General features: G+C 35.4%; 6 protein-coding genes and 1 pseudogene across 12 annotated transcripts; 3 read left to right on the top strand and 4 right to left on the bottom strand.

Annotated features, from left to right (window-relative positions):
* Window positions 1–1,111: 1,111 nt before the first annotated feature.
* LOC131664558 (uncharacterized) lies at window positions 1,112–6,549 on the bottom strand. Of its 3 annotated transcripts, none has more exons than XM_058935761.1 (4): window positions 5,865–6,549; window positions 4,077–4,366; window positions 2,301–2,361; window positions 1,112–1,614 (listed from the first exon to the last, which is right to left on the bottom strand). In XM_058935761.1, the coding sequence occupies exons 2-4, from the start codon at window positions 4,363–4,365 to the stop codon at window positions 1,533–1,535; spliced, it is 432 nt and encodes a 143-aa protein (XP_058791744.1). In that variant the 5' UTR covers window position 4,366; window positions 5,865–6,549; the 3' UTR covers window positions 1,112–1,532. The 3 variants fall into 3 exon arrangements, with proteins under 3 accessions (XP_058791744.1, XP_058791745.1, XP_058791743.1); XM_058935762.1 differs by having other exon boundaries at window positions 1,112–1,391; window positions 5,725–6,542; XM_058935760.1 differs by having other exon boundaries at window positions 5,725–6,319.
* A 4,608-nt stretch (window positions 6,550–11,157) lies between these two features.
* On the top strand, window positions 11,158–15,175 carry LOC131664477 (lymphocyte-specific helicase-like). Its single transcript, XM_058935610.1, has 8 exons — window positions 11,158–11,268; window positions 11,345–11,565; window positions 12,102–12,469; window positions 12,575–13,179; window positions 13,254–13,891; window positions 13,956–14,350; window positions 14,433–14,685; window positions 14,768–15,175. The coding sequence occupies exons 2-8, from the start codon at window positions 11,397–11,399 to the stop codon at window positions 14,845–14,847; spliced, it is 2,508 nt and encodes an 835-aa protein (XP_058791593.1). The 5' UTR covers window positions 11,158–11,268; window positions 11,345–11,396; the 3' UTR covers window positions 14,848–15,175.
* Window positions 15,176–16,544: 1,369 nt separating this feature from the next.
* On the top strand, window positions 16,545–21,005 carry LOC131664705 (E3 ubiquitin-protein ligase RNF14-like). The gene is made up of 4 exons (XM_058936004.1): window positions 16,545–16,628; window positions 19,380–20,348; window positions 20,536–20,703; window positions 20,775–21,005. The coding sequence occupies exons 1-4, from the start codon at window positions 16,545–16,547 to the stop codon at window positions 21,003–21,005; spliced, it is 1,452 nt and encodes a 483-aa protein (XP_058791987.1).
* A 53-nt stretch (window positions 21,006–21,058) lies between these two features.
* On the bottom strand, window positions 21,059–24,392 carry LOC131664560 (high affinity copper uptake protein 1-like). 2 transcript variants are annotated; one of them, XM_058935765.1, is made up of 6 exons: window positions 24,277–24,392; window positions 22,626–22,765; window positions 22,268–22,546; window positions 21,736–22,001; window positions 21,427–21,653; window positions 21,059–21,358 (listed from the first exon to the last, which is right to left on the bottom strand). In XM_058935765.1, exons 4-6 carry the CDS (start codon window positions 21,999–22,001, stop codon window positions 21,261–21,263), a joined length of 591 nt encoding a protein of 196 aa, XP_058791748.1. In that variant the 5' UTR covers window positions 22,268–22,546; window positions 22,626–22,765; window positions 24,277–24,392; the 3' UTR covers window positions 21,059–21,260. The 2 variants fall into 2 exon arrangements, with proteins under 2 accessions (XP_058791748.1, XP_058791747.1); XM_058935764.1 differs by lacking the exon at window positions 24,277–24,392 and adding an exon at window positions 22,933–23,145 and having other exon boundaries at window positions 22,626–22,841.
* Window positions 24,393–39,371: 14,979 nt separating this feature from the next.
* Window positions 39,372–42,181, bottom strand: LOC131664704 (DNA repair and recombination protein RAD54-like; annotated as a pseudogene).
* Window positions 42,182–42,823: 642 nt separating this feature from the next.
* On the top strand, window positions 42,824–45,431 carry LOC131664578 (dual specificity protein phosphatase MPK-4-like). Of its 4 annotated transcripts, none has more exons than XM_058935786.1 (3): window positions 42,825–43,048; window positions 43,189–43,265; window positions 43,540–45,429. In XM_058935786.1, exon 3 carries the CDS (start codon window positions 43,548–43,550, stop codon window positions 44,601–44,603), a length of 1,056 nt encoding a protein of 351 aa, XP_058791769.1. In that variant the 5' UTR covers window positions 42,825–43,048; window positions 43,189–43,265; window positions 43,540–43,547; the 3' UTR covers window positions 44,604–45,429. The 4 variants fall into 4 exon arrangements, with proteins under 4 accessions (XP_058791770.1, XP_058791769.1, XP_058791768.1 ...); XM_058935785.1 differs by having other exon boundaries at window positions 43,131–43,265; window positions 43,540–45,428; XM_058935784.1 differs by having other exon boundaries at window positions 43,128–43,265; window positions 43,540–45,428.
* A 168-nt stretch (window positions 45,432–45,599) lies between these two features.
* LOC131664580 (paired box protein Pax-3-like) lies at window positions 45,600–57,438 on the bottom strand. Its single transcript, XM_058935788.1, has 4 exons — window positions 57,183–57,438; window positions 49,438–49,551; window positions 48,600–48,775; window positions 45,600–46,388 (listed from the first exon to the last, which is right to left on the bottom strand). Exons 1-4 carry the CDS (start codon window positions 57,304–57,306, stop codon window positions 45,951–45,953), a joined length of 852 nt encoding a protein of 283 aa, XP_058791771.1. The 5' UTR covers window positions 57,307–57,438; the 3' UTR covers window positions 45,600–45,950.
* Between the last annotated feature and the right edge of the window lie 14,105 nt (window positions 57,439–71,543).

The following is a 71,543-nucleotide window of genomic DNA, read 5'->3' as shown; positions in this document are numbered from 1 at the left end:
TCCAAGTAGCATTTGATCAACGATCGACAACAAGAATTCCTACTTGCGTTGGAGATGCTAAGCCTAGATGGTTCAACCATAATTAAGAAGAAGCTAGCGATAGACGAGGGTTTTCTATTGATCTTATGCCGACGTACCAATGTGGAAAAAGTTATCGACACTAAGCAAAATATTCTTCTATTGTTTCGTGTTCTCCGAATGGAGCTTTTCCATCGCAGTAGTGTAAATAATGTATTTTATTGCTTTACGTGCCTAAAAGAAAAACTCTTTAAAGTATCTGTTGAGAGCCAAGAGAAAAAGGATGTCACAATTTTTATTTCTATATTAATTTAAACAAACACATTTAAGAATATTTTGTTGTTATTAATATTCACATCTGAAATATTGAATAGTGCGCAAGCGAGGAAGAGAAAGACTAGCTGAGGATCTCGCTATTTAGTCGCTGAGTTCTGATAGCTACAGTGATAGAGTAGAGAGAGGAGGGCGGGGGGGTGGAAGCCGTGTGCGACAGAGAGGACGAGGAACAATGAGTATATTCCGTCTTGTCTAACAGCACGATAACTCACTTGGAATTGCAGCCCAGTGCATTGACGGATGAACGCGAGAAGTTATTCGCGTGAATGATCCACGTAGCGAAGGACGAGGGCGCATCTGGAAGCGTGGGTGCTCGTGCCCGGAAGGAGCTTGTCACGTGTGTCTACGGGGCAAGCCAGTCAGACCCCGCGCAGTTGGTCGACGCGTTGTATACCCCCGTGACTACAACAGTAATGTCGAGTTAAAAATAAGTGCGCTTGCAGACTGCATTACGGAATAGTACATTACGATACAAGTACATTTTTGTCTCGCACTTGTATTGTAATGTACTATTCTGCATCGTGTGCACCGGCAGAAACATTTAGATAAAGTGCGGCGTTTGTTTTGATTCTCTCTCTCTCAGCCGTTCCAATGTATAGATACACTAACCATGTAAAAGTTAAAGCAAAAGTTTGAATGTATAGATATACTAACAGTTTAAGTAAAGCGATAATAAATAAATAAATGATATATGAAAAACGAATAAGAAGGAACCGCGATTGGTGAGTTACGACGATGAAAAAAAAATTTTCAGATATCGAAGGTTTTATTGTTTAATACATGAAATAGAGTACAATTGACAAACAAATTTTTATTTTATTGCAAAAATATATAAGCTTAAAAAATATGAAATTACGAAATCTGAACGCGAGGGTACAACAACAGCGTTGACGATAGTAGGATACTACAGACCGGTATAGCAATTTTCGATCTTCAATGCCACCTAATATGGAAGATATATGGTATCCGCAAAACACATGGAAAATCTAGTTTATCTCGACGGTCAACCAAGCGGTCTTGAGATTTACTGCAGTATCCTTGATGTACATTATTATTCATTATTATTCATTATTATTTATTATTGTTCATTGTTGTAGCACCACACACCAAAGTAATTAAAAATTATTGCTTTCAGAAATTCTTTAAGCACAAATATATGATTCAATAAGTACGATAAATTATTCTTTGATATTTTGAACATCTGCAAGAGGATTTGTCACTACTAGAGTTAGATCGTACTTTCTAACGACGTTGTTCTTTCTGTAAAAATGTAAATTTTAATTTGGATATATGATACTAATATGAGATACATTTAACATTACTTATGGATATAACAACATGATATTTTTAAATTATAAATTTAAAACTTCGAATAGTTCGCGTTTGTAAGTAATATCAACAAAGATAGACGCCCGATAGGAAAGTGTGCCATCATGAAGCATGATGAGAAAACATAACAATCAACTTAAGTCTGATACTGTTATGTGTGATCCTCGGAGTTTTATTTTTCCACGGCGACAACGAGACATTGTAAAAGTTTATGAAATGAGGCAAAATAGCCGTCATTTTTTATATTACATTATTATTATTTTCATTTCCATCATCTGAAAGAACTTTGATATTGAAGATGTGTTTGCAAGTTATAGTTTGAACGAAAATAAAGTTAGATTAATAATTAAATTTTTATTTTGTTCCCACAGCAATGCAAAGCAAATTAAAATACTTTAGCTTGCAAGCAAGAATATGAAATATAAATGTATTATTTTATGACCTCTAAAAACCATTCGTTAGATATTTATACTATAGAAATTAAAAAAGTTTGAGGAACAGCAAATAAATCTGAATATGCGGTAAGCCATGTTAAAATACATATACGCGATAGCACTTATAAGAGAGGTAAAAAATGATACGAAAACACACTAGAATAATTAGAAGAAACCACAAACCTTAAACATCTTAACTGTAGCTCAGCAAAACGTTGATATTTTTCATTGGCTGATTCTATAGCTGAAATGAAATCAAATAATTTTTGAATTTATACATCGATTGACAAGTTTCTACAAAAAAAAACATGGATTTAGAAATTGGTAGCAATGTGTCTTTCTTCATATTTTATATTGTCTTTGTAGATATGTCGATCGCCACGGGGGGAAAAGGATCGTTAAAAACATTTACGAACTGACTGACAATGAGAAATGATTTTCTAGCCTAAATATATTCCCATCTGCGACTTGGAGATAGGTATGATGAGATCAGTGAAATAGCTGATTAAACGTTGTAAAAAACCAAATTGCAGTGAGTATTTTTAATATTCTGTTTTTCCCATGACGATTGAAATATCTACAAAGAAAATTAATATACAAGTTAAATCTTAATTTTTGAAAGAATTGACTTCGCCTTTTTGCTTGAGACACTCGGGTTGCAAATGATTGCAGAAGACAGGTTTCGTTACAGTTTTTATGATAAACTTTTTGTTAGTAAGCCTATTGAATATATATTACTATCGCTTTGAAAATGGTAGTCATCTTACATTCGAAGTATATAACTTTAAAAATCATCTGAAAATAGGACCTACATTGTGATGAAGCTTCAGACTTTGCTAATTGGTCTGATCAATCGATGTGTAAAGTTGTCCTGACCATCGGACGGTAAAAACACGGAATAAAACTTCGCACAGTTGTCATTTCATCAGAACATATTGATGTACCTAGGAAAAAAGCAGTCTTGTAATTTAAAGTCTTCCTGAAGCAACTGCCGTGCAATTTAAGAAAATCAATCAGTTTATTTGTAATCGACAATCTCCGAAAAAAAAAAAAAAAATTATCTCGTCCATGGCTTGTCCAATCACATTCCGATTCGATGCAAAAAAATGAAAAACTTCTGAGCTTTTTAGTTTTTCATAAATTTGTTGAGCGTACTACTTAAGAATATGAATGTCAATGTCTTAAAGTTGATCATTATTATTGTACTTAATTAATATACTGCGAATTGAGCATGTAAAGCTGTCTAACAGAAGCTTATCACTGACGGTAGCTAAAAGAAAATAATATTTTCGGAAAACTGCACTGCAAATGCAATGTTCAACTGTGATACGCTAGTATTTAAACATTCAAGTAACGTGTTTGAATATTGATGCAACATAAAAAAGTTCAAGAGCTTTTCAATGTTTTGCATAAAATTTATTAACTAGATAATTTTTTATCGGAGATCGTAGTTTACAAATAAATTAATTGATTTTCTTATAATTTCACGATACATTGCTCACGAAGACTCATCAAATTATAATATTAGCCTAATTTTTTTCCTTACGTTTCAAAACTTTTTTATGAAATGACAGTTTTGCGAAGTTGTCCGTGCATGAAATAGCTTGAAAATCCATGTTTTTTTATCTCCGATTGCCGCCACAACTTTGCTAATTAGTCGAGATGAATTTTTGACGTATCAATTAATGCACATAATCATAAGCTTTAACGCCGTTGCATAATTATGCTCATTTGTCTGCGATTTTATAAATATAGAAATACACTACAAAAGACAGATGACATTATTTTCAAACCGATGATAATAGTGATATTTCCTCGTAATATTAAATCAAAAGAATTTTTATAAATATAAAACTACGACTGATAAATAAATTACACGTTTTATTAATAAAACTAAAGGAAACTGATTTTACGAATAAAAGCATATTATTAATTGGAAATAATGTAGTATTTATTTACCTTCTTCTTCCAACGTATTGCACATCGATTGGTTCTTTTGAGCCTTTCGAAATTCTTTCTTTAACGCTAATATGATTTCTGTTTGTTTTCTGTCCAATATAATCTGTTTTAATTTTAATCGTTGAGTCCTTAGCTTTATATGTTTTTCGATTCGCATTTGCTTTTTCTTCGCAAGCTTATTTTCGTTTTCTTGCTCCGTCATCCAAGCTTTTTTTGGCCAGTATTTCTTAGTTTCACGATCAGTGTCAGGCACCGAAGAATTACTCTGTTCCACCTTATCGGAAGGCATTCTTTTCATAAAATATAAAACAAAAACAAACAAGATAGTATTGCTTCAGTATAAAATTAGCTGAAATGCGCGTTTCAAATAATTCTATTGAAAAGAGAAATCCTTGACATTTAAGAGATTCTTAAACCAAAAAGATCAATCTCATAGCATTGCTTCTGCCAGTCAACCTGTACGAAGAGTTGAACCTTATTTCGTTGTCAATTAGCTCTGTTTAACTCGAGTTAATTATAATCGAGACAAAGTATGCGAGGCAAAGTGTGTCGCGATAATGCACTTACACGTAGGCGTCTACACATTTGAATTAAGCCCGGCAAAAAAAATCGTCCCAAACTCTCAACGCGTCCATCGTGCTGGTACATACTCTGTGTTATCGGCCTAACGACAAATATTCACACATCAGGGATGCCCACTACAGTACAGCTAGATCAAGATGAACTGCTGATGAATCGATCAATGCGCGCAATCTAGATATGCTTTATCGCGGTTTGAGTCCCATTTTCATGCGATTTTTCATCTCAAAGTTATAGGTTTCGCGATTACAGTGACTATCATCTTCAAATCGATAATCAACTTTGATCTACCTGGGGATGGGGCGGCGCTCGTCTGCTCAGTTCTAAAAAGCTGCCAGATGTTTATCTAGGCACGAAACGGTCAGTGGCTGGCCAAGAATACGAATGATGCGGCTATAAAACGCTCAAATTTCTTCCACCTAAGATGTTCGCCGTTAATGTACCTACAGGAGCCCAACAATTTGCTCAGGCTATTTAGGATTTATTTTCGTTCGTTTAGCTCGACAAAAGGCGTTCCAATAAACTGCCAGATGTTTATTTGCGCACGGAGTAGCCAGCGATTGGTCGGGGACAGGAAAGAAGCCGACTGACCGAGGTCTAACTTTCACCCGCCTGAGGTTGGTGTTAGTGTGTACCTGCGTAGCAGCCGAAAAACTACACGGTATCGATAATCGCGACAGAGTGAATATAGAGGACGGATTGTAATGTTTTAGCGAATCTTGAAGTACAACGGAATAATTCAATAAACGCACGCGTCGTGCATCAGCTTCGAGTGCAATCGTCTCTATTCCGACAGATATTATATGACCTTAAGGGCGACAGAGCATTAAACTGTCGCCGGGATGTGCGACTGTCGCAAGACAATAGCCAACAGTTGCGACTAGTTGAATTGTCTCGACACGTAAGTTGATCAGAGTGTGCCTTGGTTATAATTAATACAATCAGCGCATTTACGATAGCCATCGTTTCTTCTTACTTATTTATTTATGATAGAAAAGCAATTTTCACAAAGTCGGCCAACTCTCGTGAGCAATTCTGAAGGATGCAAGGAAATACAAGAAAGGCTTACTTCTCTGCTGCGAATTTCCTGGACAAGAAAGAATGACGACACCAATAACAACGAAACGAAATCTCGTTGACGTGTTAATTAACAAATAAAGTTGGTCGTTGACTGCAAACCTAGTATAACGGTCGAAGATCAGTACGTACCCAAGGGTCGAACGCGCTAAACTAAAGAGGCATGCCTACAGTCGAACTGTTTCTTTCCTTGGTCAACGTGCCTGCGCATCCCTTCCCCGCTATATCGCTCTTCGCTAAATGGACACTTGAGAGTCCCATCAGCCGCAAGCGCTTGTGACGTTTTCGCACGTCTCGTACAGCTGCATGGGATTGACGAGTTAACAGCGAAAATTTCCTCGTCGACAAATGGCGCAGTAGACACTGTCACTCGATGCTCCGAAGTATGCGCACGAACTGTTCAATTTGATTTTGTTGGAAAATTAGCTTTGTCAAATTCGAGCACGCTAATCGAATCAATTGTAATCGAGACAAACTCTGCGATAAGCGTACGCCTCGAGACAATTCAGTCACATGGTTATATTACCTTGCGGTAATCGCGTATTTCGAGAAAACTACATCTCAGCGACACTTTGATGCTCTGTCGCCGTAAAAACTTGTCGATAGCGATCACGTACGTAGCTGCAAGCACATTGATTAAAATGAGCCCGTCTTCTGGTTAAATAATCTACACCAGAAAACAATCATAAACTATATTGCTATATGGTCGTTCAAAATCGACGATATGCTTGCCATACTGTAATTTAGTGTAGTATTTTCACTTCAATTTCAATTCTTTCAGTTTTGTCGTTTCTGTTAATAATTAATCCACTTCGCTGAAGTCTACGAATTTCACGTGTATGTGTAATAATAATTATTTTTTAAAAAACGTTTCTCAATAAAACCGTCTTCAGAACGAATTTTAAGCTTTGACATTGGCAAATCCACCGAATTTTTAACTTTTATGTAATATCCATAAATCTATAATTATTACAGCTGTACGACTTGATAAACATACATTTATTTATTATTTCAATAAATCACCTTATTTCTAGTATTTTTAAAAAATTTCGAGCGTCCAAGTAATATATACGAAAACAAGGAGAGTCATTACTTGAACAAACTGAAAATTTCTAATGAAATAAATCGAATTTCCATGCGTTCTACTCGTGGTCCCTAACGTAGTACATTAATCATATATCTAATGGATAGTTGACCATAAAAAGAAACATTAGTATAATTTACGTCAACGTGTAAAAACTTCTTATAAAAATGCAGCATGTCAATGAAACGAAATAACTCTATCCGAAATTCATGATTTATCAATATTTTGTTATTTAGTGGTAGCGGCCTACATTAACTCAACAAGTTGATAGTTAATATTTATTGCTGGTACAAAAACGAAGAAATCTAGCCGTATCACGAATGTGTGCACCTTACCCGCACAAAATCAGATGATTTTGAAGTAAATAATAAAATTCGTGCAACTTAAGATGAACTTACTTTATTATGCAGCATATTTCTAACAATTTTTCAATATGATTCCTGATGTCTGTAATTCCATCAATTTATTAATTTATTAATAAAAAATATATGAGCTGTAAGTATTCTTATTATTATATTGACATCATCAATGAAAATGTAAGTAATAATGAAATACTAGTAAATCAAAAATTATCAAAGTACTTATGTATCGCATAAATAATTGAAAGGGCGCTAAATGTTTACGAGTTGACGCTCGTGAAATAGTTGTAGGATATTTTCATTACGATGTGTTTACAAACTCGATAAATGTACAGTACAATCTTACAGGCAGGTATACTTTGTGATTATGATTTTTATTCATTCTAAATTGTGCTTTCAAATGGAGCAGTTGATAGTATGTCGATCAATTCTATCAAATATGAAAATGTTTCACTAAAATTTAACTTTTGTACGACTTATTTATGTTTGATCTTCTGACCTTGACAGCAAAAACAGTAAAAAAGTTGCACAGGTATCGCTTATGACTCCTCTTGAAGAGCACACAAATACGTACGCAAAATGATCATAGTGTGATAAAAATTTTTTCCAATTTTTCTTAATAGTAAAAATTAATAATATATTTTCTCAATAGTAAAAATAAATAATTTCAAGGATTTGCCGACATACCATTTTTTTCTTCATTCCACATTGTTATAATTTATCATCTTGATGGTTCGGATTCCGCCTTCAACTATAGATTGTGATCCACGTAATAATTCTTTTTCCACTGCTTTTTAAAAAGAAATATCAATTTATAAAATTTAAACATAAGATCAAAAAATAAATACATTTGAAATAAAGTATTAATTTAAATCCTTAAAAATTGTAATACTATTTTTTATTAATTATTTGCGTAGGTAATATATGCATTATCCTTATTATAAAGAAAGTGTTAATATTATTAATTTAGTAGACTTCGATGCATAGTGCGTGACGGGTTTAACCCTTTGCGGCATAGTGGTAAGTATACTTACCACCTTTTTGAAATGAGATTTTCATGTATGAAGGGCTCTAATAAATCGTTGCTCACGGGGATTTTTAATATTTTATCCTTTTAATATGTTAATGAATGTATAACTGTATCAAATTATCGATTTTTAGTCGCCATTTTTTAAAAAATGGCTGAAAAGTGCACCAAAATGACGATTTTTTAGAAAAAAAATCATTATTGAAAGCAAATGTTACTATAATCGTGCAAAAAAAATTACTTGTAGGTTTTCAGGGTCACTGAATACGAATCTGCAGTCAGAATTTGAAAATTTTAATTTCCAAGATGGCGGATCTATTTTTCAGCTAAATTTTATTTTTTCATTTATTTTGAGTCAATTTCGGTACTAAGGGGTTTTTGGGGTCGCTGATTACGAATCTGAATTCAGAATTTGAAAATTTTAATTTCCAAGATGGCGGATCCAATGTGGTGGATGAATTTTTCAGCTAAAATAAAATAAAGAAAAAATAAGAAAAAAATAAAAAAATAAAAAATAAACAAAAATACAAAAATGGAGACTTACCACCACGTCCTCACTCGTGTCTCTAGGTTCAGCTAAGAGTGGTAATATTATCAAAAATGTAAAAATTATAGCAGAATATAGTATGGAATGGCGAGTGTAAAAAAAACACTGAACAAACACATGGGTCTGTCATATATCGGCTTTCTACTTCCATTCAGGATACTTCAATCTAGCTGAAAAATGGATCCGCCATATTGGATCCGCCATCTTGGAAATTAAAATTTTCAAATTCTGACTTCAGATTCGTAATCAGTGACCCCAAAAACCTACCGGGTAACAGTTTTCATATTTATATTATTGTTTCAAAAATGTGTGCCGCAAAGGGTTAAAGCACGCTTGGTTTGCCAAGGGTGCGCCAATCAAGACCTCGATTGAAATTAATAATATTAACCAAATTTAAAGTTTTAATAAATTAATGAAAAAATTATAGGTTGCTTATATTATTACAGTAAAGCTGCATACATAGTGAGCTAATTAGAAAGCAAAAAACCGCGAGAATTTAAATAAATGGATATGGGGTCATGACGCATCCATTCCTGTTACGTTATCACTATGTTGACGATGTCAGGTTGGTAGTAGTGAACAGATTCACGAATGGGGATGCTGTTACTTCATTAATATTGACATTTTCTTTGTGACGGACAGATCCTCGCACAATATACTGCGCAGCATCCAAGTGCGCATGATCATCACGATAAGGCCCCCGGAGTGTGGTCGAAGCCAAGAATGCACTGCGCAGTAGCAACTACACATTGCGCAGTTATAGCATAGAGCTTATGCACAGCGCATGTTCTCGATTTCGACCAGATCCCTGTCTAACGAAACGGGAGGATTGCGAAGTTGATCCTTCATTTTTAAAGGAAATTAATAGTGAAAAAGAGAAAACGGAATTGAGGGGACCAGTCGATATTTAGTAAAAATTAAACATTTTCTTTGTTAGCGTATAAAAGTCGCCCTAATAAAGATATAGTCATGAAACAAGGACTCGATATAAACTTCCATTTTCCTACTTTTGAGTCCCAAAATCTTATGTAGCGGTCCTAGAAGTTCCTTCAATCGTAACATCTTACTTTTTTGAAAAAATTGACTTTACCACGCTTTTCTGAATGCTAGAGTGAATAGAAATCATTTTAGGAGAACTCGTTGCCTTGTCTTTGTTAGAACCTAAACTATGGAATGAGTGGAGCCGATTTCCAAAAAAAATTGTTTTTTCGATACTCTTGCGCAAAGTGCGTCTTTCCCGCACGCTCGACAGAAAATGTGCATTGAAAATCGCACTTTCCACTCATCATATAAAAAAATACGCTACAGCACATGTACGGGAAAGAGTTTCTCGTTTCGTGTACCTTTCCACCCCCGCTTCGCTCGGGCATAAACGTCACTCGAGACAAGAATCTACTTTCCCGCACTTGTATCGTAATGTACTATTTCACCTTTTTTGACCTTTTTCGAATTTTATTAAAAAAAAAATTCATTCATAATTGTAGAAAACTGGTTGACAAACATAAAAAAATAATTTTTTTGAAAATCGACTCCACTCATTTCATAGTATAAATTCTAACGAAGACTAAAAGATTTCTTTAAATAATTTAGTAGCTTCTAACACGTTCAGAAAGGCGTGAAAAGTACGTTTTTTCAACAAATAAGATATGTTACGAATAAGGAAACTTTCTCGGACCTCTAAATAAAATTCTGGTATTCATAATAGCAAGAAAATAAAAGCTCTTTAAGCTGGAAAAGTTTTCGTGGTTGCAGCCAGTATAGATTTTCTAGAGATAACATTTCTGTCACAATTTAATGATATAGAACAAGCTAGTCTGAGTTGAATAACATATTTGATTTAATAATATGAGTCGCAAAATAAATAACATTCACGAATATAACCTCTATACTGGTCTGTAACTCCGTTATTCATCACGTACGTTTATGCATCGTAAAAGTGATGGTTTTACATGCATTTAACAATTATCGTATCAAGAATATTTAATGTAATTCACTTTGTTCTTACTTTCCGATATAACGGTGGCGTTACAATGTGACCAGCAGTTTTGTCAGAATGGAACGGCAAAATATATGGACTGAGCTCGTTTTCCCGCCACTTGAACGGTCGAAAATTGTTAATTTTATTTAAAATGTATGCAATTTATTGAAATAGTAAACGGCGGGAAGGGGATAATGAGGGAAATTATTTTCATTTTGAGACCTTCCTGCAAAAATTCATAAAATGATCGGAAAATCGGAATTTTCATGCATTTTCTAGTAAATAATCGGAAAAAAATTACTACTAATATCAGGAACAAATAGGGCAATTAATGCCATTTTCCCTTTTTCGCTACTAATTTTCTATGAAAATGAGCCAACTTCGCAGTCCTCGAAACAGGACCAAGACCAGCATTTGCTTAACGTTTTCCCGCCTATTGGCGGGAAAAAACAGAATAGCCGCATTTTGGTCACCCATGTGGCCGATCTGCTTCTTAGGCTCTAAAGCAGTTTGAATATTCATCCGCGACGCGTACGATACGGTTTGTCCTTTCATTGAAGACATTCAACGATAAACAACAGTGAAACTAATTACTCACTTGGACGTCTTTTGTTTAGGAATCCGTGTGAATCTTTTCGTTTAGAAGTGGTTTGCCGATATAAGTACACAATGATGGATGTCGAGGTGAAAGTCATTAGAACAGATTCGCCGGTGTCGGGTGCGTGCTCCGAAAAAGATGAGAAAATAAAAATCGTCCCGAAGGAAAATATTAATAGGGAGATCATGGATATCGTGGAAGACTCAGGCTTTTCTAGCACCTCCACAGAATCTGGATCAGGTTAGCAAATGTTAATTTGTGCCTAGGATATTAATTGTTTTAAAATGCTTAACAGTTGATCACGGTATTATTCTCATAATTCCATGTAATTTTTTTTTCTTGTGCCGCGGTTAGTTCGATTTTACATTAGTATGTAAAACCAAATTTACGTCTGTTGCATACTACTATCCAATTTTATTTAAAATTTTACTTCAATCACAGAACTACTATTTGTACAATACATTACATTTATTTTTAATTAACGAGCACCTAATAATAGTTGAAGAAAAAATACCCCGACGCACTGAAGGTGTTAAAATCCTTCTATAATAGTAAAAAAAGAATTGTTAAATTTGTTGACAACAATGTTTTATAGTTTATAGAAGTTATATGTTAGTACATATTAATTAATTTTTTTTCTATTTTTATTTTTCTTTAATAACCAATCATACTGTCATAAAAAGTTAGCTTAAAAATAGACAGTATCAATTAACAGTTCTTTATGTGATAATCATTATTTATCTTGCAAAAATTTTGAACAAAGAATATTTTTTTAGATATACTTGGGAATTTAACCAAAGTTGAATCTGTTGAAGGCACAATTGGAGATGGTATCAAGTTTGTTGATCCACAATTGATATTGTCTGAACAACGTGAGAAAGCAGAAAAATTGGAACGCTTGAAAAGGAAAAAAATTGCGCAGGAGCAAAAAATAGCTGCAAGAGAAGCTTTTGAAAAAGAAATTCAAGAGCAACAGTACAAACGCTTAATACACTTATTACATCAGAGCAAGGCGTTAACTAGCTTTATTACGAAAAAGATTGATATGAAAGGTGAAAAAAAAAAACCTGCAGGTCGTAAAAGGAATGTAAAACTTGAAGAGGAATCAACAGTAAAAAAAGCCAAAATGGTTCTAAAAAAAACAGTTAGTTTTTTTAATAATTATTTTTTATTTCTAATACTTTTTTATAATTTATTACTACAATTCAGAATATACTATTGAATGTAATTGTATTAACTGAATTTCCAGCCAACAAAGAGAAGTAGAAGAAACCGGAATCTCAGTGATGAAGAAATTAAGAGAGAGTTGAACAATCTTTCTGATGAAGAAATTTATGAATCGCCTAATAAAGAAAATGAAAATGTCAACTCTATAGATGATTTTGTACAGCCCAAATACTTTAAAGGAGAGTTAAGAAATTACCAAAAGGAAGGTGTCAATTGGTTAAGACTTATGTATGAAAATGGTCTAAATGGAATTTTGGCAGATGAGATGGGTTTGGGGAAAACTATTCAAGTGATAGCTTTATTTGCTTATTTGTTTGAAAAAAACATAGCTGGGCCATACATGATTATAGTTCCATTGTCAACACTACCAAATTGGACATCAGAATTTGAACGTTTTGCCCCTCAACTACCAGTTGTAGTATATTATGGAAATGAACAAACAAGGCATAGTATTAGAAATAAGATTCACAGGAAAATATTTCCAGGACCTTTTAAGACAGATCCTATTATATTGACTACCTATCAAGTACCTATCAATGATGCTTCTTTTCTTCGAAAATTTAATTGGAGGTACATAGTAATTGATGAAGCTCAAAGAATTAAAAATTTTGAAACTCAATTGTTCAGGTAACACAACTCAATATATATTTGTAAATTATTATAATCTTTCATTTATGCATCTGATAAATATATTTTTTTAGAATTGTGAAATCATTCACTTCAGCCAATCGTCTATTGCTGACAGGAACACCATTACAAAATAATTTGACAGAATTATGGTCACTACTAAATTTTCTTCTTCCTGATATATTTAATAATCTGGAAGTTTTTCAAGATTGGTTTGATCCTAAAAGGATTCAAAATGATGAAGGGCGTCAAAAGTTTTTCCAACAAGAACAAGAAAAGCGTGTTATGGCTACATTGAGAGAAATTTTACATCCATTCATGTTGAGAAGATTAAAAGAAGACGTGTGTCCTGATGTTCCTCCTATCAAAGAAGTTATAATATACACACCATTAACAAATATCCAGTATGACTTGTACTCAAGTATTATTAAAAGAGATATATCTAAACTTCAGAAAGTTAAAGAAGAACCAATCATTGTAGATATCAATGGAGTCAGACCAAAAAGAAAATGTACCAAAAAAATGAACCTTGATGATGTCTTTGTGATGAATCAAAAAGCTTATAGTAATAGCATTAAAAATTTAAATTCGGATATCACAACAATTGGAACTACAAATATAAAAAATGAAGATTTATCTATGTGGAATCAGTTTACAAATGTCACAGAAAAAAATGTCAATTACTTAATCAGATTGAGAATGTGCAATGAAGGTAACTGATTCTATTAATTATAATTTTTAATTACTAATTAAACGTTTAATAAATTTGTTTGCAGTTATGATGTACAGACATGTCGTAAATCATCCTTATTTAATTCATTACCCTATGAATGATTGTGGCTTAGGATTGATTGATGAGAATCTTGTTACTGCGTCTGGAAAAATCTTGGTTCTTGATGCAATGCTGAAAAAGTTGAAGAGTAATGGTCATAAAGTTTTATTATTTTCAACTATGACTATGGTTTTGAACATCATTGAAGATTATTTATCTTTGCGCGACTATAAGTATGAAAGACTAGATGGCGCGATCGATCTTGATACGAGAAGGGACAGTATAAATAGGTTCCAAACTGATCGAGAGATATTTTTATTCTTACTAACAACTAAAGCTGGTGCCGTTGGTTTGAATCTTGCTGCAGCAGATACCGTAATCATCTACGACAGCGACTGGGTGTGTTTCAATTAAGTTTTTTTTATTTTATTACCTGATAGGTATGTTTTCACGCTAATGATTGATTACGAATTTTTTGTAGAATCCTCAAAACGATTTGCAAGCAATGGCTCGTTGCCATAGGATAGGACAAACAAAACCTGTAGCAGTTTATAGACTTTGCACTAAGGGTACCATTGATGAAGATATTATAAAGAGAGCTAATGCTAAACGATTTTTGGAAAAAGCAGTCATATCAAACGAAGGTAAAATAGTTGATCATGCAGATGGTCTTATGAGACTGAAGAAAATGTTAGATACAGAAACATTCAAAGTCGTGGATCCTAAAAATAATGGTATAAACTTGAAACCTTTTTCAAAAATTATTCTGATGTTATTAAAAATACACTATTGTACTACATTAATTTTTATTAATAGTTTACAGTGCTGCTGAACTTGATGAGCTTCTAGATCGAAGCGATATGGTTTTTTCATCCAGAAACATTGAGTCATTGTGAAAAATTATATGTACTTTAGTAGTTCAATTTATTTTCAAGTATTAATATTATAAAACTGAATTTTGTTTACGTGCCTTAATATTGTATAACATTGTTGCAATCAATCAAATCAATCATAATATATACTCAATCTAAACTGATAAGTTCATCAACCAATAACAAAAATTGTTCTCAGTTGTTTAAGTAGATTATAAGGAGAATATTTAAATCAATGTGTCGTTAGTATTATTTATTTATTTTTTTACGAGAATACTAAACTTTGACGAATAAGTAAATTAAGTATATTTTGTATTTGTCAAGCATTTCATTTAATAAAGAATAAGTTTTGAATGGATAATATGTGATTTTACTATGACCACGTAAATAGAAAATTAACAATAAAATAATATTTTTATAGAAAAGCGTTCCTTCACTACAGATACATATGGGACGTGAAAAAAAAATATTATAGTTTATTTATTATATTTATTATATGCAATTTATTATAGAATTATAAATTGAGGAGCCCGAAAAAGGTAAGTACAATCATGCGAACGCACGTTATGGCCTGACTTTGACGTGCGCTACTTATTGTAGCCCAGTTCTAGGCTGCCACCGGGCTGCGACGGTTAGTAGTCGGGTGGTGAACAAGCGTTTGTTTACGTTTTCGCTGATGGGCAGTTTGTTGCCCCCCCCCCCCCTATATATATATAATGGGAGGAACAGTATTCATGGTTTTATTGCGAAGAAAGATAATTAACTTGGGAAAAAAATATAGTTCGACAGTTTTACTGATAACTCTGCTGAAAAAGTTCCATAAGTTTCCAATCAAAACTATTTATATCGAATAGTAATCAACCATTTTCAATAGATCAGTAATCAAGTGACGATTTGACTTAAATAATTTTAAGTGGTAAATAATACCAATTCTGATCATTCAATGAATAAATATTTTATTTTATAAAATCATCGATCGTAATGAATTAGTTGATATTTTGTAAATCATAATTGATACTCACGATATGAAAAAAAAATATAACTTTTTAGGGAGTGTTTACGCAGGTTTATATGTTATAATCAATTAATGGACATCGGTTCTGCGGTGATAGAATATAAGCAACATATTTCCCACCACGTGCTGAAAATCATTCGCCTTATACATAATGCTCTTTTTTTTTAATAAGATTAAAAATAATCCTCTGATATACATCCTAGGTAAAAAAATCAAGCGATTTCTTGGAAAAACGTGACGTCATGTGAAAAATAATACTCGAAACTACATGATGTCACGAAAATTTAAAACCGAAAGATAGCGATTTACACTAGCTCTACACTCAATGAAGGTTATTAATAAATAAAAGAGTAACGAAACTATAATTCGAATTATAGAATCGTTTGTAGCTGCTGATCTCGGCACGGTAGCATGTTACCGAATAATGTGGAGCGGTGTGGCGTAGAGGGATGGGTCCACTAAGAACTCAATCTCGTGCTGTTCGCTGGGCCACAATAGACTCACTTGGCAGTCCTTTCCTGAGACTACTCAGCAAAAGGGCGGTGTAAATATTAACCCCCAGGATGCAATCAATGGGGCCCTTCTTATAGTACTTTAGATTTGCAAGAGATAGTCCTTCTAAATGAGACCAGGTCTTCATTGTAGCTGCCCTACCCGGAAGAGCTTTGGCAAGACGACCTTCAAGAGGTGCATCCGGAAAGGCATGATGGTAAAGATCAGCGCGACGTCCACCTCACCTACCGAGGGCCAAAGACCGATGTTAACGTCAATTTCGCTGATGGTTGCACGAGTGAGTCGCTTATTGGGCAGTCTCTGTGCCTGAACGACCCGCTTTGACAGGAAAGTGACTTCGGAGCCCTGATCCAATAGCGCTCGTTGAGTCGCTTTCCGTTTAAATGAGCACTTGGGCTATAGCGAGTAGTACTGCTCCCTCATGCAGAGTTCGAGAGTGAAAGGGGGGGGGGGGGGGGTGAGTATCGAGGGCTCCGCGATACTTCCCTGTGCCGGCTGAGCCGTCGGGACCTCCTGATGTAGAACAGTGTGGTGAAGTGCTTCACAGCCTGTCACCCTGCAGCGGTAGGAAGACGGAGAGTTTCTGGTAATGGAGACCCTGGCAGACCTGGCAAGGTGATTTTCTTCGCTCCGCATCGGGCTTTCCATTATTCGCCATCTAAGTGGTACGTATGAGCACGAGCCGTTTTGTTTGATCCTCGGCGTGCGCACCTGCTGTCCGGGGGAGTAATATTGACTGCTCTTGAGGTTTGAAACGTCTTTGACCGGTTCTCGAAAAAGTTCTTCAGATCGGCATACTGGGGGAAAGTGTCAAAGTTCTTGATGGATTTGAATGCCAGGCCTCATTCCGACCAGTCATCCAAGTAACTGACATGTCGCCTCAGCGCAGTCTAGGACCGGATGGCTTCTTTGACTTTATCCAACAGTCGTGTGATCTCGGTAGCCGATCGAGAAATCCTGACGGGCATGGAGAGCAATGGAGTGAGATGGTCAGCTAGCTTGACTCTTCGGTTATCGTACCTCTGCAGAAGAATGTTCCAAGCTACTTCAAAGTTGGAGCCGATTTGAAGGAGATTTCAAAGACGAGCTGCTGCGCTGTCTTTCAAACAGAGGACATCAATCGCTGTAATTTATGTAAGTTAGCTGTGTGCGGAGTGTCCTTGACCATGGAGCTGAAGAGCTCCTTGAATAACTTCCAATTTCTCTGCTCGTCATTGAAAGTAGGCAGTTTCAAGGTAGACAGGTGAGTAAGTGAACCACAAGATAGAATAATGAAACTTATCACATTCGGAAGGCGTTTTAAAACGAATTTACCGGGAAGAAAAAATTTAAAGAGAATGAAGCCTTGGGACATGTAGACATGTGGTTTACAGATGGGTCTAAGACTGACAGAGGCATAGAATTTGGTATATATAAAAACAGATAAGAACAAGACCTATGGTCTGAAAGAGTATAACATTATCTTTCAAGCGGAAATGGCCGCTATAAAAATGTGTGCTATGAATCTGGTATAAAATAGAAACGAATAAAGCAGAATGATCAAAATCTGCACTGAAGCGTCAATAAAGGCACTTAAGAATCCGGTCACTTCGTCAGCACTGGCCAAAGAGACCAAAAAAGTGCTGAACGATCTGGCCACGAGGAACTCCATTACTATTGTGTGAATATCCTAGACACTCAGGTTACAAGGGTAATGAGAAGACAGATAAGATAAAGGCCAAGTAAGGAGCGAAGACATGTGCACACCCGGACTGGGAGGTAAGATTACTATATACCGAAAGGGATGCACGAGAATAAATTCCATTATGGAGGAAGAAAGGTGGACAACCTGAGAAAAATCCCAGGGATGCTGATGAAAAGAACCTTGTTTGGCCGAAACATAAATAAATGGGCAAATAACATAAAGAGCACGAGTAAATATGGGGCTAGAACAATCCTGGGAGTATTTTCGAGCTTCGCTGCTATCACAAAATACAAGAACATAGTAACTTGTGTAGATGGTACTAGGAAGAGGAGGAAATACCATTTCACTTTTTATATAAGAATGCGCCCAGCACTGATGGCCAAAGGACAAAAGTGAATGGGTAGAGGGATATTGGATCCCGAGTTATTTGAGGAGGTTGACCTGAGGAATATACCTGCATTCTGTAGGGCGATAGGAATGATTAATACCTTGTAAAAGTAAAATCCGGCAGGATAGGAATGTAATGGTGAAAATTAAGTGTCCCTGAGCAGGCTTTCTGCACCTCGATTATCTTTATTATTATTATTAATTTTACGTATAGTAAATCTGTCGAACCATATTTTATTCGAGTTATCATTTTTCCTCTAATCACGGGTACTAATTCTCTCATTCAACATATTTATTTTTATATCGCACATATGCGTCCGTAGAGTAGAGATCTTAAAAATATTTTTTATAAATCTGAAGCAAAAATGTGCTATATATATGTCAATAGAATATGTCTATAGAGCAGTAATAATATTTCATTAAATTGTTGACACGCTATGAATTATATTTGTGTGTGTGTGTATATATATATATATATATATATATATATATATAAAACTATTTATATATAAAACTATTATATAGTTATTTTTTATTTTAATGAAAAAAATAAGAGATATCACATAAAACTTTTATTAAAATTTCAAAAAATAACTATCATTTATTATATGCTTGTTTTGTTTTGAATAATTCTATCAATATGAACTTCATTAATTAAGAATATATATAAGGTCACGCGAGTAATAAGAAGATATAAGACAATTGGTAATACAATAACATATGCATGTATTATGTGTATATATATTTAACTAGGTCTAACATGCTTGACACAGAGTCAAAATAAAAAATATACTACTTGGAACATTCTATATTATTTGATGTAACTGTGCAAATCATTTTAAAAATGGTAAGTAATATTAAGAGTATTTAAATCAACAACAGCACTTTTCATTTCATATTTCATAATATAAAATAAAATGATAGTTTGGTAATTAATAGAATTTTAATTATTCAAAGTTGACAGATAAAGAAAGGCAAAAAGATGAAATGTTTGCACTTGAAAATATTTATAATACAAAGGAGTTCAAATATAAAAAAAGAGTAAACATTGAGTGTGAATTTGCAATCAATTGCAAATTGGTAAAGGAATATTTGTATATCAAATGTGGAAAGGAATTTTCAGATATTCAGGATAACCAATGTATCAAGCATTTACCACCATTGCAACTATATGTACAATTACCATACAATTACCCATCAACAAGTGCTCCACAGTATCATTTGTTTGTTAATTGGCTTTCTCCTTGGCAAGCATCTCTTGTTTGCCAAAAACTAGATCAGTTATGGGATGAGAATAAGCAGAATGAAATACTTTTCATATGGCTAGAGTTTCTTAAAAATGAATTACTTTTTTATTTACAAATAAAAGATATTTTAGATGTATCTTATCTTATGAATATATTTTTGAATCCTACAGATGAATTTCAGTTAGAAGTATTGCAATGGACTGATCAAAGAGTCATCAATGGAGGTCTGTATTTGAATCCTTTGGATAAATTAATTCATTACAATGACATACAGGGTTTAATTGATTTTGAGATCAATCTTCACGAGTGTGGAATTTGTTTTGAAAAATATTTTGGCAAAACTTGTGAAAAAATTACTCCTTGTGGGCACATATTTTGCAAATATTGTTTAACAGAATTTCTAACAGTTAGGATCAGTGAGAGAAATATTAATAGTAATTTAGTATGTCCAGCGACAGGGTGTATAGAAAACATAAGTTTTGATCAAATAAGAAAATTATGTTCAGCAAATCTCTTTCATATGTATGACAAATATTTGTTAGAATATAAACTTATTAGTAGTGGAAATTTAGTTTACTGTCCAAGGAAGCAGTGTCAATCATTAGTTACATTGAATGAAGGAGAAAATTTGGCTTCGTGTTTCGTATGTGAATATAACTTTTGCGCATATTGTTTCAAGGTACACAAGTATAATTATACAAGTATAAATATAATAGTATAATCATATAGAATATAATTTTTCAATGAAATTCCAAGGAATATGATTAATTATATTAATCATACTTTTTTTTCGTGTATCCATAACTCAGAACTCTATTATAAAAGTACAATATACAGTCAAATAAAATCCTAATTCTTATTTTGAGGTTTACCATGGTATTATGCCATGTGATATGGATTCTACAGAAAAAATCAAAATAATTGAAGCGTATCAAAATGGTGATGTAGATACAAAAAAGAATTTGGAAAAACTATATGGCAAAATTCAAATTCGGGAAATTGTTGAAAAAAAATTAACTAATGATTATCTCAAGGTAAATCAAGTTGTACATGTAACTATTTCTTATTTTATAACTATGATTAATTAAAAATTAACTTTTTTAAGGAAAATACAAAAATTTGTCCTACTTGTAAAATTACTATTAGTAAAGTATCAGGATGCAATTTGATAAAATGTTCACAATGTCAAACACATTTCTGTTGGTTGTGTAATTCAAAAATAATTTTTGATAATCCCTACGATCATTTCATGTTTATAGAAAATGGTCAATGCAATGGCAAGCTATTTGAAGGTCTTATGGATGAAATAAATGAAGTTGATGAAAACAATAATTAAATTATTTATTTATTTACATATATTTATAGAAAAATTTATATAATTTAGACAATGTCAACATTTACTTTTACATTAAAATAATTGTATATACAACTATTTACATCTATACCTTTTTGTAAGTTCAATAAAAAATAACATATTTTTATGCAATTAAAACTGTCAACAGGACTTACTTTTTTCAGTTCTATCCAATATTTTAACAATATCACAAACAGCTTTTTATTGCAAATTACCTGTGAAATTCACTTTTTAAATTCAACAATGCAAATCAACATCAACTTGAATATTAACTTCTGCTTGCTGAGATACTTCTGAATTTGTAGAATTTCTTCTTTCCGTACTCACAATGACATCTGGACATATTTCATAAATTAAAGTTTAAATAGTGTAATTTTCTTTCATTTGTGTTAATTTATATTACCTATACATTCTGAGTTGTCTTGTACAATTTTGCATTGTTTTTTAAATTTTCTAATATTCATTTCTACCAGAATTGGGCCAAACACATAGTATCCTATGCCACTACCTATGGCAAGTGCAATAGTTATATAACCATTAAATGTCATTACAGTCAGCATAAAAAAATACCCTATTACAACATGCATTGACCAGTGACCAAGTTCTAATAGCCATTTTGTCTGAGAATAGCTGAAGGCAAAATGTATTGATTAAATATTTGTATATTTAGAAGAACATTGAAGGAATAAAAAGCAAAAGAAATAATACATACCATTGAGGTGACTTTAAAATATATTTAGACTTTAAAGTTTCTGAAATTAAAGAAGAACTATCTATGTTTTGAGCTTGGTTTTCAATTTCATCACTTTCTTTGGCATATTCATATAATTTGACTTGCGATAATTTCATAGCCTCATATAATATAGCTAAAGCTATTAAGCCTATCAATGTTGATATAAAACATTGAGTAGTTATTATATTATATCCATAGAATAAAAAGTCTTTGAATTCAGTCCCAAACCAGTAATACATATGCATCTACAGAAAGGAAAAAATATTTTACCTATTAATAAATAAGATGAGAAATATACAATCATTATTTTAATTTACATTTTTAAAAAGAATAAAGCTTATTTCAATCAATCATTAATAGGTTATCATAGAAATACACTACAATATTGTAGCTATAATATCATCCTGAACATGACAATGATAAGAAAGTATATACAAGTGGTATTTGTCAAAAGTAACTATGCATTAGACTGTCCTATATAGATATTTGAAATCTTTGTCATGGTACTTACTTTGATTGCTTGTAGTACCTTGAATGGTAACTCTTATGCAGGTTGTGCATATAAACAATTAGTCTCCGTTATTTTAGAAATCTAAATTTTTAAGGAAATACTGATTCTTGTGATTCATCTTACATGTATAATATGTTCCATAAAATTATCATGATAAACTATGTTAGAGTACATAACAGTTTGGCAGTGTAAGTTACATTAACCTAGTCACATAAGCATACATGAAGTGAAAGGAGTGAATGGCCAAATTAACCATAGTTATTATGTTTATTGCTTGCTCTGTAAAAAAGGTTATTTTTACGTGATAGGATAAGGCACTTTTTTATCAATTCACAACAAGATAAACTTTGTTTGTTACCTGATTACTATTGAACATGAGTACATTATTGTGTAGATGTTTTTCTGCGAGTCTGATTCAGCTTTTAAAGATGAAAATAATATTGCACACGCAGTGCACACTCATCTAGGTCACCGTTGACGTATGTTAACATGACTAGACTATATACGTACAGAAGGCAAGGTTTTATTGACAATTGTTATCTAGTGATACCATTTTAATGCTTTTGCTTCATTGCTATGCAGTCACGTGAAACGAAATTTCATTTACAAGCGCTGAGCGATTTTTGAGACAGAAAATAAACGTCAAATGCTTTTACATAATATACCTATCGAATGTTACCTCTTCTTTAGTCTTCATTTTTTTTAAGTTTTAGATATAGAAAGCATTGGCCGATTACGCGCCATCTAACACCAAAATAGCCTAAATTTTTAAAACTATATATGGATTTTTATAGCTAATTAGAATTCTTAAGCGGTTTTGTAAGTAAAATTCTTGTTCATTTAATTTGAATTGTAGTTTGTGTTTCTGTGTTCCTCAATTCAACCGGTTCCTTCGAGCATATACTGCTAGAGGCAGCCCGCAGGGCTGCCGAACCGTCATCGGGTATAGAAAAAGATAGCGCGATTACCGGATAGGCTATCTCTCTCGCACCGCACGCTGATTGGTTGAGTGCGCTCCCCGCCATTAGTTGTATATATGTTGCGCACTTCCAGGTTGTATACAAAGCATGTGGCTTTTTGTAATAGTTTAATTTTTTATACTTTCTGTTTTTTTTCTCGCGTATGCTATTGAAAAATGCCTCATCAAAGATCAAAAAAATTTGAATCTGTTGAAGCTCAAAAAAAGGAACGCATTCGTAGGAATTTAACTAAATTGATATTACATTACCACGATTAAGATTGAAATTATTTCACTGTATAAGTAATTGTTATATATTTTCAAAGCGTGAAGTCGACTTTATAAGTTACCGCATTGGTGTAATATTTTTATAAATATAAGAAAAGTAAAAATTATCATCACTAATGTACCGTATATTGTTGTTCTGGTTGCCTAAGTAATGATTTCAATAAATATTGAAAAAAATAATGTTTTTTACATATATATTCGTAGTAAATATATTATAATAGGAAAAATTCTATCTAAAACGACGCTCATCTGGTTATACTTCATAATTTTCAGTAAAATAATTTTTAATTTCGCATAAATATTAAATGAGAATATACGCTCGAACATTTACTCTACCATATAAAACTACATATATCTATATATACGGCTAATGGCGGGGAGCGCACTCAGCCAATCAGCGTGCGGTGCGAGAGAGATAGTCTATTCAGGTAATCGCGCTATCTCTTTCTATACCCGATGACGGTTCGGTAGCCCTGCGGGCTGCATCTAGTAGTATATGCTCGAAGACCGGTTCAATGATTGTATTTAAATCTGCTTCCTTTTCGTTTATGCTATATTCTTATTTTAGTTTCTTAGAAGAAGGAAATTATTTTTTTGATTAGGTCAAGGCATTTAAAGACTACGATAACATGAACAAAAACTAAAAAATTGTCATTTGTAAAATCAAACGAGTAAAAATATGCTTAATTGTATCAAAGAATAAAATAAAAACGAAGTCACAAAAATAAAAACGCGAATGTATATGGAAATGCACGTAGTATACCTTAATATTCGAGGGTGAGCACCACCTACTGTATTTTTGAAATAACATGCCTATTAACACACTAATCAGTCCTACTGTGTTGTTGAGTTGAAGCTGCACCCTCGAGTGCATCGCTATCTCTTTGGACTGTATTGCATCGTACATATGTGGCGGTTGGCGTGCAACCGGTGCCGTCATCACCTGGGCACGACCGGAGGCGCTGCCAACGCCTGCGCTTTGGGTTACAGGCTTAGGGGCCAGGCTTGGGGAGTACGGGATTGGCACGGAGAGCGAAGCGGCTTAATCCTGCTAATACTGCTAATCCCCGCTAAGCCGACTAGCATCCCTAAGCGGCCTAAGCCTTTGTTTCCGACCTGAGCGACGAGAGGGGGCGGCATTCGATCATCGAGCTGGGTATATAGAGGCGACGAGCCCCGCAGTAGCCAGAACGAGAGGTACCGTCGAGCTGGCCTTGCTTGCTGTGTTCCGGCCATCGCTTCTATTAAGCAAGACTTACTTGCGCCGGGTGCAGCAACGCACTACATCTGCGACACTCTGTCACTGGGCGTCCGATCAAGCTAATTGTACTTCTCTGCGAGAAATAAAGCGCTGACTTCATCGTAACTCACTCTCTCTCTCTCTCTCATCATCCTCGGCGCCTGCGAGTGCGGCCACACTCTTAACGTGTGGCCAAACATATATTAAATAGTATAATTAAAACTGTGTTCTTTTTCATTACACAACAACATAATTACTTTGCACTCACGTCAAAATTTCGACAATGAATAGCTTGTGGTAAAACGAAGTGAATTTATACTGTAAAATCTCGCGTCATATTCAGCAATCTATAATCAGTTACATCATTCAAGCTATCGCTTCCACATCCGTAAGTACCGCTAACGTACTTATGATGTTATTTCCAGGTTAAACATGTTTATTTAAAAAAAATATATATTTTTGACTGTAGATTCTGGAAAAAAATTGTACGTCTAGATATGTTTTATTTTTTTTTCTATAATGGCCCCTATGGTTATTTCAAGGTAATTTATGTATTTGCACAGAAGGGTGACGTGAAAATTAAAAAAAATACGATAATTTATTCATTACTGTTTTTTTGTCGTTCAATTTTTTATTCCATTAAGTCCTGAATAAACAAGTTTTTACAAGTTTTCAACGTCTACATTTTTTGTGAAAATGTATTGTAAAAAGCATGTGACTAGACGTATTTAACTTAGAATTTAATGAGCTTTTAGAATCTTTCATCGAAATCTTTCCGTCTACTCTACCTGTCAAAGTTTCACATACAATTTTTTATTAAAAAATAGGGTGTTTTTAAGTAGCTTTAAAAGAGAGAGAGACAGTTCAAATCAAAGCGAGGAGTGTGTACGATAATAAGAAAGATCAAGATATGGTGGTAACAAAACAGTTTATTTATATAAACCTCGAACAGACCGTATCTAGCTGGCATAAAAACCCCAGTCCTAGGGGTAAGAAAGCGTGCCGCGGGCCCGTGAAGCGACAGACAGAGAGAAAGCGAGGAAGCTTGGTCGGCCAACCCAGCCGGGCAGTGCATGCCGCTCAGCGAGCGATCGACGGGAGCGACCACATGGACATAGCAATGGATCGACCCATTCATTGCCCAAATATGCTCCTTATGACCTCTCTATGCCTGCTCTTGTAAGTATCTCGGTAACGAGTCGCAAATGTGCGGTGCTAGACGAAGGAAAACGTGTTGAGTTAAGAGGGCCAAACGTGGAAGTAGACGCGCTTTCTCGGCCGAGAGAAAGCGCGTACATTACGATACAAGTGAGAAACTCTTTCCCGAAATGTGTCGTACCGTATTTTTTGATACGACGTGTGGAAAGTGCGATTTTCAACGCACGTTTTCTACCGAGCGTGCGGGAAAGACGCACTTTGCGCTCGGAGTGTCGAAAAATAAATAAAAATAAAATGAAGATCGCGGCGCATTTTGTGCAGCGACACGAGGAGCCCGTATGCTTCCCGTGTCTTGGAAAGTAAATACCGTGAACATAGGGTTTAAAAAAATTTTTGTTCAGATCAATTGTTTACATTGAATTCATTTAAATTTTCACGTTTGAAGTAAAAATATCGTGTCGTCGAATCCTGAGAGTGTCTGCCGTGTAACGAATCAAACGGTAGGCCTCGGTCGAGTTTCAGCATGCACCACCCGTAGATGCATAGTGATGTTTCATTGGCCGCAGTCAGCGTTAGTGGTTGCTGGGTGTGGTAGTATAGAAGAGAGAATTGCGGCAGTATCGAAACCATTGATCCAGAATCAATGAGCATGGGTCTATAAAACTCTCACTCGATAACGTGCAGTTAGATCTCTATCTCCTATTTGTCCATCGACCGCCATGACGACCGGCGGCTCTAATGGTTTTCCGACTGAGCTTTATTCATAAAGCTGCATGGCGGGCAACAATTTTTCGTCTTCTCCCTGAAGTATGTGTGGTAGAAACAGGCCGCTCCAGGTTGTGGGTAGCTCCCTGTCGCGAGGGAGGCTGCTGCCACGCTGTTGGACAACGCCGGACGCGGCATGCAGTTCCTTGAGTATTTTATGCATGGAAACACGCAGTGCAGCCAGCTCGGCCATGATTGGTTCGAGGACTAATTGCGAAGAAGTAACCGGTGGAGGGCTGTAGCAGGTACCGAAACGAGAGCAGGACGCAGTGTGCAGATGTCGGGCGCCGTGTCTACCAACTCATCTGCCGTCTGTACGAGCTCATCCAGGATCCTCATATGCTAAAGGAGTTGCGCGGGGGTGCGATCGCCCATGTTAAGGTTAGAGAACAGCTTGTACAGCCACTGCTGCGTGATGTCGATTGCCATGCCGGGTCAACACTTGCTGTTTCTCGATTTGCTCGACATCGGAGGATTCTACAGAACGTTCAAATCCACGATGGTCTCGCTATTCAGACCGACGCCAGTGGTGTGGTATGGCTGAAGGTCCGTATTGATCTGCTGGCAGTTGAACAGCGACTCCAGCTGCATGAACCAGGCAGTCGGGTTATCCTTCCAGAAAAGCGGCGTAGGAATACCATATGTCGCAGCGCTCTCAAGCCGACCTCAGCATCCTGCAAAGGTTGTGGCTGGTACTGTTGCTCTCCGTCGTTCGCCGGGCGCAGTGGGGTCTAGGCGTGCGTCGTTAGTCGTGTAACAGTGGTATATCCTGAGGATAATAATAATAATAATAATAATAATAATAATAATAATAATAATAATAATCTACCTTTCTTTAATGCTAGTCGGACATGGGTTAGGACACGGTTACCCTTATGGTTCGCTCGCGAGCACAGCCAGGCTCGCTAATCCAAGAGAAGAAGAAAGTTAGGTAAGGTTAACTTCTACTGAAGGTGCTTGTCTTACGCCGCAGAGGTCCAGAAATCTCTTAATAAGCTGTTCGGCTATTAACGTACTGAGTGGAATTATCATGAAGGTTACATATGTCCATCAAGAAGTATAGAGGCTTCAGATTAAGTAAACAGTTAAGGATATAGCTAAGTGTTATAATATTTGGGATTAACCTAAAATATTTTGTTATATTAATTTGGCTAATTTAATTTGAATTTCGTTATAAAGAACAATTGGCCGCGTTTAGACAACAAAGTTACATCTTAACACGAGGGTTAATTTGAATTTCCCGGTGAAACGGAGTGCTATTTAAAACGGCGGAACAAGTGTTTCATATCGTTGTAGGTGTGAAATCCGCTAGTTGTTGAATTCATGGAAATATTGTAAATTTGTATATGTTTAGTTTATGGTCTTATTATGCGTAGTGACTTTTGGATTGTAATTCTAGATAGCAATTTTCGGCTTTTCTGATTTTGACTTGTACCGACATACATTTAAGAATATGTACTACTACCCCTGCTATCATGCTTTTGTATCCAGGTTCACGCATAAGATAGTATGCTAATAAGTCTGGGGGTAGCGTAGCCATATTCAATGCGTTAGTTATTACTTTTTTCCAATTCGCATTTTTGTAAGAGAACGTCTGTGTATAGTTTTTGCAAATGGTTTCTTATGTTTTGTAGTAGAGCTGGAAATGACATGCTCTTGAAGTTTGTCTTCTAAAATAAATAATTTTAGTTATTCAGTTTTTGTCAACTTAAAATCGCTTACCTTTACCGCTACGATGCTTTTTTAAAAAGTTACAAGCGATTAACGATCACCGCTGACGACAAATGAAATGTAGACTTACCTATTTTTAATGCACAAACTCACTTGAATAACTCCTTTGGAATTGCAGAAGTCGGAAAAATAGTTTTCACACAAGTTGTAGAGTTTAGAGGGAAATGTCATATGGTGACCGATAAAGCGAAATTAAATCTCTAAAAAATAATAATGGTACTATCACCAATAAAAATAACATAATGCAAACCATTACTACTAATCAAATAACACAGCAGGCAAATAATATATTTTATAGATGACTCCCCAATAGAATAAATAACGCGCGACCTGCTTTATTAATTAGCATTCCAATCACGGTATAAGAAGCACTCCGCTCCGGACTCAATAGCTCCACTTAATCTTTCAGACCCTGAACGTTGTTACAGTGTCATTGGGCTTGTCATTGAAACGGTGGCGCATCTCTTCTCGGGGTGACCCCAAAAGCTCATCGTAAAGCTCACCCGTATACTCCTGTATCGGTAATGATGTTGGCGTTGGTGGCGCGTTCTCTCGTCCAAACTGATGAAGTTATCGTTGTTCACCCTAGTAGCTTCCAAAGAGCTGATTAACTTAGTTATCCTGGGCGAAGCCTCCTCCTAAGCTTTTGCTGTCTTGCTTGTCGACATTGACGACGACACCGGCAGAATAGGGGCTTTTATTAGCGCTGATCTTAGTGCCCTTACACGGTACTAGTGATGCGTATACTTGCAGTCGAGCTTTCGCGAGAACTTTTGCTGGGATGAGACGGACCACCATAGTGATTCGGTCGGCTGAGTTAAAATTTCGGCTTGAACTGATACTGTGATAGGGGCAGGTGACGTTGGAGAGGGCTGCACCGGAGGAGCCACAACCACTGGCGGCTCGTTGCTCACTGTCCCATAACCCAGGCTCTGCAGTGTCGCCAGTACCTGCTGGAGAAATACCGGGTCCAGCTCTGGCACCAGCAGTACCAGGGCAAACATCATCACAGCCTCTCTCTCAGTATCCGCCGCCCTTCACTAGCCCCGCTTAGGGCGCATCTGTGGTCATTACCGAGATTCCTGCGTCTTTACCTGGGCCGAACTTAATTTGGACACTCTCAGTATTTTCCCCGATTATGGTAAGATGTGCACTTTCCATGCTGATTGACGGGCCAACCACTGGAGAAGAATGTTTCACTTTTCCCTAACTAGCCGTATAGCATGAACGTCTTATCCATTATCGTGAGAGCGAAGAACGTGTTCAGAGCCAAAGTACGTACGCTTAAATCGAGCACACAAACTCTGCATGTTGGATCCTATATCCCCCGACTCACCTTAAGGGCGGTGAAAAACCTTAAAACCGTCGTATGAAAACGAATCATTCATTTTAGATGCACTATGATTAACACTTTGTTTGATACTATGTGCACTTATTGGTTTTTCACGAAAATGTCGAAAAGACGTGCTGTCAGAAAACGTGGGGCTGAATTTTCTCGGCCAATCAGAGAGGCGAGCAAAATCATGCCAGGAAATTGTACTTTTGGTTGGGGATCAAAAAAATAAAATCTCAGACGAATCAGACCTATTAGAACTTCTAAAAAATTATCTACGATAATTAAAATATTGATAAAATCAGAAATATCAGAATATAATCTGTTATAAAATTTAATTAATAAAATTAATCAGTTCATCAAAAAACCGTCGACTGAATTGAGAAACCACCTCAGAGAACAATTTACGACAACCTCACGTGGTTTATAATGCCTTGAACGTACTAATAACAGCGCGCACACTAATTAGAGGTAAATCACGAGCCTCTTCAACGCATAAACTTTTAGCTAACGTATTATTAACAAATGAGACAATAAATATTAATAATGAAAGACTTGAAAAACTACCACTTAATAAACTCGATCACATACAGAAAGAATAGTGCACAAACATCGAGAACATCATTAAACACTTATAGCGATCAATTTTACATACAAGGAGATACACTCGAAGCAACAAATTTAATTGAAATCGAAATTAATATAACTTCAAAAGTTCCGATGAGATTAAGATAATTTCAATACCCTCCATAAATTCATATATTTATCAACGAGCAAATGCAGGACTTATTGAATAAGGCCTTCATCGAAAAATTTACTAATGCTTACTGCGCACCTGTTTTCTGCATACCCAAGAAAAACACAGAAGACTAAACCACAGCCACCGCACATTAGATTTGATTATCGCGCGTTGAACAAACGTAGACTCTCTATTAAGAACCCTGTATAGGAAATTGAGCAAACAATTACGATTCACCAGAGAAGACACAACACAAGCCATAACTTTGACAATTTAACAAATTCTGCTAGAGGATGCTAGAAGCATTTTGCTAGAAATAATTTCTTTTTATTTTTGTCACGTAAAACATGATAGTATTTTTATTTTCAAAATCTTGGATTCTAAGATTCGTCATTCGCCATAGTGGATCCGCCATCTTGAATTTTGAAAATCTAACTGCGGATTCCGATTCAGCTGCACCCAAATTCCAGTAATCCATAGACATCAGCTACTGAAGCTACAATAATTTGCTTCACCCTGGTAAATGATAAAAATGTAGGTCTACGTAAGTATCAAATATATAGAAATTTTTTTCTCGGTAATTATGCGCTTAATTAAAAAATTACCAAAGATAGTTTATATTTATTTTTTCAGTTAAAATACGATAGTATTTTTTATTTTTCGACACTCCGTGCGGAAAGTACGTTTTTCCCGCACGCTCGGCAAAAAACGTACGTAGAAAATCGCACTTTCCATACGTCGTAACAAAAAATACGGTACGGTACATGTTCGCGAAAGAGTTTCTCGTCACCTGTACCTTTCCACCCTCGCATCGCTCGGATGTTATCGCCACACGAGACAAGAATCTATTTTCCCGCACTCGTATCGCAATGTACTATTTCCGTACTTGTATCGTAATGTACTATTTTGATATGACGTGTACTAAGTGCGATTTTCAACGTACGTTTTTTGCTGAGCGTGCGGGAAAAACGCACTTTCCGCACGAAGTGTCGAAAAATACGGTACGGCACATGTTCGGGAATAGTTTCTCGTCTCCTGTACCTTTCCACCCTCGCATCGCTCGGACGTTACCGCCACACGAGACAAGAATCTTTTTTCCCGCACTTGTATCGCAATGTACTATTTCCACACTTGTATCGTAATGTACTATTTTAATATGACGTGTGGAAAGTGCGATTTTCAACGTACGTTTTTTGCTGAGCACGCGGGAAAAACGCACTTTCCGCACGGAGTGTCGAAAAATACGGTACGGCACATGTTCGGGAATAGTTTCTCGTCTTCTGTACCTTTCCACCCTCGCATCGCTCGGGCGCTACCGCCACACGAGACAAGAATCTATTTTCCCGCACTTGTATCGTAATGTACTATTCCAGAACATGTGCCGTACCGTATTTTTGGACACTCCGTGCGGAAAATGCGTTTGTCCTGCACGCTCAGCAAAAAACGTGCGTTGAAAATCGTACTTTCCACACGTCATATAAAAATAGTACATTACAATACAAGTACGGGAAAATAGATTATTGTCTCGTGAGGCGTTAATCCCCGAGCGAAGCAAGGGTGGAAAGGTACACAAGACGAGAAAATGTTTCCCGAACATGTGCCGTATCGTATTTTTGACACTCCGTGCGGAAAGTGCGTTTTTCCCATACGCTCGGTAACTAACGTGCGTTGAAAATCGCACTTTCCACACGTCATATCAAAATAGTACATTACGATACCAGTGCGGGAAAATAGATTATTGTCTCGTGAGGCGTTAACCCCCGAGCGATAAGGTGGTCCCCCGGTCAATAAGTCTTTACAAAAAGAAGGAACAAAAAGTTTTGCGTATGTAATTTTTTTTATTGTCCAACATAATCTCCTTAAAGGTCGATACATTTTATTAAACGACCTTTCAGTTTTTTTAAGCCACCAGAAAAATATGATTTCTGAAAACCCTCAATATAGGCATTTGTTTCGGCGATGATTTCTTCATTTGACGTGAATCGTTGTCCGGCAAGCCATTTTTTGAGATTAGAAAATAAGAAAAAGTCACTGGAAGCCAAATCAGGCGAATATGATGAATGGTCAATTAATTCGTACTTTAAATCGTTAAATTTTGCAATCGAAACTGCACACGTGTGAACTCGAGCATTGTTTTGAAGAAAGAGGCATTTTCTTTTGTTCAAGTGAGGACGTTTTTCTCTGATTTTTTCTTTCAGCTAACCTAATAATGACGCATAATATTGTCCAGTGATCGTCTGGCCCTTTTCCAAGTAGTCAATGTAGATGATTCCATACCCATCCCAGAAAACCGTGGTCATAATGTTGCCAACTGACTTTACTGTCTTTGCCTTCTTTGGGGTTGGTTCTCCTGCGGTAATCCATTGTTTGGACTGTTCTTTGGTTTCAGAAGTGTAGTGGTGTACCCATGTTTCGTCTACAGTTACGAGTCGACGCCAAAAGTCATCCGGATTACGACGTATGCGTGCCAAAAGAGCCTCAAAGGTGACCACGCGGGTGCGTTTGTTTTCAACAGTGAGCCAACGCGGCACCCATCTTGCTGATATTTTTTTCATCCCAATTTTTAATGCAAAATTGAAATGATTGTACCCTTTGATACCCCTGTGACCTCAACTAATACTCACAATTTTAATCTTCTATCACTCAACACCATATCGTGGATTTTGTTGACCATTTCGGGCATACTCACTTCCACGGGGCGTTCTGAACGGGGTTCATCTTTTCTTGTTGTACGGCCGCGTTTAAATTCATTTACCCAGTTATAAATAGTCTTAACAACAGGGGCAGACTTGCCATGAACGGCGTTCAACTCAACTGTGATTTCTTTTGGTGTAAGGCCTTTCAAATGAAAATGTTTTATCACCGCTTGAAACTCTGATTTTTCCATTTTTCAAATAAACCAATAACTTTTTGTTCAATCAACGCTCACAAAAAACGACTTAATGCATCGAGCTGAAACTCTGTACGATATCGAGTTAGTAGTATTACTTGCCAAAAACATCATAATTCAAGCGTGACGAGCGCCATATTTTTGATTTTGTAAAGACTTATTGACCCCCCCCCCCCCCCCCGTATCATTCATCCTGAATCAGGGAACGGTTACGCGCTCTCACTCTGATCTGGCGGAATTTCATTTGTATTTCATCACCGTTCTGCTAAAGTAACGAAAACGTGTTTTAATAATAAAATAATTATTTGAACTATAACCTTTATTTCATAAATAAATTGGTTTCGATTATTAAATATCAAATTTTTTTAAATCAAGCATTGATTAAACATTATCAAGAATGGAAACTTCGTCAGTAACTTCAGAACCTCTATTTCTTTTTATGAACTATATGTCTTATGACTTGAACAGTCAAATTTAAATCATTTGCACAGATTTTATTGCTGGTGGGGTACCTATACCTTCTTATAAACATTAATATGATCATCGAAAAAATTGCACAGTGTAATTCATCATAGTATATGACGTTGCATAATACATCGAAACCAAACCTATTGTCGATGCAATTTTCCCTTTTGTAGAATATCAAACTGCACGCAATTACAAAATGTATGGTTTCCTAATATTTCAAAATTACAAACCTTTTCTAAACTAGTCGCTGCATATATGAAACCAAGAGGCCTCCCATAAAAGGGGAAAATGCTACGCACTATTCACGCAAAAATTTATAGATACGAAATATAAAAAAATCAATAATTTCCTTATTTGCGATCGTCTAATGTGCTATGAATAGAATAATGCTTTGTGTGAATTTTCTTTATTTTTTAACACCGCGAAAGATACAATATCCGAAAAATGCCAAATTGAACTAAGGCATACCACTAAAAACTGTTTGACGCCCAACATTGTTACCGTAGCAATAGTCAATACAACAAATCTTAACCAAGAAAAAAATACTGAACTTTAATATATCTGGCTATCATTATTGTAACATAACAAAGTATGTACATCGAGCTAAATGATTATACCTCGTAACCTTCAAACTTTAATGGAATCAAAACATTTTGCCCATGCACTAGACTACGACACGCCCAAACATCCCCCTCTACCTGTATACTCCACTCCACAGAAGACAATATATCGTTTAAAAGAAAAATGGCTATCGAATTTGGGCGGAACTTAGCACAGCACAATAGTAATCAAAACACAACCTTACATAATAATCAGCTATCAACATCCGAAAAGAAACCGCCGAATGATTCAAATAAGAACAAAAGAGCAACCGACATAAGCGAACCAATTATAATAATGTCTATCAAGAACGAAAGCTCTGCCTGAATAGCAAGGATAAAAGCGGGCGAATATCCAAACAAACAAAAATTAAATAACTACCTGATACAATGGAAGGCAACTTCTGTTTTGATGATAGCTTACTAACGTGATAAAAAACTTTATCTAATGAAAACATCATAAATTGTAGAGACGCCCTGTTCATGAGAAAAGATAACTTTCAATATTTTACAGACTTTCGGAAAACCACTTGATTAAAGTGCACTTAACTTGCAAAGACAAAACAAACTTCCGCACTTGAATAATTTAATTTAGCTTAGGTATAGCAATACCTAAACTAATTAAGTCAGGAAACAAATTTCGCATTATAATTCCATTGCGTTATGAAAAAACCGAAACAACAACTAATATTAGATCAACACTTTTATGGCTAAGACAAGGATAGTAGTCGTAACAAAATACATGTTAGTAGTGATAATATAGATAATAGTAAAACACTGTTACAATAATGAACTAGGATAATAGAATGTTTTAGAGGCGAAGTGTTGCTATAAGATTTTCCGTGGGTAAATAATAGGTGTGCTGTGCTAAGTTCCGCCCAAATTTGATAGCCATTTTTCTTTTAAACGGTATATTGTCTTCTGTGGAGTGGAGTATACAGGTAGAGGGGGATGTTTGGGCGTGTCATAGTCTAGTGCATGGGCAAAATGTTTTGATTCCATTAAAGTTTGAAGGTTACGGGGTATAATCATTTAGCTCGATGTACATACTTTGTTATGTTACAATAATGATAGCCAGATATATTAAAGAAGTCCAGTATTTTTTTCTTGGTTAAGATTTGTTGTATTGACTGTTGCTACGGTAACAATGTAGGGCGTCAAACAGTTTTTAGTGGTATGCCTTAGTTCAATTTGGCATTTTTCGGATATTGTATCTTTCGCGGTGTTTAAAAATAAAGAAAATTCACACAAAGCATTATTCTATTCATAGCACATTAGACGATCGCAAATAAGGAAATTATTGATTTTTTTATATTTCGTATCTATAAATTTTTGCGTGAATAGTGCGTAGCATTTTCCCCTTTTATGGGAGGCCTCTTGGTTTCATATATGCAGCGACTAGTTTAGAAAAGGTTTGTAATTTTGAAATATTAGGAAACCATACATTTTGTAATTGCGTGCAGTTTGATATTCTACAAAAGGGAAAATTGCATCGACAATAGGTTTGGTTTCGATGTATTATGCAACGTCATATACTATGATGAATTACACTGTGCAATTTTTTCGATGATCATATTATTAATGTTTATAAGAAGGTATAGGTACCCCACCAGCAATAAAATCTGTGCAAATGATTTAAATTTGACTGTTCAAGTCATAAGACATATAGTTCATAAAAAGAAATAGAGGTTCTGAAGTTACTGACGAAGTTTCCATTCTTGATAATGTTTAATCAATGCTTGATTTAAAAAAATTTGATATTTAATAATCGAAACCAATTTATTTATGAAATAAAGGTTATAGTTCAAATAATTATTTTATTATTAAAACACGTTTTCGTTACTTTAGCAGAACGGTGATGAAATACAAATGAAATTCCGCCAGATCAATACTGCTTGAGGAGTATATCCGATAAATGCCGTGTATTTTATGAATGTCTTCATTCTGATAAGTTGGATTTTCGGATTTACAATCAGAATTTTCGGGCGGATCTTACATTTCAATTACATTAATAGATCATTTACGTTTAATAAATAAATAATGAAAAAAACAATTAGAAATAATTTAAAAAGAAGAAGCAATTATACACATATTACAAAGCAGGAAGAAAAACAGCTCTCAGAATAGATGATAAAAATAGCAGATTAACTCGCAAAGGTAAACTTGCCTCGTGTTGAAAATAATTAAGTTAGATTAGTTTTCATGGATGGAGTTTTCGCTACTTACAAAAATTGATGAGTAGGGGTTTGGAGACCATCAAACACTCGTAAGTTCAAAAATTGTACTTTGATATTATAGTAGCCCTATTGAAAATTTACAAACAGATATATTAAATTTGTTTATTATATTAAATTTATATTAAATTTAAACGTTAATAAAATACAACTCCATTGCTTTTCCATACTTGTCAGATAATCCCACTCAGTGATATTTAAATATATATATGGAAAATTTTTAGGTGTTTCCGGACTTTTTAGACAACGTGTATAGATGACTTATGTGTTCTCCGTCAGGTAAAGGTCAAGGTCAAGTCAAGGTCAAATCTAGATCATCCCACGAATTTAGGCAAATAGGCCCGGTCCTTCATGTTTTTGATGTCGTTGAGTCTGAATCTGAAGTCCATTTTTACCATGTCAGGGTAAAGGTTAAAAAAAATTAAATAAAACGGACTTCGGATAAGTAGGGGAAATTTTCAAAAAAACACCTACTGAGGTGTGTATAGTGAGTAGTGTCGGGTTCACCGTATGCTGGTGTACCGACTAAAACCCCTTCTAGGTGGTTACCAATCCGTAGGTTATAAATCAAGAAGGTGGAAAGACACACAGCAGGGCTGTTGCCACTGACACAGAGTGTGAAATTTAGAATGGTGAGCGAATTAGGTGAGGAAGGAGGGAACTCCTTGGGCTTGGTCATTGGACTTGAGCTTCTGTCACTACAGATTTACTGACGTAAAAAGCCAGGCAAAGTTTAGGCGGTCAATCGTGTCGACTGAGCAGTTTGAGAATAAAAGTTTTTGATGGGGTTTTAAATGAGTTTCGGAGATGCACGTGACATTTAACGAGCGCTCATCGAGGAGATTGCAAATCTCTATGACTGTGCTTCTGTCGTAGATAGTAGACCGCTGGCGTTAAAGTTAAGGATAGACAACTTGTGACCGGCGGAGGGGGGAGTATGGGTATTGGGTAGTGAGGGCTACGAAACGTGAGAGGAATTCACAAAAAAGCTGCTAGGTAGCCTGGTTATTCACAGGGCGATGGGGGGGGGGGGGGCTGTGTGAAAGTAACGTGATTAAGGGCGAGGGTAGGCCGGAAGCAGGAGGTGTCTTGAGAACCTTAGGGACTATTCGAGTAGGAGAAGACTTGGGGGTTGTCAGACGTATGCGTAAGTCTGACTTGACGGGAAGTTTTTTGAGCAGAAGCTTGGCCTTGATCTCATCATTTGAGTGGCATTCAAGGACGCCATGAATGACGACCTCTAGGTCGAAGTCCTGGCATACTTGGTGGGAGGTGTACTACATTTTTTCAGCTTCCATTTTGAAGTTTAATTGACGGAAGTCGTCAGTAGAGTTCATATAGAGGTGAACGGAGCCAGGGGTGTTAATCGAGCATCTGGCTGTAAGACTTAACGCGTCCATATAATATTTGATAGAAAACCAATGCTCTTTTTGGACTCATTCAATGGGAGGGAAGCGTCCTTTGATATCGGATTTGCCGTCAGAAGCCTCTGACAAATCGGAGGAGGAGTTGTTGTTTGAAGTTATTGTTTGTCAGAAGTTACCGAGGGTTTGGTAGGAAGAAGCTCATTAAACAGAGCAGAAGTAGGGTAACGGAGGCGATATCCATGGCCAAGAGGTCATCTTGTCAAGCTCGTCCAGGCAAACCTTCCCCGGTCGGAAGACCCCGGATAGGATCCCTTATATGGATCTTATGTGGGTTCTTACATAGGATCTCTTATGGGAGCCCATCCAGGGATTTGATAGAAATTCCTAAGTGGGATTCCATATCGGAACCAACATGGGCCTCCGGTAAATTAAGAATGTATCCGAACTTCCTCATGGTATCTAACATAGGATTTCCAAAAATTGAATCCGCTAGTGAAATCCCACTTTACATCCCGCGTGGTTTCCAAAACAAAATTGTTTTTTTAAATTCTTACAATTTACGTAGAAGAACCCAATAACCCAATTTTTTAATCATTCGTGACTTTTCACTTTCTTCGTCAATTTTTCAAAATTTCAAGATTTTTCACTTTCTTCGTCAATTTTTCAAAATTTCAAGATTTTTCAACTTTTGGCCAATTTTTTGAAATTTCAAGATTTTTCACTTTCTTCAAATTATCTATAACCCAATAACCCAATAACCTAACCCAAATTTTTCAATCTTTCATGATTTTCACTTTCTTCGTAAAGTTTTCGAAATTTCATGATTTTCCAACTTTTGGTCAATCTTTCGAAATTTCAAGATTTTTCACTTTCTTCAAATTATCTATAACCCAACCCAATAACCCAATTTTTCAAGCTTCCATGATTTTTCACTGTCTTCGTAAAGTTTTCGAAAATTTAGAATTTTTCACTTCGTACGTAAATTTAACGAAATTTCAATATTTTTCTCTTTTTTGTTCAATTTAACTATAACCCAATTTCTCAATCTTTCGTGATTTTTCACTTCGTCAATTTTTCGAAATTTCATGATTTTTCACTTTCTTCGTCAATTTGGATATTGAAATTCCGTCAAATTTATCAAAAAAATAAAAAATTTTTAAATTTCGACAATTTGATGAAGAAAGTGAAAAATTATGAAATTTCGAAAAATATACGAAAAAAGTGAAATATCTTGAAAGTTTAATAAAATCTACTAGTTTCGTAAGTGATAATCTTCTGAAGGTATAGGAATTTTAAAGAAATTAGATGTACAAGTTGATTTACCTCCAACATATTATTATTTCTAGAACTTGGACAAATGAAATCGATTCTTTTATAACTAATTTCGTGGAAAACTCGTATACATATATTGAATTATTTACTGAAGCAGCTGCATTTAATGGTTCGTTCAAGGATGAATTCTAATTCATCGTTCTGACAAGAAAAAATATAATGTTCTAGGTAAACACGTTTAAAAAATATCTGTCACATGCATAATTTTAATTATTGTAACAAAATTTACATATATTTTCTTTTAATCTAGGAGCCATAAAGAATTATAAAACACAAAAGACAATAATATTTTGTTTAAATAGTATAGAAAAAATAAGCTTCTAAACTAAATAAATTGCTCGTGGCAAATGGTGTGAAGATTTTATTGGTTTATGATCAAATGAAAATTCCTTGTATGGACCTTTTAATATTGTCGCTCTTAACGAAGTTTTTGTACAGCTGTATTTGTAGTTTAGTCATTTTTATGCAGACTGTCAATTCATACTTTAAAGGCAATTTTGATATTTTGATAGTAAGACATTAGTACATCTAATGACATTTATTTACAATTGTGACTAACTCTCATAAGCTTTCTTAAGCTAGTTGGTATTCTTTATCAATGGTGCCAGCAAGGTTTTGTTCTCGAAGATTGGAATTTCAAAATTTTTCCTAAATTCCTGTGAAACAAGTTTTACAATAAATTTTATATGCAAAATGTGGAATGAAAATGCTTTACCATTGAGCTGTATCCAATAATCCTGCATTAACATAATAAACTAGAGAGAAGTGTTTTAATAAGTCATTCTGCATAGGAGTTCCACTCGATAAAACTCTCATTTTAGACTTTTAAACACATAAATGCTTGATAAGTTTAATTTTCATAATTTTTTAATCAATGTCCTTGACCACACAAAACTAAATCTACTTCATCCTGATGTAATACATGAGTGTATAATCTGAATTTCATAACTAATTATAAGGATTGGATTGGTACATTGTCGATCATAGGTTTTCATAAATCCAGTCCATTTTTTTTCTATATCAGCTTTGCTGACGTAATCTATTGCCAGAGGTTTAACTTGATTTTGTAGTCATTTGAAAATGTCAAAATTATACATTGCAAAGTTTTCGTCCAAACCCATTTCATCAGCCATGATACATCCATTTGCATTATCTATTCTTTTACCAGTAACACATTTGTACATGAATTTGACACCTTCTCTTTGATGAGGCCTTAAAATATTGCATAAAAGTGGATCAACCACTATGTGAACAAGGTTTTTTGTTCTATAAAGAATAAAATCATTTTGAAACGTATCATAGGCTAATTTTTCGGTTTAACTAACATTCCATAAAATGCATATTACTCACTTGTCAATCTTTAAGTTTTCATGCTCTGTCATCTTTGGAGGTGTGTATACAACAAGAGCATTGAGTTCATCTGGATCATGAAGAGCCTTCAAGGACCAGCAAAGTGTAAACCAAGAGTTAGCCCAGAATATTCATAGCCAGGGATTGGAATTTTAAATGGTTTACCGAGCCATTGTCTACCTCTGTCTTCCTACAATAGAATAAAAAATAAGAGTAATAAATTAACATCTTATACAACTAAGAAAGCAGATAAATTTACATGTTGTGATATTGTATTTTGAATAGTATTAATATAATTTTTAGTTCAACGTTCTTAATTTTCACTCTGATATATATATATATATATATATATATATATATATATATACACACACAATATTTTCTATTTGTCTTCTTTTGATTTCCTTATTGGATAATTTATTTTCCATAGGATCTGGGCGGCAAAATTATGATAATTGGGTGCTTAGTTCTCCAAGGGCACTTGCCAATTTTACTTAGAACTTTTATGAGCGAATCTAAAAAAAAATCAAATATTAAATAACGTTTTTGTTTTTATTATTATTTCAGCAAAGTATTTTTATTCTTTAATATTCGATTTTAAAAATATTTTTTTATTAGTAGCTCAATCAGTCCAATCAATTACTTACGTTCTGACGTATAATGAATTGTTTTCGATTGCCCTGAATTTTAAATTGATATGATATTAACAAGTGAAACGTGGAACGAAGCCGAATCATGTAGCCGATGGATTGAAAACATACCTAGAAACGGTATAACTATAGAAAAAGAACTTTTTGATTGAAGGGTCGGATTCTCAGCACTGAAGAACGGCACGATGGCTAAATCAGACGCACCCAAAGTTGCATGACAAGATAGAGCCATCTATAAGAAGAAAAGAAAAACTCAAAATGTGCTCTCTTAATGGAGTAACTGATACAGGGGGCCTATTCTGAAAAAAAATTTTAGCACGGGGCCTATTCTGAAAAAAAATTTTAGCACATGTCATAAGCATTTATCACATCTAAAGTGATTAATTCTGTGGTAAACTGAAGTGACAAACTGATTTACCACAAAATTTTTTTTCAGAATAGGCCCCCAGGTCTAAAAAGTTAGCACCCAGAATCCTTTTTTTTAAGCTAATCGATAAACTAATTATACCGTTAGATATTTCGTCAGGATAGCAACAACTTTTCTCTTTGTCGTTTGTTGGTTCGTCCACTGGAAATCCTTAAAATTAATAAAATATGTCTTAGGTGCTGGCCTTAGCACCCAAACCAAAGTTGCGGTCAAACTTAGAAAATATTAAGTAAAAAAAATTCGTAAGTAAACCGATCGTTAGTTCGTCTTACGAACTAACAGCACCCATAATAAAATCATGACTAATTTGATTATTTAAGCAACTAAAAATAAAAAACTGTTTCGAATATTGGCTCACGTTCAAACGCCAAAACGCGGTACGCATGCTTCCTGAATTATCCCCGCCGGTACGCGAACCCCCGCTCTTATTTTTTACTACACCTGTTTGATTTTAATATATTAAAATAAATAATTATAATTTATAATAAATAATTATAATTTAATAATAAATAATATTTAATATATTAAAATAAATAATTATAATTTATAATAAATAATTATAATTTAATAATAAATAATATTTAATATATTAAAATCAAACAGGTGTAGTAAAAAATAAGAGCGGGGGTTCGCGTACCGGCGGGGATAATTCAGGAAGCATGCGTACCGCGTTTTGGCGTTTGAACGTGAGCCAATATTCGAAACAGTTTTTTATTTTTAGTTGCTTAAATAATCAAATTAGTCATGATTTTATTATGGGTGCTGTTAGTTCGTAAGACGAACTAACGATCGGTTTACTTACGAATTTTTTTTACTTAATATTTTCTAAGTTTGACCGCAACTTTGGTTTGGGTGCTAAGGCCAGCACCTAAGACTTATTTTATTAATTTTAAGGATTTCCAGTGGACGAACCAACAAACGACAAAGAGAAAAGTTGTTGCTATTCTGACGAAATATCTAACGGTATAATTAGTTTATCGATTAGCTTAAAAAAAAGGATTCTGGGTGCTAACTTTTTAGACCTAACTGATACAGAGATACAGTACATTGTAGGGAGATTGCAGCAGTGTGGTACTGCGGTAGCAAGGCTAGCAATTAAGCATTTCATTTTTTCCCTAGTGCATAAGTTAAATTTATCATTCGATCGGCAATTCGACAAAGATGTACATATATTAAGAGTGCAACGTTGAAAAAAATGATAACATTCAAATAAAGGTTTATTGTGTTAAAGAGTATAATAAATGTCATAACGGTAGGAAATCAATACTATTGTACATTTTCACTGCGTATTTTTGACCTGTGTTATTCTTATTCGATCATTAACTGTTTAGTAGTATACAGATGAGGTATATTGCGGAAAAATAATTTGGTATTATGTTTTACCAAGATTAGCTCTACGATGTCTCAAAGAATAAAATTTAATGTTATTAGTATATGCAGATGAAAATGAACAAGACTGGATATATTAGGTATACGCAAAAGTTTATTCATTTTAAAAGGTTATCTTTGTAAATATTTATAGCTGGTTTTACTTTTGTAGCTTTAGCAATAAGTAATTATAAGCGCGGTTGTTAACGTATTTGATAATTATTTCAGTAAAATACAGTTACGATTATGTGATATTTTTCATTTAAAAGTGTACAAAAGACTAGTCTAAATATTAGAAATTTCTTCGTGAATTTAATTAATTTAACAGGTGTCTTGTAGGTATTACAAAAAAAACTAATTAAAAACAATTTATAGGTATAGCAATGATGGCTAAACAAGTTGATGATGATTTAACCAGAGAGGATTTTGATGCAGGACCATCTAGCTATGATGAAATAGAACTAAATTTATACTTAGGAAATTTAACTGCTGCAACTGATATAGATTGGTTGAAACAGGCAAAAATTACTCATATTCTCACTGTCGATTCTTGTCCATTACCTAGGAAAATTGAAGATGCTTTACCGGATATAAAATTAAAGTACATGCAAATGACAGATATGCCAAGAGAAGATTTGTTAACATCTTTTGAAGATTCCAATCAGTTTATCCAAAGTGCGTTAAAATCTGGAGGAAAGATTCTAGTCCATTGTTATTTTGGTATATCTCGTTCAGCAACTATTGTTATTGCATTTATTATGAAAAAGTATAATTTATCTTATAATGATGCTTTTGAGGCTGTGAAAAAGAAACGTCGCTTTGTTGGCCCAAATCCAGGTTTTATAGCTCAACTGAAACTGTACGAAGATATGGACTTCACACTTGACTGTACAAATGTACAATTCAAAATGTTTCAACTTCAAATCGCTGCAGATAAAGTTAGAAAAGCTAGAATTCTACCTCAAAATTATATTCATCTTATCAAGTCAGATCCAGCTCTTCCTACAACTCATCCAGAACCAACTGTATACCGTTGTAAAAAGTGTCGCAGAATTGTTGCCAATGCTAGCAATATTTTACCCCATAGACAAGGAGAAAAACAAATTTGGCGACATGTTAGCAAACGTTATGATAAAATGACAAAAACAACCAAAATTGCTCAAAAACCTATAGAAGCAGGAAACAAAGAAAAAGAGGGGGTGAATAATGAGCTTTGTAATAAGACTTATTTTGTTGAACCACTGGCTTGGATGCCAAATATTCTACATAAAGTTGATGGGAAACTTTGTTGTCCAAAGTGTGCATCAAAACTTGGATCTTTTAGTTGGATATCAGGATGTCAATGTCCATGTGGCAGTAAAATTGCTCCAGCTTTCTATCTTGTACCTTCTAAAGTTGATTGGAGTAATGCTGTACAAAATGTCCAATCAACAGTGTAATTTTAAGTGTAAGTTTTTTTGATCATTTATTAAAAATTAGTTGTATTCTACTCAAAGTTTCATAACTATTAATATCAAAAATACAAAAAAGAAACACTGGACGGATCACTATAATTCTAAAAAATTTTGTTAAAATAAGAGATAGGAGGCGAGTAAATATTTTTCTTGTTGAAAATATTTGATGTTTATCTTAAATGATGTACAAATTGCTCTTTTGAGTAATGCAACAAGAAAGTTCTTTGCTAAATGCTAAGTTAGATGTAAAGTTACAGGTGAAGTTATTCCAGTTAAATGTTGTAATTGATAAAATCAAAGTTGGTATAATGGTTAAAATCAAGCCTTTGCAAGTTAAATTTCTAAAAATATTCGTAGATTTTTCGCTAAAAATAGTTACATAGAAATTAAACAAGAACAGACTGAGTGTTGTACAATAGTTTACTTAATAAGAGCTTGATAAAAACATCAATAAATTTCTGAATAGCATCATAACTGCTTCACGAATAGTACAATTTCTCAACATTTTTGCTATGTGCCAAATTAAACTTTATACAGTTTTTGTATATTTGTATTTGTACATGATTATATGTTAATTCATTTATTATATTTAAAAATTAGATTATTATTGTTATACGATCGCAAGTAACTTAACTTATTTTATGACATAATTTCATCGTCATGCATTAATTGTATAATAGCTTTATAAATTATTAGTAAAAATAAGATGCATATATCTCATTTAAAAAATATTGTAATCTTCGTTATGTACTTTATATATAACATCTTCTCTAATAAATTGTTTGTCTAAGACCCGCAAAATTAACATTTGTTATTATAAGTCATTGTTATTCCCTATTTATACTCCATACATTGCATTATTTTGTAACTAATTTACATGAAATATGAAGGATATATCTTTGGTACTTCAAATTCATATTATCTATTCAGCATTTGAAAAGGTTTGAAATTAATCAACACGAAAGCACATATAATCATACAATCTTTGGACGAGGCTGTAGTGCATAATTATATACGTGATTGTACATGCGAATATACTTGAGAGTTAAATCATAGAATAGTACATTACGATGCAAGTGCGCTTCGCTTCGCTCGGGTGTAAACGCTACACGAAACAAGAATCTATTTTCCCGCACTTTCATCGTAATGTACTATTCCGTGCGTGGTATAATAGACATCTTATAACTTATTCTAAATGATACAAATAATATCGATCAAAGTAGTTTCGTTGCACGTACAAACGTAATTTACTAACTTCACTTGACACAGTATCGCACACTATAATATCACTTAGAAACTCGAAAAAGAAAAAGAAACAGTGAATGACTGAAGTCATAAGCTAGCGTGCATCGCCGAGTAAGCAGCCGCATTGGCGTAGGGGTGCGATCGTAACCTGAGCGCACCCTGGAGATGATGGTGATGGTGATGATGAAGCTCACTCGATTGATGATGATGGTGATGATAAGACGAGGGCAGAGCGAAACTCGCGGCACTTGCCGTCGGCGACGGCACATAGGATTGCTGGCGCCAGTAGTCGTTGTAAGCGTAAGGATTGACCTGAGCCGCAGGGCTTTGCTGCGGCTGCTGATGTGAATTTGGTTGCTGCTGGACGGACTCGGGACTGCTGCTTGGCTCGCTGATTGGCTTCAGACGGATGGGACGCAAGGGTATCGTTGCTTCTATCTCGCGCGTGCTGCTACCGCTGCCGCGGCTCATCGCTGAGCTGCGCTCGTGCCGACGGAATTTTGCTCGGCGATTTTGGAACCACACCTGCGTCAAATCGTTCGTCGCGCTTTATCATGCATATCACTTGTAATACCAAACATATGCAATCATTATAATGCTGCAGTTACTTTTGAAAAATGTTTTTGGATTTCTTAGCGCGCTCCAAGTAATTTTTTTTCAAATGGACAGCATTTCTCTGTTGAACACAGAGAACACAGAGCTCGACACAGAGTTTAGTTTCAAAAATTGTTGCCCAGAAGGTAGCGAGTTCAAGAGCTGGCATTTTCTGTTAATTTGATCGACAACATAGAATTGTAACGGCTCCATCGAAACTATTTGATAATGACATTTCAAGCTGACGGCTACGCACAACATTTCTTTCTCTATTTTATGAAATTATTACAAGTATAGTCACAATGGCTATTCTTTCTAATTACACGTGTTATCCACTTCCGGTCCAATTGTGTGGGGTTCAAAACGCGCGTCTCTGCGTCCGTCAGAATCAGATCGACGATGGAAAGTCCACAATGGGAATATGATCGAACATAATGAAAAAGAAAAAGGAACCACAAAATTACGTCACATACGCATTGCGGGGGTTTTCATGTTACTATACGGATCGTACTGAATAACAAGTAATGATATACGTGTAAATGCATCGCGTATGTAATTTGAGGGTTCGCCACCTTTTTTCATAAAAAAAGGGACCACGGTTAGCATAATAATTATGTAATAAGCTACATCTACATTATGTATACACCGTTTTCGGGGTGTAACACAGAAGAATTTCATTATACCATTGCTGTCTTCCCCTTCAATTAGCCAGACCGCGCTGGACTGCCTCCTCCTTTTTTTCCTTTTTTTAATGGTATGCACGCGTGCCGTATAGTAGCTTGTATTCAGTCTTTTGGTCATCTGATTATTAAATGTGCGTGCTTCCTACTTGTATTATTAAGGAATCTTATTATTTTCTATAATAATTATTATTAATGTTGGCAAATAACTTTAGACGGTTTTTCGAAAAATTCAAAAGAATTTATTAAATTTACTGTGTAATTTGCATCACTGTCATATCATTTCTGATCTAAATTAACCGGTTCTATATATAATTTACAGAAGGGTTTTTAAAAGTTGAAAAATTGACTTTGTTATTGCAGAAACCAGCATAAGAAATTTACGCTTTTACACACACATGCACACATCTACCGTAGAAATAAGATTAAATTTATGACATTGTACATTATTAATTTAACTAACAAAAGTCAGTAAGTAAAGAGATTTGATATCTTTAAACAATAAAACAACTCTTCCTCGAAACAAAAAATCAGCCACCCGAATAAAGAAGCAGCGGTAAAAAAAGAAGTTAGAAGCGGCTCGGCCCGAAGATGAAGAAGCCATGCGTGCGAGAGCGCCGGATCCTCGATTTCGTCGGATGAGGGGAAACAGTGAGCCACCGCCGCGGCACAGAGAGATCCGATGTCGTGGCGCAGAAGAAAAAATTAAAATAAAAAGAAAGAAAGAAGAAAAAAGAAGCCTTCGCTGCCGACAACGACGACGGACGACGGGACAGCGTGACGGCTCCTGGCAGTCGCTCACGCGCGCATACACGGCACCCAAATTTCGTTGAGAGTCTGATATCGACGTTGCGCCAAAATAATGTCCGGGCACTGGATAAAGTGTCGCTAACTCATTGCTACCAAGATAAATTCACTCGAGCTTGCAATTTGTAATGGTCAATTGTACATTGCTCGTCTACGTATATCGCCACAGCTTCGATTCGGAAAAAGCACGCATACCTTCAATTGCATTCATGATCGTTTATTGTCTCTCTAACGTCGGTGTCAGTCAACGATCTGCCCCTTTTGCCTTTGCTTATGAGACAACCAAGACCGAAATCTCGAAGGAAAAGAGCCTAAATCGTTGCACGTGAGCTGGCGCGGATTCGTATGTCCGACACGGAGAGGCAAACTGCACAGAAAGAGGCAAGAGGCTAATCATAGCATTCTCCACTGACAACCTGTCTCCTCCGATTTGCCGCCTTGCTGTCCGCTCGCGCGCAAGCGCCAATCTCATGCCATGTGCTCGTCTTGTGCTGCGCTGCCGCTTTTTTTTCCGCTCGCGCGCGTGTGTGTGCGTCGTTATATTTAAACTGCTTCATTCCTTCCTCTTTTTTTTTTCTTCATTCGTCTACCGACAAAGGGGTCCCGGCGATTTATGTAAAGCGTATTCGCGGCTTAGCTAAATGGATTGTGTTACCTGCACACGACCTTCTGATAGCGAGACTCTCGTGGCCAATTCTTCTCTGACGAAAGCGTCCGGATAGTGAGTTCTCTCGAAAACTCGCTCGAGGGCTGCAAGCTGTTGAGCTGAGAAAGTTGTGCGACTTCGTCTTGGTCGTCTACTACCACTCACCGATGTGATCTCGTTACATTCTGCAGTCATAGCAAGCATCGCTTTGTTTTTTGTACATTCATCGCGAAAAGCTTGTCGGTAAGCTCGCGAAAATAGCAAGACACTCGTCTCTTTATCCGTCATAAGCCGCGCGTGTGTTAATACGATCGCAATTTTGCGCTCATTTGGAATTGTAGCGCGCGTTTCTCTCTTCAGGACTCGTCGCGCGAAAGAAAATTTCGCATTGACTCAATGCTTTGCACTGTAAGCTCCACTCGCGACAGCTGCGCGTATCCAACAGGGCGGCATAACGCGACCAGCATGAGCTTCGAAGTATGCGCGTACAATGTGTTTTCAATGGAATTGCATAATACGTCATCACGCGAAAGCTTTTCAATGATTGTCAAGAGTATCTAAACCTGAGTGACCAATCCGTACAATATTATACAGATCGCTGTAGTCTCGGAGCGAGAACAATCACAAAATATTAATTACAGTATAAAATAGTTGAAGCTTTCAGCGAAAAATTCGCGAATCGACTTTTCGAGATGTATCTATTGTATACATCAATCGAGCGATAAAAAGACTTTTTTCACGATGTCGCGTTGTAATGCGGACGACACCAATTGTACGCCAAGCACTTGAACACTTTACCCGTGAAAGAACTATTGAAAAGAAGATGCGATTTATAGAAACATCATACCTAAGTTATGATTCGAGGTGGCGAGTAGCCGCGACACCGTAAAATCTTGGGGTGTGTGTGAATTCAATACGGCAGACTGATTCTCCGTTTCGGACAGCATCGCCGCATAAATCTCTGAAAATCATATCACAAGCACGCACACAGGTACAATAGCAAAGAAAACAACCCGAAAAAATTACTGCCCGATACAATTCGATTATCCCAGCGAGCAATCTGGAGCACGACTGCTGCTGGAAACGACGGCAGCTATAAACGAGTCAAGATGCACGCGTGAACAGACAGATCAGAGAGAGAGAGAGAGAGAGAGAGAGAGAGAGAGAGAGAGAGAGAGAGAGAGAGAGAGAGAGAGAGAGAGAGAGAGAGAGAGAGAGAGGGAGAGAGCGTGAGAGAAGAGGAGGAGGGGGCATATGAGTAGGTGGAGATCATTCGGCGAAAGCTCCACCCTCATCAAATCCTCATTGGACCGCACTTGGAAGTCTTGTCATTAACACCCGTGTCTTTCTACTCACGTTTGTTCTTTAAATGTTTTTTGTTCGATTATTGTTTATTAATTTGTTAAGAGTGTGGTGTAGCCGCTGAGATTAGTCTGTGTTCAATTTTACGACAGGCGCATTGAACGCTACAATTGCGAGGCACCTACATGAACCTGTTGAGCGAGTTATATAGGGGTAGAGATTTATTCGAAGGGTTACTCGAATATAGAGTGCGAGACTTGCGAGTTTGCGATTTATTAACCGTTAAAGTCAAAAAACATACGGAATAATAACAAGGTTTTGTTCCTATATAAATTTATTTGTTCAGTTCAACACTTGTTAACAGATACAGATTTAACGTCTAGCTTAATAATTTTGATTTAAACGTTTAAAATCGGTCGTACAATAATTCCGACTATTCTTCAGCGATACTTTGTATATCTGTATTGATTCATTGTCGTAGAAAGGAAAACATATAAGTAAGCTTCAACGGGCGATTTGCACTCCTACTACATTTATTTCGATTTTCGGCTACAATTCGTGCCATTAGCAGAAAGAGGGTGAGAGAAAGAGAGAGAGAGAGAGAGAGAGAGAGAGAGAGAGAGAGAGAGAGAGAGAGAGAGAGTACAGGGCGTAAAAGTGAAATGTAGCAAAATAACCATCGGCGACGACCAATTGAATCACAGACATCATTTTGCGCTTGTTTGACGTAAATTGTTAGCTCAAGCTGATCCTTGTCATATTATTTCAAGATTTAACAGCTCGTTCATTCACCTAGACTGATTAATCACTCATCGTTGTTATGTTGAATTGGACTGTTAATTACGGACAATCTGTTTTTGCATCGAGCATGTTACAATTATTTGCACGAAAGGGATGATTCCGCGTCAATTTAATTTACTTCTGTTTCAAAGTGTATATCACTGATGCGACGAAATAAAAATTTGTAAGCAACGTCATATACGATGGTTAAAACATTCGACAATTATTTGTAATCGATTCATTGAAAATTTGAACAGAATTTTTCAGTACAATCGTATTGTCATTAAGGATGGGTTTTTAAAATTGTTCAACATTTATAGGGCAGAAAATACCAATCGTTCCTGAAATAAACAGCGGCATACATACGTCGGGCAACGCGTATAGAGATGCAAATTATAAACTCCAGTTGTATATTCCAGGACTTTGCGCCACATTATTCATGCGCAAGATTTCCGGCAAAACGTCCTACTCAATAATGAATCAAGGCGCCGGCGCTTAGGTATACACGAATATTTTCTACGGCTAATTCTTTATGTAGGCGTGCGGTTTGTCTCCTGTTGTACAGGGGCGTCGAGTTCGGATTCTCTTGTGTCCTCTACACTATATATTTACTGCCTGCAGCAAAACAGAGGGAGACCTTCTTTCTTCCTCTTACTTCTCTCTTTTCTCTCGTTCGAGAGGAGATCCCCAAAAACGAGCCGACAGATATGATGGACGGAGTCGAACACGTGTGCTACCGATGTGCAGATTCGACGCCAGTTTGTTACTTTATCGAGGGGGATTTCAGTTTGGCACGGATTAGAATTATTTTGTCATGTGCGTTTGATGTTTAGTGTTGATTCTGTGTTCGCGGAGAAATGCGCGATTCTGCTACATTTTTCAACGACGTGTGCCTCTTCAAACCATCGTTTCAATGATTCCACGATCATTTCTTAAAACATCACGTCAATTTGTAGTAATGGAATTTTGTTTCTCTTGTCAGTGCATCACATGTATACGAAACCTTAAATTTCCGTTGCCGTAAATGATGCTCTTAGGCTGTAGCGATAAATGAATACAAATAAATCCCATCAGAAAATAAAATTAGACAGCGAACGATCACATTCAAGCTGAAAAAACGAAAAAAAAGAGGCAAAAGCACACGAATCATCGCTGGATAGAAAGCGCGCAAGTTCAACAATGAAAAATCTATCGAAATGATTGGGCCACACGCGAGGAAGATATCATCATTTAATTACTCAAGGAAGCGTCGCTCTTTCGCCCGTTGACGTCTATTCACTCCTCCGTCGCAACCGACGCTTCTACATAACGAGGGAATGAAAAATTGCGGACTTTCATACGACGCTCCTTCTTTCTTTTATCGGGTTTTAACCTGAAGGGGAGTTACGCTCGGATCGAAAAAAAGGTGAGCCCGTTACATAGAAGAAAGCGCGAGTAAGAGGATAGATAGTTCGTTTAGCTATACACAAAAGAACGAGGGAGACGCTTGACGTCTTTATGCGAGAAGTACAATTGTCAGTGCGTATAGCAGACGTATAACGGATGTGTGTCAACTGTATTCGCAATTCTCATACACAGCGAGATGTACGTAGAAAGTGGTATGGGCTGAAAAGTTTTAAGAACTTTGTAGCGCTTTGCTATATGTTTGTTTATGAGTTGTCATAAGAATTTGTTTTCTTATAATAGACCAAGCGCGTCTTTTCATACATACTACGTACATTGTCGAACGTCTTCTCAATGCAAATTAGTATCTTATGAAAACCACATTTCTTCTTATCTTTCTGGTTTTTGTTCTAAATTCGAATAAGAATAATGTAACTACATAAATTATTTGTTATAGTAATAATAGAAAGTTTTCAATTGCATATAAGATTGAAAATAATCCTTTTTAACTACTAATATAAACATTTAAATTGTCCGATGGATTAGATGGTACAATAATTCATTATGTCTGTAGGCAGTGTACATGTATATAAATGGCGAATCAACTATGAAAGACCTCATATTATTAATATCTATTTCACCAACTAAATTGTAAGATAAAAAGCTTCTCGTTTCCGATACTCAATCGAAATTCGAAACCTAGTATTTGTATGTGGTCACATGTATCTTTCATGCATTATATATACATATAATCACATAGTGTCCACGCTGAGATTTTTCGGCAGTCGATAACGCTCGAATGGCCATCAATTGGTAATAAAGGCACTAGGCTCAAAAGGCAGCAATCGCGCGAATAAATTTACGAATTGAGTTATCCAATGATTTCAATTTTTTGCACATACAAGTGTCACTTCGAAAAGAATCGCATGGGACAGAGAGAGAGAGAGAGAGAGAGAGAGAGAGAGAATCATGCGCTGCACTGCTGTCATGGCCCCTTGTGAGAATGTAAAAGGGCACAAAAAAAGATATATGCGTGGTATTGTGGTTCAGCCACGCGTGCCTACATTCATAATTTCAAGATAAATCCAGCCTTTGCACTGTACTATATAACTTCTCTCTTTTTTACGTCGAGTGGACGTTGGCTTCTCTTTTATTTTTTAGGTAACATGGCCCACAGGTCAAATAACGTTAATTTTTCATTCTTTTTGCTTTTTCTTTGGGAGATGGCAACAGCGATGTCGTTTTCTTAACATATGAAACATCTGTTCTGCATCTTTTCATGGTTTTCAGATTTTATGTCTCGTCATTCCTTTTTTCCTTTAAAAATAACCTAGTTTAAAATTAAAAAATAATTTGTTATGAGTTTTGTCAACATTTACAGCCAATAGTTCAATTCAAACAAATTAGTTTTATCACAAGACTATACTATTGAATAAAACATTATTAAATAATGTGAAAATTATTAGGTATCCACGTGAATAATGTTTAGTGATAGAAGAACCTTGTGTTTAGAATATATACCAATCAAGCATGCGAATTGTATTGTTAGCATTTTCTGAACTGCAACAAAGCACGCAATGTACTTTTAACGGCAATCAGATTTACACAGTGAACAGTCAACTCTTATGCAGATGCATAGTGATAAAAAAATCTGTAAGAGCCACACGTTCGCCTCGTTGATTTTCCAAGCGTTCGTGCCTTTCACAAAGTCAATGCAAATATTGACAGACGATTAGAACGAACTCTGAAAGGAGAAAAAAACGCATATATAGATCGATTCAAGCGTATAAGGGATCTATGTTATTCTTGTTAACTCTGACCGAATTTTTTTTTCAATACGAAAATATTGTAAGTTTATACGATTTTACTTTATATAAATGACTATTCGAGTTTTATTGACTGATGACGGTCGATTTTTTACGGGGATCCGGATCAACGTGTGCAATAAGGGGAGATTGCGACGATCCCTTATATGCGCGTGGCACTATGTAAAGAAAGACACGTTGCCTGCATTTGGTGATTTCTTCTTTTAAATCTCAATGATCGATTTGTTCTATCCACAAACACGGGTTCTTGATTACTCGAGCAAACTTCATAAATTATTATAGATGTTTTTTATTTCAATGGCACTGCACACGACATAAGGCGCGCGGCGTTCCATGTGGTATCACGGCAATACGTTGTACTCGTATAAGAAATTATTATTGCTCCATCATTTTTTAAAGTTGTCGAGTAACGCAGATAATCGAATTAACGTATTTAATCATGCCTATTAATATTAATAGCGTTGGTTTGCTGCAAAAAAATGGTACAAGAAATACTCATACCATTTCAAAATTTCCTCCCTTTTATATATGTGACACGCGCACTAACATGAAAAGCAGAACCAACACGAATCGAACAGTTATAAATAAAATTAGATGCATCTTTAATGCCGAATATACTGAACATCCTCTCAAACCCTTTCGAAAACAAAACTCAAGCCGGCAAATTAAATCGCATCATTCAGGGTGACACGCACAACATAAAAAAAGAAACGAAAAAATAATCATCGCCTTGCTCGTATAAAAGTGGTCGACAACGCACGGGAGGTCGCTAATATTAGTGGGCCATCAAGTGAATCGCGCGCGCTAAAAGCTCACGAGAGGACAGCTGACCGGCTTGCGCGACTCGCGAGACATATAAACCACTGGGTACGCGCGTTTGCGCTCTTTTATTTTGGCTAACGGTACGGCATGCAACTGTGAAGACCGACGTAGCCGTCGCGACGCTCCGACGGCTACATCTAGCCATAGCCACACGAGTTATTAGTGCGCGATGCACCTACTCGAGCTTTTATATACTCCACCGCGACGACAATCACTCGGGTGTGTCTTTGGAAATATTTTATCGACTACGCGTATTTCCAGAGTATCGTAAAGTTATATTATACTTGGACACGCAAATTTTGCCCGTTCAAGTTTCGCACGCGTGCTCCATTTACGACCTAATTGCGAGCTAATCGTTGCAGAGTGTATTTTTCATTGTTTGCTCACTTTCTTTGATTTTTATATGCAACAGTTTGCAAATGCTTGTCTTATAAAGAAGCATGATTAATTATGAACGATGAACCATCAATTGATTGAGAAATAAAATCAGGTCAATCAAATCTATCGACGTACTTAGCCCCGACAAAAAAGAAAGTTAAAGGCGAAAATTAATTCACTTCCCGCGTGGCTTCCACCAGTCATCAAACAAAAGCAAATAAGCTAAATAAAAATTACATCCCACGTCTTTCATCTCCCTTGAGAATGTCGCGGCAACTGCAACGACGTGTCCTGCAACGTGTCGTCCTGACACCCGCGCATTCACTTCGTTATTCTTTTTCTTTGCCAGTGTAGCACAGTAGTCGTTTCCGAGAAGACTCGTGTTGCTCAGCCAATTTTACCCACTTTTCACTTTCTAAATCATCGCCCGTGCGAGCTCTCGCAAGCCCCTCCGATTCTATTTTAATTATCCTCCGGGGAGTATGGCTGCGCGATGTTCTCGCTCGTGCCGTTGATTTGTCGGATGATGAACTGCCGAGGCCGGCTGCTGCACGAATAAAGCGTTTATTTTGGATGATTGTTACACGCTTTACTTTCTTTTCTCTTTAGTTTGAACTGTCGGTATACTTTATTGCGTTAATCCGTATGATTTTTTGGAAATACGGTTGACAGCTTTGCGATTTTTATCTGCACCGTGAATCATTTTCAGTACAAGTAAGCGCGATTTCGGCAAATATGCGATGTGTAAGTTACACCAGATCAAAATGCTATTGGTAAAAACAGGAAAACATTTCTAAGCCCATAATGTTTGTCAAACTCTGACAAACTGCATAAATTTCTACACCCCCCCCCTCCGAAGCTATTTTATCAAAAAGCGGAAATTTTTTTTATGAAATCAAAGAAAATTGGACAGCCTGTTCGCCGCGCATCATCGATTTAAAACAGTATAACAGTGTAGGTATAAACTGTCGTTTCGTTGTGGAGATAAGTACTTGCACAAGATAATACGTCAAATAAATATGAGCATCATAAAAAACTGAACTGTTAGGAAGTTGACGCTAGTAGACAAAAATAAAAAGCAGTTATATTATAATTTTTTTTTTCTTAAAAATGTTGATTTAACGTGTGCGAATTGGCAGTAGGAATGAAGAGAGAAATATTCACTGTCCAGCGTAGCTTATGCTGCAGATGCATAACAATTTTCCCGTGTCCAATTAATTTTTTTATATTAAAATAAATAGTATCTGTATTTCTTGAACTGTCAACTACAAACAAGAACATTAAACAAAGTTTTTAGATTATTATTTACTTATAAAAATTAAATAATTCAATTTTCTTGACGTTATTATGTTATTTTGAAGAGTAAACTGAATCATAATGCACAACTCCAAGTTATTTTTGTAAGTACCATTAAATTTTCCATTAATCCGTAATTAAATTAAGGTTACATTTATAGTGGAAATGCAGCCGAAAAATTTCACGGTCACGACCATCGACAATGAACGAGCTTATCAATGGATTACGTGCTTGAGAAATATTTCGCAAGCAAATACCTGCATAAGCTAATATACACTTGGCCTCGCATATGCGGGTATAACTCAGGCGAAAAGAATCATCTGCCAATGAAAAAGCATTCGCATCAATATCCGTATACGATTAATAATAGCTGTGCTCAACGATATCAATCACTATTATACTAGCGGAGGTTGACCTAATAAGGGATGGAATCAGTAATATATTCGGATCTACGATTGGAGCACTTAAGCTCCTGTGCATGACTCGTTTTCGGAGAAACATTAATGCTTATAATAAAAAACCGAGGACTTTTTCAAATACAATTAAAGAATTATTCACAAGAAACAGGAATAAAAATGTATGTTTCTTGTAAGTAGTGCGTAATATAATGGTGGATACTTTTTTGGCCGTAAGAAATATCGCTTGGCAAATACCATAGAAGGTTACGCATGGTAACATATCATTATGCAGACAACTATATACAATATATAGTACAATATATAGCCCCTACAATAATTTCTACACATTGTTAAAATTTAGTATTGGTAATCGAAGCAATCATCGAAAGATAAGAAGCAGGACTCACTTGAAATGTAGCTACTCGCCATCTTGCTAAAATGAACTGAAGAGAGCCAATTCCGAGGCTTTAGCTGATGCTTCTGACGGTGCTGCCACGTCAAGTCATATGCGAGAGACGGTAATGTCCACATAGGTATTCCCCCTTTAGAGACCTTCGTATATATATATGAATATACGAAGGCATGGTTTTGATAACACAACAAGCGCCTTCACATCGGAGAAGAAAATGTTTGCTTCGCGGAATATGAAAGCTTCGACGCTCGCTGCGCTCGCTGCTTCAGTTCTTATACTATCTCGCTCTGAAAACATTTTTTCCTCCAGTATAATAGTCAGGGTCTAGGAGCCTTATTGTGATGATGGTCATACACACTTAGATATTGCGCAGTACATTGTGCACAGATCTGTCCGTCACAAAGAGAATGTCAATATTGTCAATGAAGTAACAGTTAATCAATGTTAATTAGTTTTGTGACGGACGCGACGTCGCATAATGTACCGCGCAACATCCAAGTGCGCATAACCGATATCACAAAAATTATCTTTCAGATACAGCATCAAAAAAAGTTGGATTTCTATCAAAAAAATATAGATAATCTTAAATAATTTATCGATCAGAATAAAAATGCTGTCAATATCAGAAATAATAATTTTAATAGCAGTGATAAGAAAAATATGTATTATTATTAGTTTAAACAGTATTAAAGTAGCCATAGAAAAAGGGCTTATAAGGCACTAATCAATCTAGATTCGAAATCGGAACTTAAAGCAGAAGGATAACGGTATATCTGTCTCAACAAAAAGAAAAGATACTCGGTGTAATATTTCGGTTGCTATTCTTGTAAAGAAGGAGGAACATTAATCGATAATCGAGTGAAATCCATTCTTACTGCAGATATTATACGAGAATTACGTATAGATGAAGAGACAACAGAAGAAATTATGGAAACATTTATTCTGCATAGAGGAATTGGAGTCAAAAGACCATCTGTGCTGATGTACTAAAACACTTCCATTTGATTAAATCTGATTAAAGGTAAGTCGATAAACTCCGCATCTAGAAGTCACAGCATAGAATATGCGCATGCTTTTATACTCTTCAGATAAACCATATTATATTAGTTCTCTGGCACAGAAAATGTGATAAGCGAGCATTTATGCAGTATCAAGATGCCAACACTATGAACTTTGGATCACGAAAGCTTGTTTAAATTTTCAGAATGGCGATCTGAAGTTAGTATGCTTTAGTATGCTTAAAAGACATTGTATCCGATAAATACTTAGTAGATCTTGCATTTTACGTTAAAGCCACTTATATTCTTTTACAAAAATCAATTTTAGAGACGGAAATTTATGATCCGCATTGTCTGTATGTGAAATACAATATGTAGGTCAATAAATCCTTAGAAAATCCAAGATATGACACTCAAAGCATCCCAACTTACGTTGCACCAGCCAGCGTCACTATTAAATAGAGTACTGCCGAAGTTTCAGCCAGATCCATCGAGTAGTTCCGTTTTTATCGTCGATCAAAGTGAACAACTTTTGTTTCTTGTTAACAATGAAAAAAAGGGAGTTCCGAGCGGTGATAAAACATTTCTATTTAAAGGCCTTACACTGAAAGAAATCAAAGCTGAGTTAGATGCAGTTCATAGTGTATCTGCCCCTGTATTTGTAACTGTTTACAATTGGGTAAATTAATTTAAACGTGGCCGTACATCGACTGCGGATGAATATCGTTCAGGCCGTCCTGTAGACGTGAGCACTCCGGAAATGATCAATAAAATCCACAACATGGTATTGAGTGACCTAAGAATAAAATTACGCGAAATAGTTGAGGCTGCAGGGGTTGGGTTTCAAAAGGTACAGTCATTTCGATTTTGAATGAGAAATTGGACATAAGAAAAATTTCAGCAAGATGGGTGCCACGTTTGTTCTCAGTCGAGAACAGACGCACTCAAGTGGTAGCCGCTGAGGCCCTCTTGGCGCGCATCCACCGTAATCCGAACGACTTTCTGCCTCGATTCATAACTGTAGAAGAAAGGTGAATACACCACTACACTCGTGAGATGAAGAAACAGAAAAAACAGTGGATTGTGAAAGATCAACCAGCAGCAAAGAAATCGAAAACAGTGAAATCGGCCGGCAAGGTTATGGCCACCGTTTTTTGGGATGCACATGGAATTATCTTCGTTGACTATTTAGAAAAAGGACAAACAATCACTGGAGAGTATTATGCGTCGTTGTTGGACCGGTTAAGCAAGAAAATAAAGGAAAAACGTCCTTATTTGAACAATAAAAATTCTGTTTCATCAAAACAATGCACGAGTGCACTCGTGTTTAGTTTCAATGGCTAAAATTAAGGAATTGAAGTTCGAATTAGTAGACGATCCACTGTATTCACCAGATTTGGCCTCTAGTGACTTAATTTATTCCCAAACCTAAAAAAGTAGCTTGCCCGACCACGATTCGTCTTGAACGAGGAGATCATACAAGATTCATTAATTAATCATCAAATTTTTATTAGATTTTGTCCACCAAGAATATTAAATATGTAAGAGATGAGACCTTAACATTTTCAAGAACAAAGAATGCGTGAAAAATAAATTTTTTGAAAATTATACAAAACATTAGAAGTTATTAGCCAAGATGATTTATCTATTAAAAATTATGTCTATTTTGATAGATAAATTACGGAAAGTTGAAAAATTGCTGAAGAAATTTGTTAGATTAACAGAAAAATATTATAAACAAGTGCCATAACCTATATTATTCACCAACACTTGCATTTAATTTATAATGTTCTTAATTGAGATCATTGTTTACATATAATGATTATATATTTGAATCACAAAAGGAGTCAAAGGAATGTTAGATCAAATTTGTCCGAGTATCGAGTATATTCATATTACAATTGTTTTAGAAAAATATGTTCTAGAACATATAAACCAAAAATACTCACTAGTTATAAAGTTTAATCGTCAATTAGAAAAAAAATAGGTTTACGAGAAAATCACTTAAAATCTCGAAAAATAGATATTTTGGTAAAGGTCAAACATATGATGTTAAGGAGTGTGTCGAGTCATATGATTTTTCAACCGATTCTTTCGAAAGAATGATAAAAACCGATTTGACTTTAAAAAACAGATCAACTCTTCGTTCAAATAATTCTTTTGTGCAAACTAAACATGAAAAATGTATAAATATTGTAGCGTTTATATAGTAGATACTAGTAGTGAAAAAGAATTTATTTTATAAAATTACATTGAAACGAAAAACATTTCCAAAAGTTGTTTAAAAGCAAAACAATTTGTAAAAATTCATGAAAAACTTTTAGTCACAAATACTAATGATATTTACAATATCGCAATTAATATCAATGTATCGTCAATCACCTGTAATATAAAAAGAATATTTTTTTTGTAGATATTTTTCATTATAAGCTCAAATGATCTTAGTTGAAATTTATAAATAATCTTACGAGAGTGATATATGGTATGTCCTCGAAATGTGTGCGGTGGAATGAATCTAGGTGGACACGGTGGTCGTAACGGAATCATTGGCACTGCTCTTGGTCCTCGTATCGGTGGAATCATATGCGATGGAATCATTATTGGCCCTGGTGGAAAACTCTAAAAACAATAAAAGATGTGTTAATCGCGATCTAATAAAGCATCAAGGTGTCTTTTTGAAAAATGTAACAAAGACAACTTTAATATTTTAAGGTAGATTGAGAAAGACAAATTATCTCATTGTAAAGAAAATGCATTATCAAATACTTATATCACAAAATACCACAGTTAGGCTAGCTATCACAGGATTGTCAGTTCGATAAATCAACCTGTACTCGTAGAGTCGACATTGACAAACATCATATTAACGAACATTTTTACTTTTTATTTTTGCTCTTTTATCTTATACATCTACCTTCGTTGATTATATCTACAATGTTGGTTAATAAAGCTATACGTACATAAATACGTACAATTATCATTGATTAGTTCAGTTCAGTTTTAGACGTTGTACAATGTATGTAGATGTGTTTTCGCTCGTGCTCGAGACTGTGCCTTCTGTTTACACGTGTGACGTGACCCCGAGGCCTATTGCTCCTTTTGAGCATAGGCTGTCTGGTTATTAGTGAAGTCTGAATATGTCTGTGGAAGTGAATCTGACAAGAAACACTTCTACAACAATGGAGCCTCAAAACTCCAACTTACCTTACTCACAGTTTAACCATATCACTGATCTTGAGGATTTTTTTTCTTGGAAAAGAAGTATTTGCGTGGAAAATTATTAGAAATAAAAAGTTTTTAAAATATTTCATAGAATATGTGTGATTTTTTTCAAAGTGTTTGGAGAAATTTTGCAATTTTGAAATTTGCAAAATTAAAAAAGTTGCTCCGAATGTTTTTAAAAAATTCAGGTCCATTCTTTGAACGATTTTAAGAACTTTTTATTCTTGGTCATTGATGCACAAAATTGATATTTTTCAAGAAAAAAATTCGTGAACTCAAGCCAAAAAAAAAATTGCATTCCAGGCGCCATTTTGAAAATACTAAGGGGAAAAATCGATTCGCAAATCATATTTTCTCAAAGTTCAAATATTTATTCCGCCGGTTAGAGAGGTTCCAAATACATTCTAGACGAGAAACATCTTGGAAATTTAATTCGAAAAAAATGAGTATGAAAAAATCACGTTTTTTTTTGTTTAACCTGATTTTTTTCATAGTTAATAATTTTCTAGCGAAATTCTGATTGCACCATTGGAAAGAGCATATCTCGAACATAAAAATATGTCCCTGACGATTTTTTTTCAATGCAATTACCACTAGATATAAGCCCTCGAAGAATGATGTGTGAGTGGTGTTTTGGGCCTTTACGGGTTAAGTTGTTCTGAAATATTGTTCAGTAAGAAAGAGTCATTTCAAGAGACCAAGCCATCGTTATCGACTCCATCAAAGGTAAAATCATAGAGATATACGAGGTCTGTCCGGAAAGTATCGGGCCTACCTTTATATTTTCGTGCTAGCGTTATTTGTTATCATCTGGTGGGTGGCATCCTTCAAAGTAATCCCCGCTTGATTGAATAACACGGTTCCATCGATGTTTCCACTTTTCAAAACAGTCCTGGAACTCACTTTTAGGGATAGCCTTAAGTACACTCGTCGCATTGTTTTCAACCGTTGTTTGGTCATCGAATCGGTGTCCTTTGAGTGGTTTTTTTTAGTTTTGGAAACAGCCAAAAGTCACAAGGGGCTATGTCGGGACTGTGTGGAAGTTGTCGAAGCAATGCGATATTGTGTTTGCTCAAAAACTGCTGCATAAGATTAGATGAATGCGCTGGCGCATTATTGTGATGGAGAAGCCAGTCACCATTTTCCCAAAAGTGCGGCCGTTTTCTTCTTACTGCATCACGCAAACGTTTCAAAATTTGAACGTAGTATTCTTTATTAATTGTCTGACCTGTTGGTGCATATTCGTGATGAACAACACCTTCACAATTAAAAAAAACAATCAACATTGACTTAACATTGTCCTGACTTTGACGTGCTTTTTTTGGTCTTGGCGATTCAGAATGCTTCCACTGTGAAGATTGTTGTTTTGTTTCAGGATCATAACCATAAACCCATGATTCATCACCTGTAATAACTTTTCTAAGCACATTATCATCATTATTAACCATTTCCAGATTGTCCAGAGCGATTTCTAAGCGAATGTTCTTCTGCTCTGCTGTGAGCAATTTTGGGATGAATTTTGCACACACGCGTTTCATTCCTAAATTTTCGGTTAAAATTTCTGAAATGATAGTTTTTGGTATCCCAAGGTCTTCTTCTAGTTCTCGCACAATTATACAACGATCTTGTTCGATTGCAAGTCGCACCCGCTCAATATTATCTGCGGTTTTTGTCGTCGAAGGTCGGCCGGAACGAGAATCACTATCGACAGAAGTGCGACTATCCTTGAACCGTTTATACCACTCTTTTATTCGTGTTTCGCCCATACACTCGCTTCCGAAGACCTTTTGCATCATTTCAATAGTTTCCGAACTCGTTTTTCCGAGTTGAAAGCAAAATTTGATGCAAATTCGTTGATCTTGTTTTTAAGTCATTTTTGACAATATCAAAATCCGACGAATGCGAAAAAGACACTGTAAACAAAGACACGCTGCGCATGAACTATACGTCTGGTGTCAATAAGTAATCAATAAATTCGTGAGGCTTTACTGTTGACGTTTCTGTCCGGTAGAGGTCGCTCGAACACTATGGCGCGAAAATATAAACGTAGGCCCAATACTTTCCGGACAGACCTCGTACGTATAGCTTTGAAAACTATGGTGCCATCGAAAGACATTCTTTACGTGTCATAAATCAGCCAAAATCGCGTTTGCTTCTATCTCAGAGGAAGTGAAATTGTAGAAAAACTCACGGAAAACAAAACAATTATCAGAATTGACGGTTCCTAATGACAAATTAGACCTATTAAGTCAAAATCTAAAAGATTTCGCATTTCAAACGTCCAACCCTACATTCCAAACTCTCTCATTGAAGAACTCGACAAGAAAAACATCACTCCAGTATCTCAAATCACAACAGCGAAAACCGGCATCTACTTACCGGAGCTAAGCTATCTGCTTAGCTTTCGCAAACAGATTTATCTAAAACAAGAAGATATCGAAAAAATCCCAGCGAGCTTGAAAATTTCTCACGATTATGTTAATTATTGAATCTACTTCTCGATGGGCAAAATGATCTGCTATCAATGTAAAGAGGAGGGCCATCTCACCAAAAACTGCAAAAACACAACTCTTCTTGTGGTAGCACCACAAGAGCGTATAATAACAGAAGTAAACTCCTTCGAAATTCCTAGAAAGTACATATGGAAACGAAAAAATTCGCGAAACGGCCTCCTTGTATACAGACAACATGATTCTAGCGCGTACGATACGGACGAACCTACCGAGTATTCTAAAACGGATCAACCACAAGCTTCTCAACCTAGCTTACACATCTCAAAATGAATAAAAACCTCAAAAACTTTAAGTTAAAAGTCATATTTTGGAATGCTCGTAGTGCACTCTAAAGAAAAACGGAATTACATAAAATAATTAGCGATATTGATATTTTTGTTTGTGTTGAGTCTTGGCTAAAACCTAAATTTAAAGAAATTACACTACATAAAATGAAAAAGTAGAAATCACGAGCATTTGTATTCTAAATGTTTCACTGAATATCGATATAACAACTTGCTATAGAATTCCAGATTTTACTCTATCTCAGACCGATTGAGATGCAATAATGCATCGCACCGACTCTAATCAAACCTACACTCTCTTTCTTGGTGACTTCAACGCGCATAATATTAACTGGAACTATGAAATAACAGACAAAAATGGAGAAAGACTCGAGCAAATCATAGATACATCAAATTTATTTATTCATAACTCCAATTCATTAACTCACTATAATAAAAATACTGGTTAAAAGTTTAACATAGATTTGGTACTGTCCTCTATTCCCTTTGTTGATAAAATCAATGTTTCAGTCAACGATAAGATGTTTGGCTCGAATCATTTTCCGATCACTATGATATCGACACTATGAAGTATTTTTACGAAAAAAAACTTTAAACTTAAATTTGTCAGAACTGATTGGAACCAATTTCATGAGGACTTGTCCACTGAATCCAGGAGAGTTCTTATCCTCCTAATATGAAAACCTGTCTTCCTCCAATAAGTATGACTTTTTCATAAAAAATATTTCAGACAAACTAAAACAAGTAACCCCTTGTCACAATAAAAAACCTTAATGTCCTTTCTTTAATCAGCTCCTTGGTGGAATTCAGAATCTGATAAAATAAAACGGCTAAGAAAAGTCTCATTTAAAAAGTGAAATTTCACTCACTACTTAGCTGACCTTATTGAATTCAATGAAATTGTGCTCTAGCAAAAAAAAAATGTTCAAACAAAAAAAAGATTCTATTTTAAGAGCTTCATAGAACCATTAATTTTCCCACCAACAAAAACTACGTCTGGAGCAAATGGAATAAAATATTAAAAAATACATGGTGCAAAACTAACCACAGCACTGAAAATGACTCGGAAAAATCGAGAATGAAAGGCATCAGCTGCCTGGTAAGACTTAGTTCTTCGTACAATCACAATAACCTAGAATTTCTTCCTTCGTGAAAATAACATTCTTGATGATCCCTTCTCTTTGTCAGAGTTAAATAGAATCCTAGACAACCGAGGCACTACTGCCTCTCCAGGACTAAATGGCATCGACTACGAAATTTTAAAGAAATTGCCCATAAAGCACAAACTAAAACTACTAGATATATGCAATGCTATATACCGCGACAGTGAATTTCCTGAAGCATGGAAACATTCCTTCATATACATGGTCGAAAAGTATGACCGCAGCGGCGTTAGGCCAATCGCTCTAACGTCATGCATTTGCAAGTGTTAAGCATAGATTAGAGTGGTGGTTGGAACATAATAATTTGCTCTCGTCCTCTCAATCTGGCTTTCGCAAACAACTTAGCAACTTAGACTTAGGATAGATGAAGCACTTGAAAAAAAATGAGGCTTTAGTCACCTGTCTCGACGTCTCAGATGATTACAACAACGTTATACCTGATCTACTACTCCTCAAACTAGCGAAACTTAGTTCAGCTAAATTTAAAAGTCATCAAATTTACCAATTTCCTCACTTTTGAACGCTTCTTGCATACTAACGTAGAAGGTTATGAATAATTCACGGTTAGCAAAGAAGTTCTTCAAGGAGGAGCTTTGAGCCCTTTTTCTACATAATTTACACCTCAGAGCTAGCCAAAAATCTAGAAAAAGATGGAATAACAGTGCTTGAATTTGCGGACGACATCGCAGTAATAGCCATCTCACCGTCAGTATCGAACTGTCTTAAATAATTAAAAAGAACAAATAATATCATCAGACTCAATCTACTTGCTCTTGGTTTCGAACACTCTCTAAAAAAACTGTTTTTGTCCACTTTAATAAAAAAAATTCTATCGGGCTATACAACTATAAATATCGCTGGCCACTCTATAGCTTCTAGCGATACAGCTCGCTTTTTGGGCATTATCTTTGACTACAAAATGTCATTTTCCTCACACATTAACAATTTAATAACTAAATGCAACTCGCTCTTGAATATTATAAAATTTGTATGCGGCACTTGGCGGGGTGCAGATCTTGATACTTTGATTACCTTAAATAAAAGCTATGTCTGATTATTAATAGAATATTGAAGTTTTATTTACTTTTCCGAGAAAAAATATGCTAAAAAATTCGAACAAATACAATTCTAAGTCATTAGAGTGGCCCTAGGTTTCAGAAGAACCCCTACCAATATTTTACTTGTAGAAGCTATGCTTCCTCTAATACGATAACGAGCTACTCTTCTAGGAAATCGATGTTTTGAAAACGCTAGCTCACACAAATAATCGAATGTACAAAAATAGAATTTAGACATTGATATCAATAAAAGCATTGTTAAGCTTTCATCTATATTCATAGACGAAGCTATAGCCATTAATTTAGCCATGAACATGGCTTTAGAGTTAAATGAACCAAATGTTTTCATTTTTTTCGGACTCTCAAAGTGTTCTCAAGTCACTTACTAGCATCAAAACTGACAGCACAACAACCCTGACATTCTTTTTTTCTGGATACTGTCTCATATTGGAATTGAGGGGAATGAAACTGCTGACGAGCTAGCAAGACTAGCTACTGAAAAACCTTACATTAATTACTTGAAAATTCCTTACTCAGATTTATTCGAAAACATTAGAAAGAAAACTATCACAAGCACAAATACAACGATTCAAAAACTAGGCCAAACAAAAGGAAAGCTATACTCCCAACTTTATTATAAAGAAAGCCAAAATCCGTGGATTAAAAAGCTGACACTACCTAGAGAACTAATTGTAACAATTAATCGCCTAAGATCAGGGCATTATCATATGGCGGAGTCGCTAAAAAAAATAAATGTTGTTAATTCACCTAAGTGCGTTTGTGAAAAGGAAAACGGAAATATTAACCATGTTGTATGGCAATGCGAACTATACGATACTCAAAGACGCTCTCTTTATAAAAATTTAACAAAACTTAAACTATACCGACCTTTATGTGTATCGAAATGTTCATTGCGGAACCACACATCGAAGCATGCAAATGTATCCTCAACTTTCTACAACAATGTAAACTCAAAGTGTAAATACGATAAATAACCGTATAATCGTAATTTTTTACTATTATAATTTTTCCTTTTTTTTTGTGGCAGAAATAAGCCTATAAGTGTATACTTTGTACAGGTTTGAAATGCTTAATAACAAAAAAAAAAAAAAATTGACAGCAAAACTAATCCTTATGTTATAAAAATCAAATAAAAAATTGACATCTTTAAAAAGAGGCATCCTCTATCTAAACTAGAATTCTTTTGGATTCACTCTCATTTGGGAATCCGTGATAATGAAAATGTTGACTCGCTGGCTAAAACAGCTACCGATAAATGGATAATACAAATCAACATAACAACATAACCGATAAATGGATAATCAAAATCCCGTAATGACTTTTACTCTTACATTCAAAAAGTGGTCACCAATAATATTAATGAGACAATTAGAAAATTCGGTAGTACCAAAGGAATTATGTACTTTAAAATGTTCTTTCAGGACAAAAAACGTTCATGGTCCTCTAGCAAGTAATTGTCGAAAGATCTCATAGTTTCAATTAATTAAACAAGATCCAATTATTACAGTCTAGCAGATTCTTTAGCGAAAATTCAAGTTGTTAAAAGCTCGCTTTGTAAATGCGGGTTAGAACCTGAAAACATAAATCATGTAATATGGCAATACGTTGAATATGTCTGTGAAAGATCCCTGCTTGAATTTCAACTTCCAATGTACATAGAAATGTTTATAGCCGAGCCGAACATTAACACTTGTAAGCTGATCTTCGAATTTTTGAAAAGAATGAACATTAAGGTATAATTTACCTCAATCATAAATAGTTAATAAGCAAAATAAGCTTGTATAAGTTTAAAGGCTTTAATACTAAATAATTTATTAGTTAAACTGAACAGTATACTGATAACACATTCTAATTTAATTTTCAAAAAGGATAAAATCCTATTATATAAGCGTTAGGTGTGTCTGTGATATTAGAAAATATTATCAGGTTAGTCAAGAATATCTTGACAACACTCTTGCGCATGATTTTTTTTATTCCTTTGGCATTACTACGATGGATTTGTCTCCTTGAAAAGGAAATTACTTTGTTCGCTATAATAAAAATCGCCATATCGCTCGTATGTGCGAAATGATTAAAAAACATGATCGTTCTGACTAACGACAAATGCAAACGTGCTTAATAACCACGTCAATCTAAGTAGCAAATTTAGTTTCCACGAAGATGTGAATCGAAAATTCTTAAAATGTATGTGAATGTGAGAGTACGGATCTAACGTTAATGCGCGTAAATAAATTAAACAGTGCATGTAATTACTACTTTACAATTTGTACAAAACTCTGCTTTTATTGTGTCCCTGAATTTTATAGCTCTATCAGTGGGCGAGTTCAATTATCAAAATTATTTGCTATTTTCACATTTAATTTTTACAACGCCAAGAAAAAGAACTACTAGTTAAATAACGAATTAAGATTCAATCATCTTTACAAAAAAAGTATCACTGAATTTATTTTTACAATTCTGCTGTGCATTGGGATCTTGTAATAACTCATAGATTATTTAACCACAACAAAAAACCATTAACCTATGATCACAAATGTACCTTTTTACTCAAAGTCAGTATCCCACGGCAGTCAGAATTTAAAATTATCAAAAGCCATCTCATAATTTATCCAATCTCCAAAAGTGTTTAGTATACACCCATTTTAATCTAAAATAAAAGAGTATTAGAATTACGATATTCAACAAAAGTGAAGAAACTACAAAATGGTATTCAAATCTTCACGAAGAATGAAAAACATGTTGTGATTTTATATTTGAATCTCTTTTGAATATTTATAAACAGTTTGAAATCTTCGTATTGTTTTTTGTCTATTCGCGTTTAGTCGATCTCATTTAGGATTACTGTTGCTTTCGCATCTTAATGTATAGATTTACTACAGTTATAATGATAATAACTGGAAAAGGGATGATGGAATAATGCTTACCCCGTAATAAGGAAAATGTGGCATCGGTCTACTATATGGATATAGAGGTTGGAACCAGATTTTAGGAATATCTCGTTCATCTCCACGGTCAAGTAATCGATCTAGGGATCTGTCTCGATACTTTTGCTTTTTATCATCTGATCTGAAAGCACGATATGAGACACGAATATAAGTAATAACTTCTGTTGTCACAAGTTCTTCGAGAAGAAAAATATCTTTGAAAATTACCTTGAATGGTCGCGTTTTAATCTTCTGTAGTCTATTCCTTGAGAATGTGAACGCCTACTAGACAATCTGTGACTTCTACAATTAGATGGTCTTCTAGAATATGATCGTCCACGAGATATGTGTCGTTCATCAGAATACGAACGTCTACGAGATAAATGTTGTCTTCTAGAAAACGATCGATTACGAGATGAATGCCGTTCTCTAGAATGGGATCGTCCGCGAGATAGATATCGTTGTTCAGAATACGAACGTCTACGGGATAAATTTTGTCCTCTAGAATACGATCGATTACGAGATGAATGCCGTTCTCTAGAATGGGATCGTCCACGAGATGTATGCTGTTCTCTAGAATAGGATCGTCTGCGAGATACGTGTCGTCTTCTAGAGTGCGATCGTTCACGAGATGTACGTCGTCCTCTAGAAGGCGATCGTTCAGAAGATATATATCGTTTTTTAGAATGCGATCGTCTACGAGATAAATGTTGTCCTCTAGAATGTGATCGATTACGAGATGAATGCCGTTCTCTAGAATGGGATCGTCCGCGAGATGTACATCGTCCTCTAGAAGGCGATCGTTCAGAAGATATATATCGTTTTTTAGAATGCGATCGTCCACGAGATGAATGTTGTCCTTTAGAATACGATCGATTACGAGATGTATGTCGTCTTCTAGAGTGCGATCGTCCACGAGATGTACGTCGTCCTCTAGAAGGCGATCGTTCAGAAGATATATATCGCTTTTTAGAATGCGATCGACCCGGGGATCGTTTATATATTTGTGGATTTAATCGTCCGTGTGTTGATTGATATTCTGTAAGATGTGATGAGTCTCTTGTCGTTCTGTGCTTTTGAAGATTATCGTGACTATCATTGGAGAATCTCGATAAATGCCTGAAAATATAACCGTTTTAGTTTATTACTTTACATATCAATGCACGTAATTTGAGTATATAACAGCTATAAAGAGAAAACATAATAATCAACTAAGAGCTGGCAATGCGCGGTTCTCGTTATGTTTTTCCACGGAAACAAGAAGATATTAAAGTTTATGGAACGAAGTAAGATAGAAAACAACATTAATATTGCGTTACGTTATTTTCATTGTCTTAAGAACAAATTATAGTGTTAGAAAAGATGAAGCTCGATTCATAATCAAATTTTTATTTTATCCCCACAAGAATAGGAAACAAACTAACTAAAATGCTATATCCCGCCAGGTTAAAAAAAATTTCGAAAATCATTCTTTAGATGTTTCTGTGGTATTGGAAAATGCAATTACTTGAGGAACAATAAATAAATCTGAAGGTGTAGAAGACCTTCTAAGTAATAGCACTTTTAAAGAAGATAAAAAGCAATACCAAAATTCACACAGGTAATTAAGATAAATCATCAACCTTGAATGATGTGACAATAAGTAAGAACTACGTTGCGGTTCTGGATTTATGTTGCGTTGTGACGATAAATTAAGGGGTGAGGATCGATGTTCCAAGACCGATTTTTGAGCTGAAATGAATTCAAATAATTTAGAATTTAAAAAGTTTAATCTTAACTCTTGAAATGAATGGCTTTGTATCATTGCTTAGGCAATAGCAACATTAGCTAATGCCGAAAGTTTCTAATACCTCGAGTACTTTCGTTGGATACTTCAATCGTACGATATTCTTCAGTTTCCAATTGTTCAGCCTGAGACCAATTCAGCTGCTCTTGATAGGTGATTATTTTCAGATCGTTTGCTACAGAGTTACAAAAAAGTATATTAAAAAATGATTGTACTATTATTTTCGATGAATGAAACTCAATTTCATCCATCCCGTAAGCTGTATAAAGAAGTATAAAGAAGAATTAATAATGCTCTAAAAAGATAGTATAAATGTCAATTTTCGAAATAAAAGTGGCCAATTCAATTATTTAATCGTATTAACAGTTTGGAATGGATGAAAGACAA

This window comes from Phymastichus coffea, unplaced genomic scaffold (genome assembly GCF_024137745.1).
Source record: "Phymastichus coffea isolate CEN01 unplaced genomic scaffold, Cenicafe_Pcof_1.1 PCOF00044, whole genome shotgun sequence".
Lineage (NCBI taxonomy): Eukaryota > Metazoa > Arthropoda > Insecta > Hymenoptera > Eulophidae > Phymastichus > Phymastichus coffea.
This window is presented reverse-complemented; position numbering and strand designations above follow the sequence as displayed.

Excerpts from the sequence above, each read along its gene's own strand:
- LOC131664558 (XM_058935761.1), bottom strand. The coding sequence starts at position 4,365 with ATGCCTTCCGATAAGGTGGAACAGAGTAATTCTTCGGTGCCTGACACT. Across the intron at positions 2,362-4,076 it reads CAATACGTTGGAAGAAGAAG|CTATAGAATCAGCCAATGAA; the intron begins GTAAATAAATAC and ends ATTTCATTTCAG. Across the intron at positions 1,615-2,300 it reads CTACAGTTAAGATGTTTAAG|AAAGAACAACGTCGTTAGAA; the intron begins GTTTGTGGTTTC and ends ACATTTTTACAG.
- LOC131664477 (XM_058935610.1), top strand. The coding sequence starts at position 11,397 with ATGATGGATGTCGAGGTGAAAGTCATTAGAACAGATTCGCCGGTGTCG. Across the intron at positions 12,470-12,574 it reads AAATGGTTCTAAAAAAAACA|CCAACAAAGAGAAGTAGAAG; the intron begins GTTAGTTTTTTT and ends CTGAATTTCCAG. Across the intron at positions 13,180-13,253 it reads TTTGAAACTCAATTGTTCAG|AATTGTGAAATCATTCACTT; the intron begins GTAACACAACTC and ends ATATTTTTTTAG.
- LOC131664705 (XM_058936004.1), top strand. The coding sequence starts at position 16,545 with ATGGTAAAGATCAGCGCGACGTCCACCTCACCTACCGAGGGCCAAAGA. Across the intron at positions 16,629-19,379 it reads TTTCGCTGATGGTTGCACGA|TTGACAGATAAAGAAAGGCA; the intron begins GTGAGTCGCTTA and ends AATTATTCAAAG. Across the intron at positions 20,349-20,535 it reads TTTGCGCATATTGTTTCAAG|GTTTACCATGGTATTATGCC; the intron begins GTACACAAGTAT and ends TCTTATTTTGAG.
- LOC131664560 (XM_058935765.1), bottom strand. The coding sequence starts at position 22,001 with ATGCATATGTATTACTGGTTTGGGACTGAATTCAAAGACTTTTTATTC. Across the intron at positions 21,654-21,735 it reads ATTTTAAAGTCACCTCAATG|CTATTCTCAGACAAAATGGC; the intron begins GTATGTATTATT and ends TTTTGCCTTCAG. Across the intron at positions 21,359-21,426 it reads AGACAACTCAGAATGTATAG|ATGTCATTGTGAGTACGGAA; the intron begins GTAATATAAATT and ends AAATATGTCCAG.
- LOC131664578 (XM_058935787.1), top strand. The coding sequence starts at position 43,548 with ATGATGGCTAAACAAGTTGATGATGATTTAACCAGAGAGGATTTTGAT.
- LOC131664580 (XM_058935788.1), bottom strand. The coding sequence starts at position 57,306 with ATGTGGACATTACCGTCTCTCGCATATGACTTGACGTGGCAGCACCGT. Across the intron at positions 49,552-57,182 it reads GGCGAGTAGCTACATTTCAA|AGATTTATGCGGCGATGCTG; the intron begins GTGAGTCCTGCT and ends TATGATTTTCAG. Across the intron at positions 48,776-49,437 it reads CACCTCGAATCATAACTTAG|AATGTAACGAGATCACATCG; the intron begins GTATGATGTTTC and ends CTATGACTGCAG.